The sequence below is a fragment of the Chenopodium album genome, chromosome 7 (assembly GCF_948465745.1).
Source record: "Chenopodium album chromosome 7, dcCheAlbu1.1, whole genome shotgun sequence".
Lineage (NCBI taxonomy): Eukaryota > Viridiplantae > Streptophyta > Magnoliopsida > Caryophyllales > Amaranthaceae > Chenopodium > Chenopodium album.
In genome coordinates, this window is record NC_137840.1 from 61,864,501 (window position 1) to 61,936,589 (window position 72,089).

Here is a 72,089-nt window from a genome sequence, read left to right on the forward strand (position 1 = left end):
ACAATATAAAATATGATACATATCAAGCAACATAATAAATAAATAATCAATATCATGAATAATAATAATATCAATCATAATCAATAATAATCATAATCATGTTAAAGCATAGCAAGATCCTAGGCATGATACTAACAAGATTAATAACAAACCCTAGCATGTCACTAAGCAATAAAAATCAAATCTTTAACCCTAACATGATACTAACATGAATAAATATTAGGAAGAATATAGGAAGCATCGTACTTTTAATCATACTTGATATTAAAGTTACCCTAGACATGATACTAGGAATCATAAATAACAATCTAAGCATGATATCTACATCATAATATCAATTAAACCATTAAAGTACTTACTTGGATGCCTCGTACCTCTTTCTAATTACAAAATACACACGTTAGTAACTTCAAGGAAAATAATAAATCAAAACAATTAAATTAAATAATTGAAATAGAGATTTGGGACCAAACCCTCATAAATTAAACCTTTCACGTCTAGGGCGAAGGCAACTTCGAATATGGCTAGGTGTTTCTAGATCTTGTGAATGCGGAATTTTGTGTGAAAAAGCAAAGAGAAAGAAAGATGAAAGAATGCTAAAGAATTAATGTTATTGAAAATTGATGAATAATGATGTTAAAAAGAATTGAATATTGGTAATTGAAAAAAAGTGATTGTTGATGAATGAAACCGGAGTTTTTGATACGATATTTATAGAGAAAATCATCCAAAAAAGATAATTTATCAAAACAGAGTCTGAAGACCACAAAAACACATTGGCGCCAGCCCTGGCTCATTGGCGCCAGGACCAGTGGCTAGCGCCAGGCGCCAATGCTGGCGTCTGGCGCCAATCCTGGTTCCAGGCGCCAAGGCCTGGGGTTGGACGCCAATTTGGATTTCAACGCGTTTTCGAAAATCTGATAATTTTACCGTACTGGAAGATAAAATAATATAATTTAGTCGAAAATGCTATTTGATCTAATTAAAACTCCGAAGAGTCCTAATTGAATTAAGAATGATAAGAACCTTCTAGAATGTTCTAGAATACCAAAACCATTCCTAATTACATTAGGAATGATAAATCATATTAGGCCCTCCCCTAGATCATTGGGCCGTACTTAAAGCTCAAACCGGGCCCAGTTTAGTAAATTGGCCATAAATTCCTCAATATTCATCGGAATTGGGCTTATAATATATCGTTGGAAAGGTCTTTGTAAGCCCCATCCAACTACACCACTATTGGACCCATATCATGGACCAACCAAACTGGATTGGCTGTTTTCTTAAAATAAAGTTTTCAAAAACAGAGAGAAGAGAAAAGAAAAGAAATAAAACTTTCCGCAACACTAGACCTTTCCACACTTTCGTTTCATTCGATTATGATTCGACGTGAAAGGTACTCATCACCGGGTTTGGTTTTGGGGAGACACAAATGGGTGTCTACAGGTAGTAATTCACAACTTTTTTAATTTGCGGTAGTAATTTACAAAGTGGTATTAACTTGCGGTAGTAATTGACAAATTATCCTTATAATTATTATTATGATAATTATTTATGATTATTATTATGTTGCTTGACATTTTTATTATTTATTGCTTGATCACACCTTTTATGCATGTTTAAAGGGAATTTGTACTTGTAATCACGCTTAATAAGATAATTAATAATCTTGTTTAGGGTTAATATGGTTATAATTCAAGTGATCGCCAATAATAATTTATTTGTGCATTATATTCAACCAACATAGATAAACAGGTTTAGGGTTAATCCTATTGATTGCATGTTAGTCAGAAAGCGCACATGAATACGATCAGAATAAAGTAGAGGCCTATTACTAGGGCAGGTTCAATCTCTTTTAGGTTGGATTTGTACCTTCATCCCCGAACCCTATTTGGTTCAAGACCTTATGGAGTTGACGATCTCTTGGATCGTTAAGGGGTGTAACCTTCACCTCGTGAACGGATTACAAGTTCCTAAAAAACTTGTTGGCGACTCTTTTGCTCTATCTTCTTTCCCTTTAGACGCCACCGTACTTTAGAGTATGATCACAGTGGGGTTCGAGCTAGGGATTAACGCTTGAAATATTCCCTACACTAGTGTTTTGATGTATATTTAGGTATAAAGACGACACTTTGAAGATTTTGGACAAAGAAGAAAAGAAGTTGGATACAAGAATAGGAAATAAGGGAGCTATGGAAGAATGATAGAAGCAAGGAAAAGAGTCTAAGAGTGAAATAAGAGCATTTGGAAGGTTTTTTGCATTAAAATCAACTTCAAATGACCATAACTTTTGTTCTACTCAATATTTTGAAATGATTAAAATTAAATATTAAAGTTCATCTCAAGAGATTTCCAACGAATGGTCACATGCCTTATTTCGATGAGTACTGAAGAAGTTATGATCTTCCAAAACAAATCTGTTTCGCTAGAAAAGGGTTGCACGTCCGTGCCAATAAGTGGCACGACCGTGCAAGGCCCTGCACGTCCGTGCCAAGTGATGCACGTCCATGCAAGGTCAATCAGTAGCTATTGCTCGTATTTTAACAGGTTTGCACGTCCGTGCAACCTTTGGCACGTCCGTGCCGACGTGTAGACGGGTCGTTTCCTCGTTTTCTCCGTCCTTTTACTTGGGGGTTATATAATATCCCTTTGGATTCATTTGTAGGGGAGATCTTCTTCTCCCTTAGTCTTCTTCGGCCCTTTCTCTTCGCTAACAATGTAGATCTTTAATTAATTAGTTGTATTAGCTTAGAATCTCTCAAACTCAAGCATTGTACAAGATAATTACAAGCTTTATAGTCTCTCAATTTCAACATTTCTTCTCAACTTTGAAGCTTCAAGTAATAATCTCTTACTATCTTCTCTTCTTAATTTTCTATTTTTATATGCTATTATGAATCTTAATCTTCATTAATATTTCTTCCATGTTCAATGTTAGAATGTTACTCTTATTCATGATTTGTGAGTAGTTCTTTAGTTAGGGGTTGGGTGAAAACCCAACTAAGCAATGGTTGATTGACTTGGATTTATTCATATTCTACTTTGGATTGATAATTGTTTGTGCTTGAATTGATTATTGCATGTGTATTTTGGTGGCCACTTTATGCTCATGTATTCAATTCCTTACTCACATTGAAAGATGGGGTTTAGTAGTGAGTCATTTATTGTGCAATCGGATTATGCCTCTTTTATGACTATGGATAATTTGTTTCAATGAATAGGATGCTTTAGTGTGATAATCTAGGTGAGAAATTCCAATTATTTGCGCCTTAAGCTTTCTCGAACCGATCGAAATACAAACTCAGGTTAGGAATCCACTCCCTATCATCGAGACATTGTTTCTTATTATGTTAGTTGTTTGGTATAAGAAATGTTTAGTGTTGTGACTTTGAAATAAGACAACATTGAGCTCCCATTCTATCACCCATGTATGTTCATGATTTATCCTTGTTATCGATTATTTGGTTTGGTTGGTGTTGAACCCCATTTATCCCTAACACTTCTTTCCCTTGTCATTTCCTTAGTCTAAACTAGTTAGTCCATAAACTTTCAATTCTTGATTAAGTCTAATTTATTATAATTAACACTTGTCGGTGATTCTCTTTAATCCCCGTGGAAGAATGATCTTTGCTTACTATTATGCTTAGGTTAGTGGTTAGTTAGGTAATTGATTCTAGGGTGTTTGTCCAAGGACCAAATATCTTTTCCATTAAAAAACCCTCTACTAATATATTAAGTATATTTATTTTCAGTGTTAGTAAAGAAGAAGATATGAAGAATACGTTATGTAGTGAATTTCTTTTTATTTTAAAAAATTATTAATATAGTTAGAAGATAATTTAATATAAAAAGATAATAAAAAAAAGTATGATGAATATAACATTTATTCCGTATCATTACACATAATTTTATAGGTGTCAAATATATATATATATATATATATATATATATATATATATATATATATATATATATATATATATATATATATACATATACTTCCTCCGTTCTTTTTTTATTGCACCATGAGGGATTTCACGCTTGCCAATGCATTTTTTTTAGCTATTAATATCTTCAATTATACTTTTGTAAAAATTATAAAAAAAATTGATATTTGAAAAGAATATTTCGAAACAAATCTAACTAGATCCCGTATGACTATATTTTTCCGAATGAGTAAATCACAAATGATGGTCAAAGAAGATTAAGTGAATAGTGTAAAAGTCCTAATGGTGCAATAAAATAAAAACGGAGGTATGTATATATATATATATATATATATATATATATATATATATATATATATATATATATATATATATATATATATATATATATATATATATATATATATATTCACGTAATTTGTTAATTTAGGAATAATTTTAATTTTTGTAAAATAATTTGAACCCATTTATATAAAAATTCTAGATATGTCATTGGCTTGAGGAAGACTGTCAGGACCGAATTTCAAAAATGTATTAAGACTGAAATCAGAGATCATTTAGGGGAAAACTTGATTAATAATACTAAGTTCTGTCAATTTCACCAACACAAGTCTTACATGCCACACATGCTGTTTTTCATCCCTATTGTAAATTAAAATATCATTAAAAAATACTAGAACAAATTTCCTCAATTAAGGCTTGAACACATCATTCATGAGAGATTGAAACGTTGCCGGGGCATTTGTCAACCCAAAGGGCATTACAAGAAACTGGTATTCATGATTCATAAATTCCGTTATGTGAATATCCTCGGGTCTCACCCGGATTTGGTGGTAGCCGGATTTTAAATCTAACGTAGAAAAAATAGTGGCACCATGAAGTTCATCCAACAACTCGTCAATGACCGAGATCGATACTTGTCGGGTATCTTTAGACACCCATTTGTGTCTCCCCAAAACCAAACCCGGTGATGAGTACCTTTCACGTCGAATCATAATCGAATGAAGTGAAAGTGTGGAAAGTCTAGTGTTGCGGATAGTTTTTATTCTTTTCTTTTTCTCTGTTTTTGAAAACCTATTTTAAGAAAACAGTCAATCCAGCTTGGTTTGGTCAATGGAAAGGGTCCAATAATAGTGTAGTTGGATGAGGCTTGAAAAGAGCTTTCCAACGATATATTTTAAGCCCAATTCCGATGAATAATGAGGAAGTTATGGCTAAATTACTAAACTGGGCCCGGTTTGATATTTATGTGCGGCCCAATGATCTAGAGGAGAGCCTAATATTGATTTATCATTCCTAATGCAATTAGAACTGATTTTAGTCTTCTAGATTCTTCTAGAAGGTTCTTTTCATTCCTAATTCAATTAGCATTGATAAATTGACTTTGGTTGACTTTTTAGAGTTTTAATCAGAATAAAAGAAGTGTTTTTAAGGAAAATACAATTTTGCCCTCTCGTACGGCTAAATTTTATCAAAATTAAGAAAACGCGTGAAATTGATTATTAGCGCCTAACGACAAGCATTAGCGCCTGGCGCTAATGTCCAATGTCTGACGTTAATCGAGTTTTATTCTCGTCGAAACTGTGATTCGTTTTTCTATCCGTTTGGCTGATTTTCTCTACAAATAGCCTCCTAAACCTCCGTTTTCAATCATCAATTTCCATCAACAACTATCAACTCTCTCGTTTTCTAATTCTCTTCTCTCTCTAAGCTAAAGCTTATTCTCTCTCTCTTTTCTAAACCAACCTTTTTGCGTACAAAATTCCGCATTCACAAGATTTAGACACACCTAGCCAAGTTCGAAGTTGCCTTCGCCCTAGACGTGAAAGGTTTTAATTTCTGAGGGTTTGGTCCCAAATCTCTCTTTCAATTATTTAATTTAATTGTTTGATTTTATATTTTGCTTGAAGTTACTAACGCGTGTATTTTGTTATTAGAAAGAGGTACGAGGCATCCAAGTAAGTGCTTTAATTGATTTATTGATATTATGATATAGAAATCATGTCTAGGTTGTTATGATGATTCCTAATGTCATGTTAGGGCGTTTTGATCTTCCGAGTATCATGTTTAGGGTAACAACTATAATTTCTAATATCAAATATGACAATTGTGTTTCCTGCGATGCTTCCTATTCTCTTCCTAATATTCATGTTAGTATCATGTTAGGGTTAAAGCTTTGATCTTTATTGTTTAGTGACATGCTAGGGTTTGTTATTAATCTTGTTAGTATCATGCCTAGGATCTTGCTATTATTATGTTTTAACATGATTAATTTAATTATTATGATTATTATTATTATGATGATTATTGTTATGTTGCTTGATTTATATTTGTTGTTATTGCTTGATCACGCCTTTTATGCATGTTTAAAGGGAATTGGTACTTGTAATCACGCTTAATAAGATAATTAATAATCTTGTTTAGGATTGATTTGATTATAATTCAAGTGATCGCCAATAATAGTTTTATTTGTGCATTAATATTCAGCCAACATAGATTAAACAGGTTTAGGGTAAACCTATTGATTGCATGTTAGTGAGAAAGCGCACATGAATACGATCAGAATAAAATAGAGGCCTATTATTAGGGCAGGTTCAATCTCTTTTAGGTTGGATTTGTACCTTCATCCCCGAACTACCAGTCATGGTTCCAGACCTATTGGAGTTGACGATCTCTTGGATCGTTCAGGGGTGTAACCTTCACCCTGTGAACGGTTTACAAGTTCCTAAAACTTGTTGGCGACTCTTTTGCTCTAACTTCCTTCCCTTTGGACGCCACCATGCTTAAGTGTATGATCACAGTGTGGTTCAAGTTTGGGGTAATGCTTGAAATATTCCCTACAGTATCGTTTCTTTGTTGAGAGCTCTATAGTCCATACAAAACCGCCATGACCCATCTTTCTTCTTCACAAGGAGAATCGGACTACTAAACAGACTTATAGAGGGCCGAATGATTCCGGCGTCGAGCATTTATTTGATGAGCTTCTATACCAAATCTTTTTGGGCTTGAGGGTAACGGTAAGGCCTCACACTTACTAGATTACTACCCTCCTTAAGGGTGATGGCATGCTCATGCCCTCGGCATGATGGTAATCCCCCCGGCATATTAAATACGACCTCAAACTCACCCACCACCTCTTCTAGAAATTTCGGCACCTTACTTCCTTCCTTAAATGCTCCAAAAAAAACCCTTTTCTCCTTGCAAAGTCCCCTTATCATAGCCTTAAGGGAGACTTGACTTTTCTCCAATGCCGGGTCTCCCACCAAATTTACCGGAACGCCGGCGATGGTGAACTTCATAACATGGGTTTTCCAATTTGTTGTCACCGTTCCGAGATTTTCCAACCATTGTACAACCAAGATAATGTCGGCATTTCCAAGTCCCAAAGGTAGAAAATCTTCTACCAAGGTGACTACCCCACTCAAACATATTTAACACCTTGTCAAACTCCATTTCCCCTTACGGTTTCGCCGTTTCTCAAAGCTATTCCGAACTCTCCGACAGGCTAGAGTCGTATCACCTAATTAAAAGTAATTCCTTAAACCACTAACTAAAATAGATAGGGTAGTAGGGTCGAATCCACATGGAAACGAGTCTTTCTATTCCTAATTAATTAATATAATCTAGATTATAGAGTAACTAAATTATAGGTATGATGAAATTAAACTAAAGGAGATAAAAGTAGGGAGAAATCAATTAATAAAAGCCTAGGGTATAGGTTCACCAATAAACAATATTCTAGGGTAAAACATAATAATCAATCATCAATGCATCAATTAATTAGATCATAAAGGGCTTTCGCTACATTACAATCACAGAGTTAATCTACTGGTATTAACTCTCATCTCTCGAATCTCGACTTAACCATTTATAAATTAATCTCCCTATTGAAACTAAGCCTAAACATCAATTCTCATCTCTCGAATCTCGAATCAATATTGTTAAACTCGTACATAATAGACCTGCGCAAGTCTAGTTGCATAACATTAAATTAATCAATAGGAAATTAATTAAGCATTGACAATCAACAACAATAAATTACTCTATTCATATTATTTATGGATCCCCACAAACCCTAGAAAGAAAACTACTCACACATAATTAAATCTAAACTAAACAAAGCAATTAAAAGAGACATGATAAGGATCAAAGAAAAGAAAAGAAAATAAGTAATAAAGGAGAGAAGAGATAGTACCAAAAGAAAGAAATATAAAATTGCATAAATTAAGAGTGTTATAACGGATGTGAGAAAGAACAAATTAATGAATGCAAAACAAATAAATAGCACAAACGGATTTACGTGGTTCACCAACAATGTGTTGGCTACGTCCACTGGCAAGTGAGAGAAAAGCTTTATTGATCTTGAGGAAATTCCAGATTACATATTGATAATGTCAATTATCAGTAATAGACTAAGCTATGAATAAACCCTTACTAGGATTATATATATCTTCCCCAAATAAGATAGATAAGTGCATAAAAAAGACCCACGAAACCCTAATAAATCGTGTGGGTTCCACCGTGCACAAACGGAGAGCTCTCGCTCACCATCGAGTGAGCTATCGCTCATGGTCGAGCGAGCTATCGCTCGGCCCCTATCTCACCTTCGACCTTCGCGAGCTACCGAGCGAGATATTGCTCGGCCTAGTCGAACCAATCTGTCTTCGTGTGCCATAGCTCACTCGCATAGGAGCTATAGCTCCAATTTCGCCGCAACTCCATATGCTTCCGAAACTACCGAGCTACCTCTCGAGCTATAGCTTGCTGCTCCTAAACCCAAGTTCACATATTTCAACATAGAGTTTAGAGATAGAAACAAGGGAGAAAGTAATACTAAGAGTTTAATTAAGAGGAGAGAGGGATAAAAAAGTTAGAGAGAGACAGAAAAGAAAACTCACCAAAAACTAATTAATTAAAAAACTACCTAATCTAAAAGCTTGCCCCTTCGTAAAAACTACTTACATCCTTTTATAAGGAAAGTAAGGATGGAAAATCTCACCCACAATAAAACTCCAAAAGCATGGAACAAGCTTAATCAAAGCCCATTAACCGCTTGCCGCTTCAACATATATTGGGCTTCTTGCAACAAGGCCTAGCCGGCTTATAGCAGCAACAACAATCACTCGCCTAGGCCCGGTCAGCTGGAGCTACGAGCGTGGCTTCTTTAGCTTTGGGCCATTTCTTCTTTCTTTCCTTCTTGGTCCGTGACACTTGTTTGGTTGTATATTGTGGACTCCTTCACCAAAACCGAGCCCTTATTCACCGAACCAAATCCCTTTGACTCGGTCTTGGGCGTAAATATATGGTCATAAAATATGATCCGGCTCCAATATCTTTGTAGTGGCTCAATAAGCTCGAGAATTGTCATAAATCCTGAAAATTCCTACAAAATAAACCAACACTAAAAAAACACTAGACAATGTATATTAGTAATAAAAATAGCTCCGCGGAGCTCAAATAAGCACAAATATGACCATGGGATAGGGAATAAATATATATAAAAAAAAATAGACTTATCACTCTCCTCCTTCCTCCTTGGGCAAACCAAACTCCTCCACCACCCTAAGAGAAACAAAATTATGTGTGGCACCCGGATCCACCATAATTATCACCTATTTTACCCAAAATTTTCCCTTAAGTTTCATAGTTTTTGGATTAGAAAAACCCACTACAGAGCAAAGGGAGATTTCCACCGACTCCTCGTCCTCGTCTTTTGGTCCTTCATCCTCTAACAAGCCTTCCAACTCCTCTGCCACCATCAACACAATCGGATCTTTCCTCTTAAACCTATGCCCAACACCCCACCTTTCGTCACACCGAAAGCATAAACTTTTAGCCCTTCGTTCTGCCAATTCAAACTCTTCTGGGTTCCGAAGAAGTTTTGGAGGGATGACTTGCACTAGGCCGTTCCAGATTGACTTACCCTTGTGACTCTTGAGGTTTGGGCCACGTTTTTTAGGGTCTAGGAGTGGTAAGCAGCCCATACTTTGGATTAGGCCACCTCCCAACTTACTACCTCCCACATTCGAGCTGGTTCCTCCAGAGCTTGACCCGACTCCAAGACTTGGCCCGACCCGCCAGGAACCGGGTCCCCTTTTTCCTCCATTTACTCGATTCCTCTCTTCGATCCGCCCGGCAAGGTCCATAACCCGTTCAAGTGAGATCGGGTCGAGAAGCCTTAATTCAGCCTTAATTTCATCATTAAGACCATTTATAAATTGCCCTCTCATAATCTCTTCTGGGATATCCTCCAATGGAAAAGCCAACTCGATAAACCTTATTTGATATTCCTACACTGACGTCGTCTGAGTAACCGCCAACCATTGCTCTTGAAGAGTACCGAAATTTGATGGTCGGAACTCCTTCAAAACCCTTACTCGCTGATCCGTCCAACTCGTCACCGGTCTTCGTCGATTTTCCCAATGATACCATTGCAGCACGGTGTCATCCATTGCGACCACCGCCGTCGTCACCTTATCCTCCTCCGAGATTTGATAAAAGTCAAAATACATTTTATCCCTCGTGACCAAATTATCCGGCTCTTTTCTTTCGAAAACGGGCATGTCAAGTTTCTTATGCCTCCAGCGATTGTCTCCGCCACCGTCGAATTGTTCACCGTCGTTCCACCCTCTAGGTTCCCTCCTTCTCTACTCCTTCATCCCTAATCCCCCTGCCCTTGGGGTTCGCACCACATTTACACCGTGATTTTCGCTGTTTCCCTCGTTCACTGGAATATGTGGTTGAAATGGTGGAGGTGGCGGTGGCCTGAGTTGCGTGGCCGCAGCTATGGCGGCGCGCATCTCCTCCCTGAACTTCTCCTACTCCCTCGTCGCCATGTTGTCCTGGACCTCCTAGTCGTTTCGGAAGCGATCGACTCGTCCTTCGAGCCTTACCCTATCCTCCTCCTGCCGCTTCGAAAAGTGACGTGAAGTGGTCGGTGATGTTTTTATGGGTGTCAGCCATGGCTCGGCTCACCGCCTCTGCCACTACTCGACCAATGGAAGCATCTTGGTCAGTAAGTTTCTCCTTGATTGACTTCAGCCGCGCGACTCAACTTCCTCGAGTTTCTCGTCCACTACGTCTGCACGTTGGGTCAGCGACAATCCTGCCATGATCGACCGCTCTGATACCAAGTTGTCAAGGACCAAATTTCAACAATGTATTAAGACTGAAATTAGAGATAATTAGGGTAAAGCTTGATTGCGACGGAGAGGTGGGACTACCCGCACGCGTCAATAATACTTACGGAAGATTACAAGGATAAGAATAGCTTGATGCTATTACTCTCATAGTAACTTTAGGTCACTAATCTCACAAGTGTTTCACTCAAATAATATCTGGATACCTTACACATACTATCTTCTTCTACTTATATTGAGTTTCTAAGACACAAGGAGGCTTAATAGTTACATGTGACTACTAAACACTAAAATAGCAAAACCACACTTATACATAATTGTAATTAGGCTGTGTGCTTTCCTTAATTCTTCTTTAATTATATTTGTCTCTTCTTTCTTGTTGTGTTAACTTCGTCTTGCCGTCCCTTTCAAGGACCCTTTGGTTGACCCTTGCCTTGCTGACCGTTGCTCTCCTGCTGACCATGGGTTGCTTGTTTGTGTTTCGTCCTTATTGTGTATACCTTGATGGGTTGGGCTGTGCTGTGCTGCTAACTAGATCCATGACAAAGAGATGGGTGAGAGTGTAATACCTTGTATTTTTGAGAAATTTTTTCGAATTAATTAATTTCTAAAAAAAAAATATTTTGGTAATCTATTTATTAATTTAAATTTTGGAGCCAAAATGATATTTGAATTTTGGCGCCAAAAATATTATCAAACTCAATTATTATTTTGAATTTTGGATAAAAATTATGCATTTATTATTTTTGAAAAAAATTGAAATGTATCATTGGATATTTTAATCATTTTATATACAATTCCTATTTTATTAAATATGGTCCGAATTTTCTTGCTAATTAATTTGGTGATTTTCGGTTTTTCTAGCATTAAATTATATGATTCTTCTTTCTAAGTTAATAAGGTTAGGATAAGTAATATATTCCTATTCTAATATTGTCATGAAAACTCAAAATTCATTAGGCAAATTCATATTTACTACAGTTAAATAATATCTAATTAATTAGCTAAGGGTTCGTTTGGCATTGCTGTGGTTTTCTGATTTTTGGTTTTTTGTTGTATAAAAATATATGATATATGTCACATAATGAATAAGAAATTATTTAAACTTATTAAAATCATAATAATTTTGAAAACTGACAACAAAAAAGTGGAAACACCTTTTTCTTGTTTCCTGTTTTTGGTTTTTAGTTTTCAAAAAAACAGGAAACTAAAAACCAAAAATGATACCAAACAAGCTCTAAATGGTTCGAAAATAATTGCATTATTGCTTTATAGATTTCGGCCAATTAGAAATAATTATGTAGATTATTGTTTAGATTTTTGTAGACAAGTATTTTAAGTAAATCTTCATATGTTTTTAAAATTTCCTACTCAAATCTAGCAAATATATGATCATGAAATACCTTAATTTTTCTAAACAATTCCCACATTCCTTTTTCCCTTCCCAAAATCACCCCAAATTTCCTTATTTCACCCTCAAAATCATTCATACGGATATGATTATGGAGATTTGAAGTGGGTTAGGAGGTCGAAGATAGTAAAGGAGTGATTTCGGAGATGTGGGGGGGGGGAATATATAAGGTGGTTTTGATACATAATTAACCAAATACCACTCATCTTGTAGTCATTAGGGTTATATGGTGAATTTTTATAACAACTCAAGGCTATATGGTGAATCTGAAAATTTTCAAATGTATATGGTGATAAACAAAAAACTCGAGGGTATATGGTGAAAAAACCATTTTTTAAATTTCATGATCAAACATGAAATGAAACATGGAAAGGGAATGAACATACATCATTCTCTTAATTTGTTGGTGTTTGTTTGACATTTATTTCATTCTCTTTACCCATATTTATCTTTGAGCTCACCCTAAATTAGATAGCATTGATTCCCCACCCCTCTTATCCTTTTCCATTTCTTTCCCATAGCCCCCATACCCACCAACCTTCTACTCTCTAGAACTCGCTTAGCCACGTTGCCGTAGTCCCAGTCACCTTGCTTGAACTTGCTGCACCTCCCATACTCCTCGCCGGAACCCATCACACCTCCCCCACCTCTCCCCTCTAAGATATCTACCCTCCCCAGAAAAACATTCCCACACCCACGCATAACCCTAGAAACACTTTCCCCCCTAAAAACCGCTGACCCCCCCCCCCCCCCCCACCCTAACCCTAGTCGTTAGGGTTTCGAAAACTATTTGAAATGTGCCATTTTCATGATAGAAATACTAATTAATCAATAGGTTCAAATTCAAATTATAACAGTATAACTAGAGGTGGAATTACAAGCGTGTCTCTGGATACCCCAAATGGGTATTCATAAAAGTTATAGTCATATTCTCATGCTCATCGACTGTTCCACCTTGATTTCCTTGCTTTTTGGTCGAGGTCCATTCCTATTTCTGCAAATTGGTTATTATGTGATATCCATTATGCTATTTTGAGTCTTATTGTGTATAGAATAGAAAAGTCCCCCGTTTTTGGATTACTCCAGCCCATTGGTTAGCCACAACGAGAGGTCGTCAGCTTTTATATTTTCCTTTTTGACTTTTATATATATTTTTTTTTATAGTTCTTTTTGAAAAAACAGTATAGCTACTGTACAAAGAAAATTGCAGTTATCACCAATCATAGCAGCCTTAAGTAAATTTTTGGTATCTTCATGCAACAAGTCCAATTCATAGTAATTGTGTCCATATATACCTTGGGTAAGCTACAGTCATTTACATCAAAACCAAGGCTTCCTACATAGGAAGATTACAACTTAATCAATTATAAGTTTGTCTATTTACCATATTCACTACAGAACAGCTTCTTCACCTGTTGAGATTCAGTATAACTCCCTGGATCATGCTATAGCTCATCATAGGCGTACTCTGAGCGATAAAAATCTATGTCACTGTCACGATCCAAGCTGTTAAATAAAGAGAAAAATAAAAATTTCCCAGGTAAGCATGCTCTCATATCAAAGTAGTGAAAAAGAAACCACAAGTGCATATGATCAGAACTTTGGAAGCCTGTCACAGTTTACAGTTGTCCATCCAATCTGGGATTTATCGTTGTTGTATATCATCATTTTGTTCAACAGTGAAATATCTGCAAGCAGAAAAACAATAAGAGTTACAAGCATATACAAGTAAATTATGGAGTAGATGATTCAACACGAGCAATAGCTTCACCTCCAAGAACATTGAGATTATCCAGCCCTGCCTCAGCACCATTCAATATCCCCAAACACACATTGCCAAGTTTCTGAAGACCGGGAAAAAAGAAAACTTCAATATCCTGATATACTTGTAATCATCATAGAGAAAGTGAACAAAACTACTCACATTGACAATAAGATAAGCCTCTGGTGACATTTCCAGCATTGCATTATTTGGTTTCGAGAATCTCAAAGCCAAAGGCTTGAAAAACTTTTTGACATCATTGATGGATTTGAAGGGTTTTACACCTTTCCAACATATTGGAAGTGTTTTATCCTCAGGAGCCATCTTTAGCTCCTTCTGGTTGATGTTTTTCTTAATCTGAATAAAAAGTTGTGGGAGAGATATTTAAGTTGGCTACACTTTGTTAAAAGTGCATTCAAGATTTCAAGGTGCAAGTGATTGTAATTCTCACCGTGGATAATGCAGCTTCGTAAACTTTACTACTTAAGTAAGTATATGTACTTCCACTGTCAAGAACAAAGGAAAGACCACCCTTGAAAACGATTTTCCCATCAAGGAGCAGCTCTGCAGGTCCTATTGAGTAATAGTTCCTAAAATGCATCATGATGAGGTTAGACAAGGTGGAGAATATTTAGCCAAACAATAATAAATCAGGCAAACTACATAGCAAAAAGAACGCTTACCCAACTTGTTTTTTCAACATCGGTACCCAAACAGTTCCAGCAGGAATTAGTGTGTCCCCAAAAAACAGGTAACCTCCTCCTTGGTCACTCAAGCAATGGCCAAACACGTTTTTGGTCACTTTTAAGTCATTAAGTTGAGACAAGATACTGGATTTTCCATTTGCCAGCCCAAGAACTCCATCCACGAAAGGAGGTTCGGTTGAACTAGAGAGATCTTGATCATAGCCACAACTGAAGAAACAATCATAAAGTTTATTATCTTCACAGGGTTCATATAAGGATATTATACTTCAAATTCGAAATTGAAATCCAATAAATTACACTCCTTCCAAATTTCAATCCCAAATAAAGTGTTGAAACTGATGCACATATAATTAAAAGAAAAATTAAATAAAAGTACCAGTGTATCTATCATAAGCTCATTATATACAACAATCACATTCAATGAAAATTTTGAGAAGGGGAAGTTAAGTAAAACCAAGCAAAAAATTTACATTTATAAAACAATTACTTGATACTAAAAAAAATCTTGATTAAATTTATTTAGGATTGGAGAAAATAATTTTTTATCCAGGATATGAGGATCCAACCATATCACAAATTTAATTTCAGCAAGAGATATAGAAGTACTAACCCAAAAACCAGAGGAGTATGTGTAGTGGAACCATTCAAGTATTGAAGGGGGAAGTTGTCCCTCACCAGTACTCCAAAAGATGAACCATGATCAGCATACTCAACTTCATAGTCACATTGATCGCTAGGATTGTGGCAAGGATAGTTTGAAGAATGTTGCAGGACGGCACACAGGGAATGCTTACATGGGAGAGCATTATTACCCTGGGGTTTGTAAGGCTTGTGAGGACTCTGCAAGGAAGATATAAATTATACTTTTGTAAAGGGACAATGAGACAGTAGAAAGTTCTCAATTTATCATTTCAGATCTGTTCCAATGAAGAAATCACCTTTGGACAATTCACGCACGGTGCATCACAGTTGACCCATGTGAGATCGCTGCCAGTATCAATATCAAGATGATAAGGTCTAGGAGGACTGCCTATATTTAAGGTAGTGTAGAAATACCTGCAAACATTGCAAAGACATTGAATATACTTTGATACTTATGAAACAGATTTTAGTTCAAGATTCATTATTAAATGCTCATCCAAATTTAAAGATAAAAAGCTAAGAGTGGGGAAAAAAAAGAGAGAGAGAGAGAGAGAGTTTTGGGAAACTCAGAATTAGAAACAGCAACAGAAGCAATATTCACATCAAAAAGAGAATGTGAATCTGTTAATCAAGCTACTATGAAAGAGGTAGGAGTGATAAGAGATACTATATTTCATAGTCTTCCTGACATTTTTCCATAATCGCCAAAGCATAAGAATTTAAATAAAATAAAAACAAAACAAAGAAGACGGAGACCCCAGGGTGCACCGGCACAAAGAGTGGAAGAGTAAGATCATGGAGAGTTTTAACGAGGTAGAGGGAGACCGAAAATGCCTTGGTTGGAAGGAGCTAAGAAGGATAGGAAGCATATGGATTTACGTGGTCGTAAGGGATGGAGGAGGAAGATTTTTGTGGATGACTATACAGAATAATCACTTTTGGTTCATGTAGCCGACCCCACTTATGAGATTACGGCTTTGATTGATTGATTGAAAAACAAAACAAAAACAAAAAACAAAAAACGAATAAGCAAACTTTTAGCACAAAATTATAATGATCAGGATAACATTCCCTTCAACACGAAAACAGCAGTAAACAAGAAGAAACATCAGTTAAGAGGAAACGCAAACAGAAGGCAGAGGTGTATTCTGTCAGATACTAAAAGCAATTTCAATGTTTCCCCTTATTCTTGACATCAACATATCAGATTAATATGAGATTTGACAATGATGATTAGTAAGAATTGGTAAATAATTGCAGGGCGTAAAAATGATGAACCAATGAAGAATGTATGCGCAGCCTAGTATGAAGCAGCTATAACAGAAAAGCAAAAAGGCAGATCTAACATGAATAATAGAAGTGATCCAAGTCATGCTATGATATGGACCATGTTGTATCTACCCACTAAACTTGAAGCCACTTGAATTGAAGGTTAAACTCTGTGTAAGATTATAGCGGTGAAAGTCACGCAATCAAGAAGCAAAAGGCAGAACTGAATACATTAAGATGACATTCATTGCGGCTGAAGAACACTGTCAGCCACATGAAGCTAAGCAAGAATGTGTGAAAACAAAGCTTCCCCCTTTACTTAGAATACATTGATGATTTAGCAATACATGAAGCAAGTTTGTTACTGCAGTAGGATTTTGGCAAAATACTCAAATATATAATGTTGTAGTTGTTTTTACCCAATCAAGAATGAGTGGTTCATTTAAGAGACTGATACTCCGCAAAAATATGTTTTTTTTAAAAAGATTTCTTTCTTATTTACAGGAAACCATGAACATATATGCCCTGGACTGAGAATTTTACTTTTTCCAGGTTGAATCCTGAGTACTGTGGGGAAAAAATTATTCAAGCAAGTTCGAGATTCACATAAAGTAACTTTCCATTGCTCATATTTGCCAAAATTGGTAAATGGAATACACATTTTGTATACCTTACTTAGGAAAGAAAAGGGAAGTTACTCATGAATCTACAACTATTTTCATGGATGGGAGCCAATGAGCCACTCATGAATCATATTATGGGGTATAAAATCCTAGGCACTAGCCAAAATACTAGTTCATACAAAGGAAGCTAAAATCTTAAAGTTGAAACTTGAAAAATAATTTGAAGCAATTGGTTGTATTGCGATGCCCTTTTCTAAAGCAACAGATGGAGCAGCTAGAATAGTGGCCTCTTATTGCTCCCGAGAGTCCTGACAACTATGTCAAATTCAAATGTTTCAAACTCGTACAAGAGAGTACATTTTTTTCCTAATACTTCTTCCATGATTCCACCCTCGAAATTAGAACAATTCAAGATGACAGACTACTTAGTGCTAACAAGAAGTAGAATGCACCACTTCTGTATGAGATTGATGATGACCTGACTTTTACTTTCTGAAGTATTATATAAATTACAATTTTTAAAAAAAAAATTAAACCATAGCTGTATTTAATCAAGAAGTGCGCTTCCTAGAGTGCCATGCCAGCAGAGTTAACTTACTAATTGCTGCTGCACTAATAATATTGATAGTAAGAATGAGAAATAGGAGAAATTTGAAGAAGTTCATTAGAAATCTTAGAATATACAGAGTAAAGAGTTTCAATGATACAGGGCAAACTAAAAATTATGATGAGGCGTAAAATTTTGTCAGGAGAAGGAACAATAATCAATCTGTCAAAAGTTTACTTGACAAGGTGAGTAGGTTGGGCCAAAACTTTGCAATTCGAATTTATTTGAAACTTCCAAAATACCTGTATATTTTGCACATAACACAATAGACTTGTGTGTGAAATATACACATCAAGAATGCGACTTGATTTTTGCCCCTATGTGATAGTTACTAAAATTAATAGAGTTTCAAGTCACGAGAACCATCACACATAACACGCTAGACATGTGTGTGAAAGATCCCCCGGGTTATTGGGTAAAACATAATTATTATAGTGATAATGGAGCATTGTGTCATGAGAACCATCTGATATAGCATGTTAAACTTGCAAGTGAAATATATGCATAAATTACGTGGCTTGTCATGCTCTGGAAAAAATGTGACATGTAAGATTAACTTAATTTGATCAAGAATGAATGAACAATCAGTTCACACATTTAGTATTACTTTGGAATGAAGTCTCTTTTGATTTAGAATGATTGCCAGAATCAAAACCCTGCACATCTCAATCAACCCAAAAACCATTACATTTTAAGGTAATAGAATCAGATTTGAGAACTTCAGAAAAATAAATAAACATAAATGATTTTTAACATTGTTTCTGTTGAACTTAAACATCATTTGAATGGTTAAAATAATAAAATTACACTATTTGTATTATGACTTGCTATTTGCTTACTTAATGTTGTGTGCACTTAGACATCTTGTTTGTTTAATTCTATATTTACATCTCACTAAAGATAGAAAAAAGTTGTAATTCTTTGTTGGATGAACCTAAAACCGAACACACGAGTCTTTGAACAAGCATTGTTCGAACCAAATCCGTAACTACCCAAATCCGAAAAGACCAAAAAACACCCGACACGAACCCAATCCGATCGACCTATTTGACATCTTTTGCGTTTAATTTTGCAAAAGAAAACACTTGAAAAAGGTAGGAAGACGGAAAAAGTGGAACAGGAAAAGGGTAGGAAAGTTAATCAACAAAAGATAAGTCAAGAAAGTTTATCAACACAACGAGAAGTCAAACATTAGATAACTCTCATGCAAACAAATTACTAAATAAGATGAAATTTTCATCAAAAACAAACAAGTCAAACCAAAAAAAAAAAATGCAAAAAATTACTCAAAAACAATCAAACAAAAGATTCAATGGGCAATCAAATTCACAATAAAATGAGATTATAAGTCATAATAAATCATTAAAATTATAAATATAACTATAATTAGAGCTAGAACTAGAACAAAATCATGACAAAAATGCAGTCAAAATTGCCTAGCAAGATTAATCATGCATCAAAATCATAAAACAAAATTCAACAGTACACAATTCAACCCACCAACATCACATTCAAGATTAATCATGCATCAAAATCATAAAACAAAATTCAACAATACAAAAAACATAAAAATCATAAAATCCTTAGAAAATAAGCAAGATTAAGAAAAAGAAGAGATACCCATTAGGATAAACGTTTCCTTGAACACGAAAAACAGCACTTAGATCAAAACCATTGATTGCAGAAGAACCACCATGATTCTGGGGTTCACAGAAAATACCCTGAAAAAATGTTGCAGAAAAGAACAAAAACACCAGAATTACTGAAAAATATAATTTCTCAAAGTTTGATCCCCACATTCTTGTTTTTTTCTGCTGAAATTTTGAAAGTGATAGTTTTTATGATGAGTAAGAAAGTTGTAGTGAAGAAGTTTGGTGGGAGTATTTTGGGGTTGTTTAAGCAGAGGAAGAAAGAGCAGAGAATTGAGCACACCGCGTGTTCGACGAAATTACAGGTAGAGAAATTTATAGAAAATTGAATGACCTTTTCACCTGTTCACGCGGTAGGAGATCATCACTCTGTTTGAATCAAAACTAGTTTTTGACCCCGGTTTCGGGTTTTGATTATTAAAATGATTATATGAAATATTGTGTCACGAGAAATGTTGTATGTAACATGTTACATTTGGGTGTAAAATGTACACATTAAGAACGTGATTTAGTTTTTGACCTGGTGCTCGGGTTGAAATTATGAGTAGTAATATATATGGAGTATTGTGTCACGAAAAATGTCACACGTTATATTTGTGTGTGATAATATACACATCAAGAAGTTCACTTAATTATTAACTCTAGTACCCAAGTGATAGCTATTAGAGTAAAATGGAGTATTGTGTCACGAGAACCATTGCACAAAACACGTGAGAGTTGTGTGTGAAATATACATCATGAACCTGACTTCGTTTTGACCTTAGTTCTCGGGAGATAATAGGAGTATCGTATCACGAGAATTATTGCACATAACACGTTAGACTTGTGTGTGAAATACAATATATACATCAAGAACGCGACTTAATCTTTGACCTCTGTTCTAAAGACACGATTAAATCTTTGACCTTTGTTCTAAAGTGATAATTATTAAAGAAATATAGAGTATTGCGTCACAAGAATCATCAAATAAAATACATTAGACTTGTACTTTCTTTGTTAGTTGGTTTTTTGTTTTTTTTTTTTTAAGATACATCATTTGCAAAAAAAAAAGAAAAAACACATTCAGTTTTTAGAGCTAAGAGAAATCGTAGTAGAAAAAAGAGGACTCATGTGATATGAGAGAGCTAGAGAGAGCTAATAACCTAAAAGGAAAAGGATGCATCTAATTTGAAACTTCCTTATTTAGAATTGATACATTTATAAAGAATCAGAGGAAGTTTATGATATACATGCATAAAGAATGTGACTTGGGGCCTATTCTCATACGATTATTTTCAGTTTCAGTTCATTTATGTTCTGTTCAATTCAGTTCAGCTCAGCTCTAATAAGTTCAGTTCATTTCAATTTAGCACCTAATTTCCTTCTCTTATAAAATATTCATTTCATTTCAGTTCTGCTCAGTTCAGTTAATGAGATCAGACCCTTACTTTTTCACCTTGGTTCTCATGTTATGATTACTAAAGTAATATGGAGTATTGTGTCACAAAACCATCACTCAAAACATGTTAGACTTTTGTGTGAAGTATAACCATACAAAATGTTTATGTGAAGTAAAGATGGCACTGGGGCGGGCCGGTCCGAAGAACGCAGCACGAAAAAAGCACGGCACGGCTCGGGCACGAAAAAAGCACAACACAATACTATGCATGTGGATCATGGGCTGCCTTTATGTGGGAGAAGCACGATAAGGCACGACACGACCAGGCTGGCACGTCAAAGCATGTTAAAATCAATGCAATTTTGCTTAGGCACGCAAGCTCGGCACGGCCCAACACGATGGCAAATGAGTCTGGACCGTGCACGGGCCAACCTTTTGAAAACTTTGGCCCGGCACGGCACGAAACTCATGGGCCAAGCCTAACTAACCCCAAAGCACGTGGTTTGGCACGACCCGGCACGACCTAGAGCCATCTTTATTGTGAAGCTTTGGAAGCATACGCATAAGGAACATGACCTACCATGTTTTGGAAAAAAAAATGACATATCTCTACCCTTTCGAAAACCAGAACATGTGTTACCGTTCCAATACTACATTATAGTGATGGTTTTGCCCTTGTTTTTTTTTGTTTCCTTAACTTAATCTTATTTCCCTTGTTGATTGAACAATAGATTTGTCCACACACCTAAATAATGTTTTGGAATAAAATCACTTTTGGCTTACAGTGATTTATAAAATAGTATGAAATATTGTATTACCAGGATCACTACACAATACACATGTCAACTAAGACGTGTGCAAATGCACAAAGGATTACTATGATTTACACACGCTTTTCCTTTTAAAATTTATTACAATTGAAATTAAGAATGCATTTTCTATTTATTCACGAGCCTAAAAAAAATTATGTTCACAAGCCTTAATATAATTTAGAAATTGGAATGAATTGTCTTATGATTTCAAATTATTTGAAACGTGAACTGAGTATCGTGTTATATATCCTGAACATGACTAAGTTTTTACAGCGGTTTTGGGGTGATAATTATTAATAGTAATATGGAGTGTCGTGCCTCGAGAACCAACGTCGATAACACATTAGATGTGTGTGAAGTATACACATCAAGAACATGACTTTGATTTTGACCTCAGTTCTTAGGTGATAATTATTTAAGTAATATGAAGTTTCTTGTCGCAAGAGCCATTATACATAACACGTTAGACTTGCATGTGAAATATATGCATTAAGAAGTGACCAGTTATGGTTTAGTAAAAAGGTGACATATTCTGTCAAAAAAAAAAAAGTGACATTTAAGATTAAGACTAAGTGAACAATTTTTTCAGGCTCCTTAGTACTCCCTCCGTCCCAAAAAGAACGACCCATTTGGCCAAAACTTTGTCCCAAAAAGAATGACCCATTTGCATTAAACACCACCAATTTGCAATTATATTTGTGCAAAATTAGCTTCCCCATATAAAATTTCATTTTCCATGTTATTTTATTACTTCCTCTCTCTATTTTTTTTACAAACCCCATGTAAATTTATCTTTCCAATATACTTTTACTTCTTTTTACTTAACTTCCTTAATACCCGCGTAATCAACCCAAATGGGTCGTTCTTTTTGGGACGGAGGGAGTAATAAATAGGAGTGAAACTTTTTTTAAATTATAGAATTTTGTAAATTAGTATGAAATACTATGTTAACTTGTGTGTAAATGGTTTTCAAAAAAAAAAAAAAAACTTGTGTGTAAATGAACAATATTATTGTGTGATATATGCTTTTGATAAAACATGACATTTATTCACGAGTCTTAATACAATTTGGACTGAAAAAACAATGCATGGTTCGTGCAGGCGGATGCACGATCCACATGGTGCATCTCTTCCAAAAAAAAGCGGAAAGAACATTGCATAGAAATATAAAGAACATTTAGTTTAAGTGAAAAGAACATATTATAGAATTGTAAAGAACATTGTATAGAAATGTAAAGAACACTCCGTTAAAGTGCAAAGAACATGTTATAAAATTGTAAAGAACATAACGTGCAATTAAATAATGTTCTTTATCTTCATGTTCTTTGATTGTCAGAATAATGTACTTTTATTTGTGACATATGTTAATTGTTTAATTTGAAATGTTCTTTGAATTTTGTCTTTAGATTATGGTGGTTGAATAAAAATAATGTTCATTACATTATATTATCATTAAAGGTGATAAAAAATTCGGGTCGGGCTGGGCTATAACATAATATCTCGTGTCCAAAAAACCAGAAAAATGTAGTGGGTTTTTCGGCTTTTTTTCGGGCTGAGTTTGGATTTTTTAACTAAAAATGCATTTTTAGGCTTGTCTAACCCGCCCTATTTTCGGGTTGAATCGGGTCGGGTCGGGTTTGGTCGGGCCGAAGTTGATCACCTCTAATTATCATGTTTTCAATTAATATTACGGATGTTCTTTAGATATATATATAAAGAACGTGAAGTTGGATGTTTTTTTTACAAAATAGGTATAGGTTCTTGATAAAACAACTATATGTTCTTACAATACAGCTCTAATTTGGATTTTCGGCTTTTTTTCGGGCCGAGTTTGGATTTTTTAACTAAAAATGCATTTTTAGGCTCGTCTAAACCCGCCCTATTTTCGGGTTGGATCGGGCTGAGCAGGGTAGGGTCGGGCCGAAGTTGACCACCTCTAATTATCATGTTTTTAATTAATATTACGGATGTTCTTTAGATATATATAAAGAACATGAAGTTGGATGTTTTTTTTTACAAAATAGGTATATGTTCTTTATAAAACAACTATATGTTCATTACAATACAACTATATGTGATGTTCTTTATCAAAAAGCTATATGTTCTTTACAAAACAAATGTATGTTCTTTACTGAACAACGGAATGTTCATTCCGCGTTTTTAAAGAGAAAACGGATGCACGGAGCATCGTGCATCCGCCTCCATAGAAAAAATTTCACTGAAAAAATTTGCCATGCTTTGAAAAAATGTAAACTTTCTATTATATTGCAATGCTTACACCTTAATACTACGAAGTGTATTGCAATGCAATTTCTATGTTTAAAGTGCTATAGATTATTAGGATAATTTGCCTTATGATTAGAGCTAAAAACTCAGGTCAATTGGTCTTCAAACAACCTTTACATTATGCTAAAATAGAAATCAAAATTTATATGAAACAGAATTTGATTACATGAATCATTTATTTCCCTGGTGAAAGAGAGGTCAAGCACCAAAAACAATATGTATACATAATCAACCCCCGCCACCCAAAAAAAAAAAGTTTCAGCAACTAGTTTTCTTCTCAAGCTAAGCCATTCCGTAAATTAAATCAAGAAGCGAATAAATTGCACATGAGCAGGATGAAAATCTATGTAACTGTACAAAACCTCTGGCACCAGCAGAAACCTATGAACAAACACGGCAACAAAAGTTTCCGATCTGCAAAAACAACCACTGAATTGGGTTCAAATATTCATCTTCTGCTGGTTCTGCTGCTGCTGGAGGTACAGGCATTTCATGAGGTAAATGCCGATGAAATGCATCAACTGCAGCAGCAACACCATCTTCATTCTCTATCAGCTTAGCAAGCTCCATCACCCGTGTTTTGACCTGAAACATTACATTGTGAAGTTAATTTGTATCACCAACTTTAGGCGAGAAACCAGAATATTAACCCCCAGTAATTGCGTATCATCCCGCAATTCTATTATGTTTATTTTTTCCAGCAGTAGAAAGAAAAACTTCAGCCCAACTTCAGTATGTAGTAGCTTAATGCAAGACAGAAATACATATCATACATATTTATACATACACCAATATCCTAATGTCATATTTCTTCCCCAGTGTTTAATTTCTTCATAAGTACTCTCCAAGCAGAACAGTTCACATAATGTCAATCGCAAAATATATTATCCTAGAAGGCTCATGATGTCAGGTCCACAGAGAGCCTTTAAATCAAAGACATCTCCACCTCAAATAACATATGCCATTCAATACAAGAGAGCTTGCTTGAACATGGCTTGTATCTATTCTACGTTCAAATACAAAATTGCAATCAGAAATGTATAGATCAGGTAAGTGGGAAAAACAGCAACTGACTTACTGACGCATATAGTTAAAAATACATGGCTTGTATCCATTCTACGTTGAAATACAAAATTGCAATCGGAAATGTATAGATCAGGTAAGTGGGAAAAACGGCAACTGACGCATATAGTTAAAAATGAAAAGTACCTCAGGTTGGAGCATAAATCGTATAGCACTTGACAGAGCGTCGATGCTGAGCTGAGCAATAGGAATTGGTTCAGGTCCCAAACCTTTCTGATGAATTCTATCACCCCAAAAGAACTGATCGCCAAAAAATGGTACTACAGTTGTTGGGCACTGCAAAAAATAACATAGGCAGTCAAATTACTTTCTCAACTACATCGGGGTTGTAGCATATGAAAATATACGTCTTCAGCATCAAATTCTGACTGCCAAAAGGCAAACAGCAGAAGCTATACATTGCTGATTATTATATCCAGAATATTACAAGTATTACTTAAGCAATTAGATAACCAGCCCGATAAGAGTGGGCTGAATATATGATTCAATAGTCTTTAATGTCACTGAAAGATGGAAAACGAAGGATTTAGAACGCAGGCAAGTTCAGCTTTTCCCAAGGGTGCATGAAGCAAGTGAATTTTAGGCATGGATACCATAAGATATTCACATGTTCCAGAAATGAGCAACGAACAAGCTGAAAAACTTACACCAGCTCTTAGTCCAGTGGCTGTAGTTCCAGCACCACCATGATGAACCTGTTTATTTGTGGAAAACAATTGAATTAGCGTTAATTCACTGAGAGCATAAGGCACGCTATTTATTATATCCATATACAATAATATTGCATATGACGTAACATAAACTGAACGGTGAACAGCTATTTTCAACCACAGCCATTGAAGGTCACAATCCAAGTTGGTAAACCTTAATTCAAATTGGAACAAGAAGCTTCATATTATATCCATGAAGCTAGATTTCAATCTTTTTTCCCAAAATACAAATCCAGACATGATACAAGCAACTAGCATGAGAATTAGTCTAACTCACCACGGCAGAACATTGAGGAAAAAGCCAATCATGGGGGCAGTTCTCAAGAAGGAAGATATGATCCGGAATTTCTGAAACTGCATGACACAGACTATCATTTAGATGAATAATAGATCAGATATAAAATTAAGGCTTGGAGGTTAATTATCTTTCTTATTTAGTTTTCTTATGTGTCCTGGACGGGGAAAGAACCGTTACCAATTTATTTTTAATGCCAATTCTGCCCATGAAGTCTTGACTTTTGAGTGCTAAGTGCTGATGGATGAGAACCAAGCCAAAAAATATGAACTCTCACTCATGTTGCACTAGAAAGGTTTAGGGCTAGCATTATATAGCAAGACTATAAAAAGCCTTTAGTAGATAAGGAAAAAACTTGCAGAAAGCTATAGAAGAAATCAAGAAATGGAGTTATTACAAAAAACATCATTTTCGAGCATGTTCTGGGGAATAAAGGGATGTTGGATAACCATGAAGTTGTTAGCTTAATGCAAGTCCAATATATTCAATGTGCTTCACCACTTCTTTCCTTAATTCAATTATATTCTTGCTCTGAGTCTTTGTAAATGTTGTTGCATTGCTTGGGACCATTTGTTGTATCACTTTGTACTTTATTAGTGAAGTATTGTGCATTTTACTGGCTTACAGAGCCACAGCAGATGTTCTAATTTTGTGTTTCCTCCCCCATTATTGTGGAATTTGAAAATTGTAAGCTTTCCTTAATCCATAAGGTTAATGGAATCGATCTCTTATTTGAACATTAACACCAGAGTTATAATCACTCTCTTATTTGAACATTAACACCAGAGTTATAATCACTCTCTTATTTGAACATTAACACCAGAGTTGTATATTCATGAAGCCTGGATCTGTTAGACTACTTGAGATACAGCTAGAACAAGTCTTATAAGATTTCCACAAGCACCGACTTCTAGAGGAAAGGCAGCAGTGCCAACAGAGAAGCAGAAGAAGACAAAGAAGGAGCAGCAGCAGAAAATAATAGAAGCAAGTGGTGAACACTGACAATAGGCAGGGGCAGGGCTGATTGACAATAGAAATCATATTGTGGTGAAGAGAGCCAGAAAGGGTAGCAGCCAAGATGACACTTTCAACTATTTTCTCTTGGGCATGATCTATGGGAAGACTTTCAGGTTACATATTTATCTAATCCACTAGCAAGTCTAATAGTCAGTTCTAAATCTATGCGCCTCCAACCCCATTCAACCTATGGGAAGACATTCAGGTTACAAAAAGATAATAAAGTAGTCATAATTTTAACGAGTTTTTCATTTATATTACAAAGCCGCAAAATAATGGAAAGACAGTTATGATAATTGCAGACAGAAATGATCAATTGACAAGGAAAGGTGGCCAGGAAATGAACACTTACAAATACCAAGGTCTCCCCAGCCACGATCGAGTATTCCACGTTGTCCAGTATCTTTTAATGCTTCCAATATGATACTGGTCGTTTTGCTGGGATCTTCAAGAGGCTATACATGATAAAATCATGAGTAAGAACACAGCAAGAACTCCTAAAGACAAAGTGGTTTAGGGTAAGAAGTAAAACTACGGAGTAATATATTATCAAGCAATCCATAGTGCTTCTTGTTCTTACTTAAATTAAGTAGGGAGCTTCTTTTATTTTTTTAAATCCTTAAATTTGGTGGGATTTTGGCTATCCAAATCCAACAGAGTACAGCAGCTGTAGAAGGCTGGAAGTTTTCAATCAATAAAGAAAGTAAAGTACGAATATAAATGATAAAACCTAGAGGGTCCAGCTTTCACATGACAGAGAGGAACATCAACAACCAAGGGAAAAAAATCACAGATGAAGCTGCAAAAGTGGCTTTTGTAACGAATGAATGGAACAGATTGCAGCCTCCACAATGTGATTTTTTTATATTTTTTAAATGAACACATTAATGGATTTTAGCCTTATTTTTGCTTTTTTAAATTTTAAGAAGTATTCTTTTAACACAATACAAACCAACCTACAACACTCCCTTTGTCCCAGATTACTCACATCATTTTGACTTTTTACACTATTCACATACACCACCTAGAACATCTTTTTATGCTAATGAGAGATATGAAAACAAATACTAATATGTAGATGGTGTTGGGTTCATTTAATGTATATATTCAAAATATTATTCGTTTCATAATTTTATTACTGCAATTGATAATTATAGATCTTAATAGTCAAAGTTTTGAATTGGCAACATGTCCAATCAAAGTGATGCAAGTAATATTGAAAAAAGGGGAAAATACAACAGGATTGTATATTTGGCTAATGAATAACTTGAACTTTAAATGCTCCAAACTTTATTATTACTCCATACACCTTTTTTGTATGCACCATTAGTGTTCAACTGTTAATATTCACCATTACAGACGTGTCATGAAGGATGTGATTTTTATTGCGGCATTATATAACGGCATTTTGAAAAGTGGCAAGTTTTACATAACTGTTAGTGTTCATAGAAGGATTAAGGTGGTCTTACCATACTCCCAAATCCAATATAGATGGGTCTCTGCCCTTTCTTTATCCACTCAACAAATGCTCCCTTCGGTTGATACTTAGAACCAAGATTTAAGAAACAATAACCAACAACATCAACCAAGGGACCCCAATCTGTAAAACATATGTACATTAGAGATCTAAAAGTAAGAAGTCCAACCAACAGAGAAAACAATAAACAACATTAAGCAGATATCTTGTCATTGCACCAATGGCTTGAATATGACATGGTTATTAATCAATACAGTTACCTTTTGGTTTTGGAACAACATGAGGACTCCACATGTATCCTGTAGGCAAATGAGATATAGATCCATGGTACATGCTAAAGTATGCAATAGGAGGAAGTTTCAGCTTCCTTTTCCTGAAGTCATTGATATAGCTCCTTATGCCCCACCATATCAGCAAGTCAACAATTATGTATGACAACTGTTCAGGAGGTGCAAACAAAAAAAAATGTTAGAGAAAACGAGTTGGGGTAAGAGAGGGCCAGGAAATATACCAATTACAGTAACATACCCAGTTACCATAGCTTTGTGGTACACGAGCCAGTGGATGTGGGAACTCATATGTTGGCCTGCCTATTATAAAGAAGTGTAAGGAGAAATTATAACATATTACAATTTTTCAGGAGCACATGAAAAATTGCTACTCCCTCCTTCCACAATTAATAGTCTTCTTTCTCTTTTGCAAAAGTTTTAGAAAGCTAAAAGAAATGTGGGGTTCAATTAATTAATGCTGAATATATAAAATAAGATAGTGGAGTTTGGTTGAATAAAAGTAACTATAAATAAGATGGGGGGGCTTGGTAGGTTATATATGAATAAAAACAAAATAGATAAATGTGAAATGGGACTTTTATTTAGGGACAAGGTTTTTTGGTTGAAATGGAACTTTTATCTAGGGACAGAGGTAGTGATTAGTAATGATATGAAGATATTTCATTTTTCAGGTAAAAGTAAACATGTTCACAAAGAAGTATTGACAGACTTCCTCAAGTAGTGAACTGCATATGCATGTCGATATTAGTAAAATCCCTAAATCCCTTTTAACACATGCCTCAATATGCTACATCAAAAAATTGATCTGGAGTTCAAATATAAGGATGTGCCCAAGAAGATTCTTGTGCTCATTTCCAAAAAGTGCAACAAGAAGCCTGTAAAGAAAGCATTGCCCATTTTTTCAAACCCAGCTGATTTTGCTAAATTACCCACATTAATAGCTGCTAGAAATATCTGCCTTACCAAGTGTCCTGAATTACCTATTTCAAAGCTGTTTTGACACATGGAACCAGAAATTTTCAAATTTGGCTTGGGCTTAAAGGACAAGGTAGATCCGATGTATGATCTTAATGTATTCAGTTTTTATATGATCTTTCAAATTAGCTATAGATTACTCGGACTAAGTATAGAGCAAACTTTTGGTGGATTTAAAATTTCTTCTCCCTTTTTTACAGTATTACATCTTCAAGCAGATGCTAAAATACAGACAGCATGCATCGACACTTTACAAAAATATAAGTTCCAAATTCATGGTTTTGGGTCTATCTTGGCCTCCCCCTCCCCCCCTCCCCCCCCCCCCCCCCCTCCCCCATTGACTACTCCAAGAAACCCACTAGTGGCGCAGAGACAATGTACATCCGATTTAATAAGATAATACAGGTGAAGTGTGAAAACTTACGTCCATGGCATTGTGAAGAATATGTGTAGAGGTACACCAAGAGCTTCTGCAGCATGCACATGCCCTGCAATATATATCAACTTATTATTAGACTACCTTATAAGAGAAATAAAGAAAATGATCAAAAGTGCCTATCAGACAACAAATGAACCCTGTTATGACAAATTGACAAATGCTCACAATGCATAGACAGCTTCAAGATATGTATACAACCAACTCTTTCAGGTACACTTTTGCTCACATTCAATTATAGACTATGTTGCTCAAAGCAGTTGAGCAGTTAATCAGTTGATGTATTTTCCTATATAATATATCATCTATCTTTTATGTTATGCATGTTAAGAATAAAGTTTTATTACAAAGGTTCACTAGTTACCACTGGCTAGTAAACTAGTACTCCCTCGGTCCCCTTTTGATCAGTGGCGGAACCAGAAAATTTATATAGAGGGGACCATAATTATAAATTTTAGTTATATTTCCTACCAAAAATAAAAAGTTCATATGCATTGCTAGGAAACATGAAAATAAAAAAGAAAGATAAGAACATGAAGACTTAATGAATTAAAGATGTAAATGTTCTTTGCAAGGATCGAACACAGCTCAGCAAAAAAGTTCTACACTAATTGAACCCCAAAGAAACCAACTTTGCCAAGTTTACCACTACATTTTATTCAACAATTAATAAACTTTACCATTTACAGGGGTGGCCATGGCTACCCCCAGCCACCCCCTAATTCCGCCACTGCTTTTGATAGTCCCTTATGGGCATTTTTCACGGGAATTAATAAACACAAATAAGAATAGTTAAAGTACAGTGAAAAAGTAAATTGACATTGGGTATGCAAAAAAAAAAAAGAGAGGGAGAAAGTAATAAAAGTACATGAGAAAACAAAATTTACATGGGAAAGTTAAACTTGCACAAATATTGTTGCAAATTGGAGGGAATTTTGGTAAAAATTTAATATTAATGGTTGTTGGAAAAAATAAATGGGGTGAACATTTTGGGACTAAAATGTGTCCATAAGGGACTATCAAAAGGGGACGGAGGGAGTAGTATTTTATTGATATTTCATCCTTATAAGTGACAACTAAGATTGCACTAAATACTTTAAAGTAACAACAATAAAAAATTAAAAATTAAAAAAAAAAACGTCAATTGGATAGAAAATATAGAACGGAGGAGCACAAATATCTAAGCAAAGTTCAAGACCATGTTATGTGGTTCCAAAATTTTAAAACAATGTTGGTATCAGTTGCAAGTCTAGCAACCACTATAAAGAAGTTATAAAGGTATATATCTCTGATCCAACCACAACCCTGAAATAATAAAATATCACAGAAGGATTTGAGACATTTACGATAGAAAGCTATTATCAAACTCCAGCAATAACTTGATAATTGGGAACATCACATTCATATATGATACGTCAACACTCATTTTTCAAGCCTGTCATGACTCATGAGCTTACCATAAGCAGGAGGATTAGCAATGATTGCTTGAGCTCTAAAAGGCATGCTAGTCTCTGTATCTGGTTCTGTACATGCAGGAAGAAGTGATTCTATTATAGCCTTCAATTGCTTCCGTTGAATTGAAATTTCTCCTGGGGCAGAGGGAATAAGCCCCTTATTTCTTGCCATATCTGATTCCCGGAAAGCAATGGAAAAAAGCTATCTCAGTGGTCTAAAAGATTTAGATGCAACAAAAACAAGCTACCATGTAACAAATGGGCGTGATAATAAATGACGAGCTACAGCATCTATGCAATGCCAACAAAATTTCTAACTATTTTCTAAGGGCTTGTTTGGCATTGTTTTTTGTTTTTAGTTTCCAGTTTTTTTTAAAACTAAAAACCAAAAACAGAAAACAAGAAAAAGGTGTTTTCACTTTTCTGTTGTCAGTTTTCAAAATTATCATGATTTTAATAAGTTTAGCTAATTTTTGATTCATTATATGATATATATCATATGATTTTAAAAAACAAAAACCAAAAAACAGAAAACCACAGTGATACCAAACGAACCCTAAACAAATAGTTATGTGTAGAGTCATGCAACGTTGATGTAGAAACAATTTGTATAATTGTTTATAGACCACAAAATCAAAGTATAGTATTCAATTTTATTAAAAACATTATTCATAAGAAATTGGAAAAATTGTATGATTTGGTAATTGTTGAAAGGCCATGCGGAATGCAGACATAGGCTAAGGCTACAATTTCTTCTTTAGTCAAAAAGTCACTATTGTCTATACTCAGTACCTGCAAATAGTGGAAGTCTAGTAATACCTCAAAGTCATGATACTTCCCATTCCACGAATGTTTGACACAATCACAGATCACAGAGCAAAAAAATAAACCATTATAATTTTTGTAAAAAACTAACAACAATATCAAATGGAAATTAGTATAGTTTTGAAAACATTCAAGATTATCAGTGTTGACAATAGTGTCAAACAATAGAGGATGTCTAGCATGCATTAATTCTCCAATCACAGGTAAAACCCAGAGACCATTTGAAACTCGCTGATATGCAAAACACCACATTGCTTACAAACCACAATTATAATGAGGCAAGAACATGAAAAGTGAACTATTTGGATTGAAAAAAAATATATATTGAGCTTTAGACAAGCTAGTCTCTGTTATAATCAATCTGACTTTAGCCATGGCTCACATGTATAATCTGGTACCATGGTCATATGGATCAGTAAGCTATAATGGATGTATAAAACAAATATTAATAGAGCTATTGACTTTTGGTCTTTTGCAATCAATACAAACAAAATCAAGGTCAATCTTTAATTCTTTACGATAGCTATTCCTAGTCGATGCTCAGCTCACAAAATAACTCACGGAGGCCAACTGTAAAACAGTAATCAGCAGATAAAGCTATAAGGGGGTAGATGATAAAGCTAATGAAGCAGAAAGAAAGTTAAAAAAAAAAAAAGAAGAATAAAAGATCTGAGACAACTTACATCCTGCCAGAACTCGAGGATCACCACCTAAGGGATAGAATTCAACACCAGCAGATTTGACAAAATCTCTAAAGTTGGCATGCGTAGCCAATCGAACACGATGACCAAATTCCTGCACGTAGAATAGATGAACTTTTAGCCCCGTAAATTTGCAAAAGACTTACAAGAAAGACCCACATTAACAAGGAAAACAATGCACGAAGATATGCGACAAAATTTAGTAACGGCACACTTAGTCTCTCTTGACAAAACACAATACCAATATAGTTACTAATATAGCCAACTATGATCAAAGTGAGCAATTTCAGCAAAGGCGTAATTCTGCAAGCTTTAAAGCAGCATGAATAAGTGCAAATCAAGAGAAGAAAAAGGTATATTTCTCACATCTCATTGTCAGTGAAGGGTTCTAGGATAAAAATACTCAATTACTCACACAGGTAATCCAAAATAATCATGTCACATAAGTATGTAATGTTGGATATTCATGCAACACTCCAAACACTCCCCCAACTCCTAGCCAAATAAAATTCTAGCAGTATGAAGCAGTCAGTTTCACAAAGTTCTGACTAGTCCTCCATCCCTCGTTGATCGCACGCAGAAACTTAATTTTCACCAGAAGGGCGGAAGTTAGTTTGAGGTGCAAACAAGTTAACTAGTTAAAGGTCACTCCAAACATTACTTCCAACCCACACACACACACAACAAAATTCCCTTTCAGATGTACGAAAGTTCATTGTTGGTACATTTTGTAAGCTAAAAGCATGATCATCAACAATCAGTTAAAAGAGCATCTAACAAAAAAGAGACAAATTTGATTAAAGCTTGTGAGCCTGCCTGAAGTCGCTTTGCCATAGCTAGAAAAGGTTGAACATCTCCTCTTGTCCCAACAACAAGAAGGGCAATTTGCAATCTTGGTACAGATTTATTGTGATTAGGAACAATTTCATCAGCAGGAAGAGAAGCACTTTCAACAGAATGAAGCTCCAAAAGCTCAGAAGTTACAGACGAATTTCTAGATAAATCCACCTCCACAGTTCCATCATTCTGTATTTTGACTAAGTTTGCAATAAGCTTTTCCTGAGATTAACAAGAACAATAAACATCATCAATGATACAGCAACTCCATGCAATCTGTACGCCTGAAAGCTACTAGCAGAGGAAAATTTACAATGAGTTTTGACTTCTTTAAGGTACAATGAATGTAAACTTAAGAAAGCAGGACTCTTTTAAAAGTAGCAAATAAATCAACATAATACCCATCAGCTCATTACCAGAAAAAATAAAATAAATAAATATCTCATAGTGCCTGCAGGCTGCATCTGACAAAGAAATAAATGGTATAAAGACATAATTTATTATTTAAGGGGATAAGGTCTTTACTATCTCAAAGCCCTTGAGTCAATAACTAGTCAATCGGAATAAAAATGATAACTTTCTGAAACAAATTCCTGGAAATTGACATATTCCAATTTAATAAATAATAACCTTTGATGATAATCTCAGTTTAAATACAACTACTTTTGATATTTGTTCCACTTGGACATTTTACATCAACAGAGTTGATTCTTCCATAAAACCTCAATGATGAAGACACCTCGTTGTACCTTGTACGTTTAGTAAATTTAGAAAAACAATAATTATTAAATCAGGTACATTGATTTCAATGAGCCTACCGTCCCTGTACATTTTGACAACATTGATCATTAGCCAATTCTAGCTATAAAACACATTGTCACTAAATGAATAGAAACAGATGCTAAGTTTAGGTTTGAAAAGACACCAGTAGCAGATATATTCAACTTATATTACCTTATCACGCTGTGATAGTCTATCCAATCTCATATCATGTCTTCTGCTATCCTGATGACTCTTAGACTTGCTCATTATGATGTCTGTTTTATCAACCAATAAACTTTTATGGGCTTCAATACCACCTGAAGGTGCTGTAATACTGTGATCCAACACTGCCAGGAGAGATATTGAGCATTGTAAGAACATCAGTGCAGATATGAGTGAGATCACACTGCTTAAAGGTTAAAGGTTTTTATACTTTTATAATAACAAGTTATATAAATTTCAAAAGTATTTTTCAGGTATCCAACTCTGACTGCTGAACCACTGTTTTACAATGGCTAATAATACAAAAGACCACCGCCCACATTATGTACAAGTTTAAAAGCACATGGTCCTTGAAATACATGATAGCAACCTTGTAGGATTTTGAATGAGATTCATTTACGGTGTGTTTGGATTGAAGCAAATGGAGGGAAAAGAAGGGAAGAGAAATGGAGAGATTAGGCATCTTTCATTTGGATAACAAATGAGGGAGGAAGGGAATTGGAGGGGAGAGAACTGCAGGGATTAAATTGTAGGAAATTGATCCCTCCAACAACGGAGAGATTTGGAAGGAAAACCCACCATTCTTCCCTCCCTTCCCTTTTCCTCCTCTCCTCTTCTCCTCCCTCCCCTTCTTTTCCTTCCCCTTTCTCTATCCAAACACACTGTTAATGAAAGTAGAAAGCTCCAACAGCAGTGCCTCTTCACAAATTCCCAGATTGAACATCTATAGTTCATAATAACAGATACAGCAAATTTGACATTTGGACCTCAGGATACAAAGTCTAAGTATCTACAACACAGGTCAAGACGATTGACTAGCTAAGTACTATAATCAAATTACTAAAAACGGAGTTCAAGAATAAAAGAAGGAATTGAAAAGTTTAAGATAGAAATCTATAGAAGAATATATTCCAATACATTCCTTTATAAGAAAGATACAAGCCAGAAATTAACTTTTGTACATTCGATCTACTAAACTGAGGTACTGCGTAGCTATGGATCAAACTCCAACGAAAGTAAGACTTTTTTTTTTTGTTTTGTTAGGAAGGAAATTATTTTTACATAAGCTTCAATACAAAACCAAGACAGCTGCCTTGCAGAAAATAATATACCAAGCTCTGTAAGATAAATGAAAAACTGATTAAATCAAATTGAGATTTAAACGATTATTTATGTTTCATGTTATTGTTAGAATTAATAAACGATTCTTTGGGGAAGACCAATCATATAATATAGTCATTGTATCCGTTCTAGACTTTTTAGTACTTCTCACGATCATGAATAACCACAATATGTATATGAATGATATTATTTTTCACCTCTATCGGCTACAAGGTGAGGAACAGTGATTAGCCAACTACATGATATCCAAGACTCCTTCATAACACTAGAATTAGACATAAAGGGCATATTATAATGGATGTAACTGTCAATAACTTAATTATGCACTTGCTTTGTCTATACCCTTGAACAGGATGACCTCAACAATTTCTAGACTAAATACTAATTCAACTCTACAGCAAGATTCCGACTGAACTCGAATCTAGCTCCACAGCTATCATCTGACTAAACTCAAATTTAGCTCCACAAGTCCACAACATTATTCTCACTAAACTCGGACTTTCCAACCAAACTCGAACTTAGCACCATGGCATTATTATTATTCTGACTAAACTCGAACTCTCCTACAGTCCTACTAAACTCGAATTTAGCTCTACGAAAATATTCTGACTACACTCGAATTTAGACCACAACTATGCTCTAACTAAACTCGAAATTTGTGACTAAACTCGAATTTAGCTCCACATATAACATTATGACTAAAGTCGAACTTTCCAACTAAACTTGAATGTAGCTGCCTATCAACAAAACTTTCCAACTAAACTCGAATTTAGCAACACAACAAAGTTTAACAAAACAAAATGATCACAAAAGCAATAACTAGAAATATACCTCTTTTTGGAGAATTGGAATGAATTTCTGGAAGTGAAGATTGCCTCAAATAATGCACATGATCATCTTTCTTCACATCATCATTATTATGTAAGACTTCATTGTCTGCCTCGGAATCGGCAACAACTCGAATTTCATATTCCTCAACAATGCTAATTTCTTCCCCAATATCATATCTTTCTTCTAAATTACTTGCCTGATTATAACACCCTTTATTCTCCATTTCAATTATATCAAACACAATTACTCAAGCTATTACCCAAAAAAATAAAAATTATTGTAAAAATCTGATTCTAAAATTGCCCACAAAAATCAGAAGCAAACCCAAAAATTTAAATATCAAAAAATTGAAGAATTTAACCCAAAATCATAAATATAATTAAAACCCAATTCAACCAGAAAAATTCAATTGAATAAAATAAAATTAAAAAAAAAATTAATTAAACCAATCAAACATAAATCCCCTGAAACAGTAGATATGGCCAGAGTTTAAACCGCTAGTCAAAATCAAAGTATAAAAGACTATTAGGTGCAGCAACTTTTCTGCGTAAATTTAAATTTGCAACCCAAAAAAAAACAATCTTTAAAAAAAAAATTCCCAGAAAAGTGGGGGTTTTGAAGTGGGTTTTTTATAGAATTAATTACTCCATACTTTTATATGATTGAGAAGTTTAAACTGTATAGTTGTAGGCTAGTTTTAGCAATTGAATTATTTTTTTGTTTTATGCTGCAAATTGTAATTTACAGTAATTTTTTAACGAGAGAATTGGGGTGATGATAATTGGAGTAAAAGGAGAATAATGATTGGGGTATTCGTATTGGACATGCCAACGACCACGTTTGGGTAGCAGTGCCCGTGTGTTAACTTGTATGGAAATTATGACGATAATGTGCAATGCATATTGTAGGCCCACAATCAAGCTCCCCCCACCTCTTAGCTGTCAGATTTGGTGTGCAAGCCGGAATAGGTCTTGTCGGATTGAGTTTATAATGGATCAACACTTGAGAGTAGAGGGGCAAATAAGGGGATCCTCCTACTACCAGGCATATGTAAATAATAGGTTTGAACTTTACAAAATTGAGTTTGTAACGCGTCAACACTTGAAAGTAGATGGGTAAATAAGGAAATCCTCCCATTCCTAAGCATGTGTAAATGATAGGTTCGAATTTTACAGATTGTGTTCCCTCTCATCTCCACCTAGGAAGCTTGAAGTTTGGTTTAACGAATTTAGGATATGCTAATTCAATTTGTCAAGTTATATATGCAAATCGAAATCAAGAATAGGTCACATTGTGTTTGATCAAATCATTTTTTATAGCTCTAGATAGAAGCACTGGTGTAAACTTATTACTCTTTTTTTTCTGTTTAATTCTCTTTTTCCAATGTAAGACATGATAGTGTATTCAGCAAGGCTTTAAGGGTCTGTTCTCATACGTTTATTTTCAGTTCAGTTCAGCTCCTAATTTCTTTCTCTTATAAAATATTCAGTTCAGTTCAGCTAAATTCAGTTCAGTTCAGCTCCTAATTTCTTTCTCTTATAAAATATTCAGTTCAGTTCAGCTAAATTCAGTTCAGTTCAGCTGATTTCAGTCTATTAGAACAGACCCTTACTGCCTTTGACAAGGTTGTAGGTCTTATACATCTTTTTCTAATACTTCCGCACAACCTGCCTCTCTATTACTATTCTCCATTCAATTTCACTCCAAAAATGTATGGAAAAAGTTTGATTAAATTCCAATCTTCTCTTGAATGGAAATAGTTGATTGATAATTTTCTTCCCTTTTCCAATATTTTTTTTACCCAAATTCTTATCGATATGCACTTGCCAAAAACATCTCTTAATTCAATTTTCAACAAATTTATATCTTCCCCCTTCAATTTCTGTGGGATTTGTTTCATGGCAATATTGCATTTTCTATGTAGAACCCTCCCTTCATGCTAGACCTGGCAAATGGGTCATTCACGTCGGGTCAATTTCAGGTCGAGTACGGGTTGAGCCGGGGTCATTTCGAGTTTTTGGTATGATTGGGATCATGTATCGGGTGAGTTCAGGTTGAGTCATTTCTTGTGAAACCATTTTCGGGTCAAGGAAGTTCAGGCCATATTCGAGTCAGGTCAAGTCAATAATTTTATATTTTGTTATTGTTATAGTAAGAATTATCAATTCGGTTTATGAGCTTAGCTACAGTTGAAAAACAATTTGAGTTATATTTGGCACCTGACATTTTTAGTTCAATTATAAAGTAATTTTAGCTCGAGATATTTCGGATACCGGGCCTGTTCATGTCAATTTCCGGCATCGGGTTTGTTCGGGTCAAACACTTCGGGTCAATTTCAGATCGAGTGAACTTTGGGTCGGGTTTGTTCCGATGTCAAGCCAGGATTGGGTCAACTCTATTTTTGAGTCAAGTATGGGTTGAGTTGAGTCATTTCGGGTCAATATCGGATCATGGATCTGGTTCAGAATTGGCAGGTCTACTTCACGCCCTCCAGAAGTCCATATCTTAACAAATTTACTTCATTCTTTTTATTAATTTGACCGCCATATGTTTTTTTTTAGATACTATTGGTGAATAATGGTGATTGTGTATTACAGGGTCACACAGAATGTGGAATGCCAATGGTAGTATTTCATTTCGTTGATGTCTATTATAAGATACGATTCGAAGTAAACAAAAAATATGTAATTGCTGTTCATTGTTAAGCTTTATGTTTATGGGTGATACGCTGGTTTAACATGTAAATGCTAGACAAAGATGAAATAATTAAAACCACCTTATCAGGAGATCTGTATGAGTACATGCCTGTATGTACATCATTCTATATTCCTGAATACTGTTAAAATTTAAATCTCTACACAAAGCATGAAGAAAAGCATTCAACTGGTAAAAAAATTCCTCTATACAGGCGAAAAATGGAGTTGCCCACTTTGACGAGACAAACCCTAGCTAACTTATACATTTACAGAATCAAACAGGCTACTCCGAGAAAGACAACCTCAATTTACATAGGAGATGATAGATCTCAGGCATCAGTTGCAAACTTGCAATTTGCTCAATACCTAGTTCAATGGCTCAATGCCCCTGCAGAGAAAAGATCAAATTAAAAGTTTTCATTTTTAAGAAAAAACTATAAAAAGTACAAGAATGGAAGACAAATCCTCATGAATCATAACGGCAAAAAAAGACAACATATTAGTCCAACTACATTGAAAATCCACTGCCTGAGTAACTTATAAATATACCCAGCTGCCTTAGCCAACAAAGAAGCTAAACAGGTTATCCTCTCCCACAGCTAAAAACTGCTTAAAACGACCTGTGAAAATTCAAAGTCTGTTCTAAACACTTTAGGAGAATATTAAAACCAAATCATAGCCGTATATATCTTGATTAACTAGCAGTGCTACTATTCTTCAATAGATAGGGTAAACTTTGCATGTTAACACATCTGAAAGCAGGTCTGCTAAAAAGATTCAATATGGGTATATACTGTGCAGTAATAGCAACAGTAGAAAAAACAATATATTAATGCAAGAAATGAATATTTAATTTAGATTGTACTTGTAATAGTTATTGGTATCAAATCTGAAAAAATATTGGATTAATAGCGCATCTATATTCTAAAGGAACAAGTAATAGTGCATTGATATCTACTTAACCATGATCCAATTACGAGGAAATATCTGGCCAGAAAATCAACCACTTCTACTGATAAAATTTCTTGCCGAAACAGGTAGAGGTCCACCTGGGAGGAGGGTTAAGTGGGGATGAAAATTTTGAAACCCTCCGCACAACAGGAACATGACAGAGAAACCAGCAGCTCACCTCCTGATCCTCTTTTTGTTAATATCATACTAGTAATATAAGAGTAGCATATCAAGTTCTAAGGACTAGAATACTGTGTCATTATTGTTATTGTATACTTCTGTACACTAATAATGAACTGCTAACTGACACTATTAGCACCCAATAGACAAACATCAACAGTAACATAGATAATAACACAGTTTGGGGAGTTCGTTTTATAAAAGTTGCATGACCTCCTGATCCTTTAAAAAAGAGACCCTTTCCAACAGTTAGATGACTTAGATCCACATGCAACTCATTCCCTAGTTGTTTCCACTTTTCTTAAACCAATTAGCATTATTGTAAGAGCCAGACATTTCAGCTTATGTGCTTAGTCATTTCCTTCATGATTTTCAGTAAATAAAAATTCATCCTAATTTATCGAGAAAAAAAAAAAAAAAAAAAAAAATCAAAGAGCGAGCTTATCTATACCTGACATTCAAGAAGCTGTTCAATTATGTGTTTGTCCAAGTCTCCAACTACAACTTGTCCTCAGGTCTAGAAAGTTTCTTGGACCGAAACTTTGATGACTTGATTACATCAATTAAAGTAGCATCCTCGTCTACTTCATCCTGCTCATCTTCCTCATTAGGAGCTTCCTGGTCTGACGAACTAATTCCATCCTCTTCCCCACTTGAACTCTGCTCATCAAATAATTTTTTCCCCTGGAGATTACGCTGCTTGGGTGGTCGGCCTTGACGTCTTAAAGATGCTGCTTCTTTCTCATCAGCACCTGAAATCACATTCCACGTCGTCAATAATATGGATTAGCAAGCTTTCTCAATTATTATCATAGCAGTTCTATTTTACTAATTCAGCTGCAAGCTAACCTTGGTAGCTTTACTTTTTTCTTTTTCTTTTTTTATTTTTTTATTTTTTTTTTTAAAGGAAAACCTCACTATCATCTTAAATAGCTTATATAATGGAAAGCAGCATCATTCAACCTATCCAGGGGAACAGAAAAAAGATTTCAATTAATGGCCCGTAAATATTTCATACTACAGTATTTTCATACTATTATGATATGTTTATTTAGTCATTGAACTTTTACTTAAATAGATAATTCCATCATGCAACATTTTGTCAATTTGACAAACTTAATTAGTTACATACTGTAACTAACAAGACAACAAAAGAAAGCAGACACATTACACACCATGTTACTTTGGGTTAGGTATTGTGTAAGATTACAATTTGACTATATGGACAGGTTATCTAGTCAATTGAAACTTTTCCAGGGTACTTGCCTCAAATGAAACTTCCAGGATAAAAAACAAACATGGCAAAATGAATCAGCAAATACAAGAAAAACAAACTATCCAGGTTACATTTATTCTGAAAACAGTATGAAACAACTAATTCAATTTAAATCCTGAAAATGGAAACAAGCTCTCCAATGGTAAGGGGTAAGATTGAGCATATTTATCTCCTCAGTGCACCCCATACTAGGTTACAGGTATTAATCGTACACTCAATTAATTTGGATTTATGGAAGCCGAGATCTCGCAAAAAGAGAAGGCTATCAGTTAGCAGCAAATCTAACAATACAATTGCACATCCTAGTTACACGACCACAAGGATGTAACAGATTCCCAATAGAAAACAAGCAACACACAAACTGAGCAAGATAAACAAAGGAAGTCAGAGCACATACAACTATACAAGACCCCAAAAAAATGATAAATCCAAAAATAAAGGGGAAGAAGAAGCTAAATCACTGACACCTGGAAACTTCAACAGACACGACAAAAGAATAGAGAAAGGCCGAGATTAAAGCAGTTTTAAGTCGAGTAAATGGAAGAATACTGGTAGACACAGGGTTTGCACCCAAGAAACTCAGTACTGAAGATCTAGGATCAATGCATCATCTTGGAGCTCTTGTGAACCACAAAAGTAGGCTTATTTGGTAATTTCTTGTTTTTTCCATCTAAGCAGGCTTCTTATCACGGAAAAAGCTCTTGTGAAGTTGAGTGTGTCCCATGATCATTTAAAAAAAACTGTAAACTTCTTAGTGCTTATCTAGTTGAATTTGGAAGTAATACTAGCAATGAAGTTGTTTTCACATAAAGTTATACAACTCCTAAGATGTGAAACGTTGTTTGGTTGATCAAGGAAGTAAAATTTCACAAGGAAAGTTCCACTTGCCTAGGGAAGATAGGTAAGCAACTTGATTATGTTATCTATGTTACTCCTATGACAACCAAAGCCACTCCACAATGCCATATTATGTTAACCACAAGCACTTCTAAAGTTCTAACCTTTGTGAGCCTGTGAGGAAGCTTTGTGAGGGACTAAAGGCACTGCCTAGCTTTCTTCATTAATGTGGGTGATTTGACACCAAAAAAAAAAAAAAAAAAAAAAAAAAAAACAGAACCTTTCGTTCACTATCACTCTGTTTGGATAGCTGTTTAGGAAGGAAAGGGAGGGAAAAGAAGGGGAGGGGAGGGAGGAAGAATTTTTATTTCCCTTATTTGGATAGAAGAGAAAGGGAAGGGAAGGGAGGGAAGCAACAGCATAAATGATAAATAGTAGTAAAAGCAACAGCAGTAACCTCAACACCCTTCTCCTCCATTTCAAAGCCAATTCAGGATCACCCTTCCCACAAACACTCCTAATCAAAATCCCATAAGAAACCTCATTAGGAACAAACTCATGTCTCTTAGGCATTTCGTCGAACAGTTGGGGTACATTATCATACAACTTAGAACGATTACAAGCAGCAAGCAAAGCATTATTATAATACTACTATTCGCATTTATATTTATTGAAAAATTACGAGTTTGATTACAGAGCAAGTCCTAGCTTGAGTAATTCTTAGCAAAACGCTTAACAATTCTCATGAACACGCATCCTAGCTTGAGTAGAAGAACAAAATTGCAATCCACAAAATCAAGCTAAAATTTGACAAGTATGAGTAGGTTAGTAGTGAAATCGCACTCCACAAAATCGCATTAAAATATTCAATCAACAAAATCAAACTAAAATTTGACAAGTATGAGTAGATTAGTAGTGAAATCGCACTCCACAAACCCTAGAAATTGGGGGGAAAAAATTGCATTTTGGAACCCTAGAAATTTGGGGAAATCGTGAGGAGAGAGAAAAAAATTACATCAAAAACTGATGTTCAGATTTTTGTTAGAAAGTAAAGGGTATATTTGTCTATTTACAATACATCAATTTTTACAGAATTTTCCTTCCAAATCTTTTCAAAATTGGAATGATTTTACTCCTAAGTAATTAATGAATTATTTTCCACCCATTTCCATTCCTTCCATTTCCTTTCCCTTCCTAATTTGCTATCCAAACAAAGGAAATTGTATCCCTCCCTTTCTCTTCTCTTCCTTTCCCCCCAAATCCTTCTATCCAAACACACCCTATGTGTCTATGTGCAAGAGTTGTGTCTTTATGCCTTCTCCACACAAGCTGGCAAGACTTATCCAAGAATTTCAATTTCAGTAGTCCTTATAATTTTCAAAGCATGAGTTCTTTGACCTTGAGATCTCTTCTTTTGGCCTTGAAGCATCAGTATTAACCACATCATACACAACTGTTTCCACTTCAGCTCTGGGAAGTTTGAGTAGCAGTGCAACTATGTTGAACTCTGAAGAAGGGGAATATAATATATCTATTTCAAGACCTAACTCACCGAACTCTGCTAAACCAAACTGAGTTCATGTTAAATAAAGCTTTGTTATAGTTAGCTACGGTCATCTCATTTTATAAACTTATTAATTTATTAATAACGTAACATAGTATCATCTTAATTTTAAAGGACGCAAGGCGCACAAAGGCGCAAAAATTCCTTGGAGCCTAGGCGCAAGGCGAAGGAGCGCGCCTTTTGTAGGTGAGGCACACTTTATTCATTTAGTTAAGAAATAATAATTTCTATTAAATAAGTGTAAAAATGAAATTATGAGAAAAGTTAAAAGGGCCATGTGATCAATAACAAGGGTTCTTCAAAAGTTCAAATCGAATTATAGGATATGGGATTTCTCTCTCCACGAGAATTGAAGAAAACCTGCCCATAACAAAGTCTCATGGTATACTTTAGGAAAAATAAACTTACACCATAGCTATTGATGCTTTAAAACATAAAGCGCAAAATAAGGCGCAAGAAGCAGCCTAGAAAAAAACAAAAAGGCATGCGCCCTTTTTTAGGTCTTTGAGCCTCAAAGAGCTAAGGCGCCAACTCTTGAGCCTCACTGTGCCTTGCGCCTAGGCGCACCTAAGGCACGCTTTTTAAAACTAGAGTATCATACAAAAATATAATTTCTATTCCAACTTGCACCCGAAAATGGTGATTTTATAATAAACCAATCTCGAAACTGAGCCAAGCGTTGATGTCTAAGACAAGGCCGAGCTCAAAATCTCAACTAATCAAGCCTCAATGAGCTTCAAGCCTAAATTTAAATTTTAGCAAACTCAAGGTCAGTTCATCTTGTACTCTGAGAGCAATCCTAGTTTTTGCATTGAAATCAGGTGCATTGCCTCAAGAATCTCAATTAAATTAAAACATTAAGTCCCTAACTAATGTTTACTAAAAGCTTAAGAGAGGAATATATCAAATAGTTATCAGCCCTCCTTATAAATATAAATAAGCAACATCACAGCCCGTTACTCAAGCGAGATATTAGCCAGAACGCATAGTCTATTTTAAATAGAAAGAAATTTTACAATAAAAATAAAAAATAAAAAAATAAAAAAAAAAAGAAAAGAAATCAGCCAGAAATAATCTTTCAAGGTGTAGTCTATTTTAAATAGAAATAAATTTTAACGCAATAAATATAAAGCATAGCTCTACCTGCAAAACTTTCCATCTTTGCACATTTTTCCTGCAGGGTCTCAACAAATTGATGATAGGGTCGCCAACCACTAGGATCCTCATCTGTTTTTATATTCTCAGTTCGTCCTTGGATGTTTCTTAAGCTACATAGATCAAATAAGTGGCATATTCTATGTCATTAGAAAGGGAATTCATAGATAAGACCAAAATATAGAGCTAAAACTTACATGTCAGGGAGATCTGTGGGTGGAAGTTTCTCAACAAAGGGGATAACAGCACCAACTAAGAAAGACAGCCGCTGAGGTGGATCTGCAAAAGCATAATCTACACCATCTTTCACAAATTTCAGAATTTCCAGTCTATGCTTACTTCTGGCAGCACCCACGATTGTTCCTGACAGCTGAAGAGCGAGTTCTTTGCAATCAAGAAACGACTTGTTTGCAGAAGATTTATCATCACTTTTAGAAAGTTGAAGCATATGACGATGATGTGCCTGTCAATTCAATACAAAATTGAGAAAAATTGAAAGTTTAAAATTCATGTGCTCATAAAAAAGGTAATCTTTCCATTTCACGTTATTTGAAGACTTTAAACGATTCTCATTCCATAATATTATCTGCCATTTAAAACATCAATGCACATTTATTTGTCCATTTGAAATACTAAGACCCTATTACTTTACAACTAAATAGACCAATGCGATAAATTATATCTCAATCTTTTTTCAATTGGATAATATTGGATTTTTGCATGACATAATTCATTTTATCATTATTATACATTACATAGGAAAACATTGTCATGCGGGATCTTAATAGGTTCTTGACAAGATGTATTTTCAAAGCATTGACGCAATATAAATTTACTTATAGATACTCATGATTATTAATAGTCAAAGTTGTGCATATGCAAATGTGTCATGTCAATATGGTGCAAATTAAAAAGAAGCAAGTATCTTCGATAAACTTCAGCATAACCTAATGGACAGTTAATAAGGAATGGAGGTTGAATAAAATCATCTTTAAAACATACAAAATATAACAGGATATAACATATTATCCAATCGCATTGTCAAAGCTGCAGATTTCAGCCAAACTTTGCATATAAACTACATGAAAATTAAGCAAATGTGTTTCACATCTCGGCCCATCATATCCTCTTCTACAAAAATTTACTCTTTTTTTACATTCAAATTATAAAACCATGACTCTTTTCTGGAACAAAGTGAACGTTACAAATATTATAACGTTACAAATAATTCTAAACTCACTCCGCCAGTCAAAATCCATAAGAACAACAAAGCAACACAATGATAAATGGATAATAATATCAATCAAAAACCAATTAACAAAGGCTTACCCTTTTTAGTGCTTCGAGATATATACCAAAGATATTCTCATCTTTTTTCCTTAGAACAGCTATTAGCTGCTTAACCACCTCAGCTATGTTGCTCCCATGCATTACAAAATGAGAAATAATCTCGGGAGCAAGGTACTCCTGGATCAAGATTACAAAGATATACTAACATGAACAGCCTTTTTCCAATGAAAAATACCATGTGAACTGATAAATAATAGGTATGGACACAATATCAAGCAGCATACTAAGCAGCTGGGTAAGTTTTAACAGTCAATAGCAATGCCTTAAAGAAAATGAAACGTCACTTTATCAAATCTTCTAAGTCTTTACCATGGAAACCACATCGCTAGTAACCAACTTCCCAGCAGCAATAACAACGGCATCTCGAGTTGTCTCTTCCACATACTCTCTGTTAACATCTTCATCTTCAGTCTCATCTGCAAGAAACACTAGGTTAGGAAATTTGATTCTCAAAAGTCAAAGTTTGGAACCAAGATCATACTACCATATAACCCCTATCCTCCGGTGAGGCCCCTACATAGGGTTGAGTAAATACGGGTTCAAATATGTACTCTCAGATGGCAAAATGGCTCTTAGATTTCCTTAAAATGGCTTAGAGACATGTTTAATGATGAATGTTGGATGCTTACAGAGGATATTTCTATTAAACTTGATCTGAAAGACGATAAACTAGCCTACTACTTCATAACAAATAGGAAGAGGAAGAATTGTGAGTCATTTAAATTTTATATTATTTTACCTTATTTCATTTCAGAATTGACCCCAATGCTACCTGTTTCATGCCACTTTATGGTACAACAAACAAGTATGGAAATGAAATCTGCTACCTACTTCTCTGTAGCTAGTCTAAAAGTGTTAAACACTAATAAAGTTCATAAAGGCAGCAAGTCATTAGGTAGAAAACAGTATAGTCCCAATTGAAAATTGACAAATGCTTAAACAACGTAGTAAACTGATAACTCTTTGATATAATGCATACAGCCCGAATTCTTTATCACTTTTGGATTTCTGATGTTCGATGTTTAATTGTGACATTTATGCAAAGAACCAAATATTTCAGATATTCTTTCAAATATAGGAGATTTGAAATCCAAAATTCAACATCTGATATGGTATCCGATACATCAGATTTCCAAAAGAATTTGGATTACATATGGAACGGATGTTCAGATGGTTTTGCTCTTTCCTAATACTATGTCGCATTGACTATCCAACTTCCGCCTTGATGTTTAATTTTGCTTTTGGGTCAAACAGTAAAATTAGAGGTAACGATTCAATGAGTTATCATGATATTATGTCCCACAAGGAGAACTTTGAGGGTGGTTTTTCCTCCCCTCCCCCCCCCCCCCCTCCAAAGTTCTTGGACAGTTGTGATTGGCTAGGCTATCTCTGCAGATAGGAGGTCCAGCCCAAGGCCCATAATTATACCTACACAAATTTGTACTGGATATGTAAAATTACTCAGTTTATGTTTCCAATATCGTCATTAAATCGAATCAATCATTTGTCAAACTGCTGAATATTGGTGACTAGTTAAGGACTCAGAAAAGAACTTACTTGATACATCAAGCTGCTGTTCACAAAGTTTCCAAAATTTCTCAATAGTAGACTGCTGTGGCTGGAATCCCAGACTTTCCAGGGCTGTAGAAGCGAATCTAGATTTTCTGAATAAGCACCAAAGCTCAGCAAGTATTGTACAAACCTAGTGCACAATAAGGGATTATGGGATCATGTGAAACAATAGTTCGGCATCAATAAACCACATGACAAAAATATTTGGATAGCTAATTAATTAGTAGAAGCAAACACTATGAAGGAAAAAAAAAAAAAGGAAGAATTTTACTCTGCAAGCAAGCTGATTTCCTAGCTTCATCTCGGCTCCAACTTGAGAAGGCAGAAGAATATACTCTACTTGCTTTAATAAAGTAGCACGTTTAGAGAGTAAAGAATTAACAGACGCCTCATTAACAGATTCAGAGCTCACAACAGAGTAGAGACACCAATTTACGTGAAGAAACATATTAAGCAGCAGAAAACAGTTCACCTGTGAACAATGATGAAACAGATTCAATTAAAACCACAAAGTGGCAAAGGAATTTGAAATATAATTGCTCATTTGTGCTTTATTACACACCTCCTCATCTACATTTCTGAAATTATCAAGCATGGAGGCAAACTCTTCATACAAGTCATCAATAGTAACAGATCTCGACAATTGAAGCTCATAAAGCCTTTTTAAGTTCACAAGAAGAGGATATTCATCATCACCATCCTGTTGGGGAGACAAATGGGGAGGAGGAAAGGGAAAAACATCAGACTGAAGTCTTTATATTTCAAAGGAGGAAAATCAATATTTAGACTGAGAATACCTCCACTTCTTTCATAGCAGTCTTGAGTTTTTCCACAAGTTCATCTTCAAGTTCCTTTAGTTTATTGTTTGCATATTCTTGCAGCTCTCCCTTACTCTCCACTGAACAAAAGTTCATAGCCTTAATGCAAGACCTAAGTGTGTCTTTATCTCCATGTTTAAAAAATGCCTCCTTCATCAGCTGAAGTACAGTCTTGAAATTCTAGATGACAAGAGAAGTACAATGTCTTTTCAAGAACTAAAATTTCCTTCAAGTAGCATAGCTGAACAAAAGAGAGCATATCACTAACCTGTTCCTGTCTCTTCAGAGAATAAAGCTCAAGATCCATATACAGAACAATTTCAATCAACGATGGGGCTTTTGCCTTGTCCACTACGTATTTCCGCAGAAGCTGGGGGTAGTTTTTCATCATCACTACAGTTACTTCCCGCTTATTGGTTACAAAAACTTCCTGAAACATACAGAAATATGTACTGATGAAAGAAGAATAGAGTAGAGAAAGCTAGTTTCTTTAATAAAAGATTATTGGAAGCTTCTACACAGAATGGAAACCTTTTGAGCCTTGGTATAGTATTGTTTCCGATTATCAGTTGCAGGCACAATCCTCTCCCCAACAGCCTTCTTGACAGATGCACAAAGGAGCCGGATCAAATTTGTTGCATCGATTTCAGTAAGCTCAATTGACGGATTTTCATCCAGTAGTGCAGAAATTATGCACTTCCAATCCTATGAAAGACATATCAGATAAATTGTTAACCTTATCCATTAGAACATAGAAATGTCATTTAAATGGTAAAAAGGTACAATTTTGTAAATCACACTGATCATCATTCAGTCTATATTTCTTACTTTCATGGCCGGCATGTACTCCCAGACATCATCAATGACATAAGTTATTAGAATAGGATCACTAGAGAATTCTCTCAGTATTTGTAACATTCTACTAAGAGTAACCAGAGAAGACTCGCTATCTGCATCAATATACCATGAAAAGAATAAACAAGAATGTCTCAACATAAAGTGAAACCCAAGCTGAATAAAATGAATTAAGAGAAAACCTTTTGGATGAGAATGCGAGCTGTTAAATTTTTGCGCAATCAAGTGATCATAGACCAGCTCCCCTATAGCACGCCTAATTTCTGGGGGCTCAACAACAAGCAGATCATACAAAGGACCCAAGTGATCGTCCAGTAAAAGCTGATGCCTGGAAGGACATACAAGATGCGTCATAAACACAAGCAATTACAAGCTAAATTAAAGTACGATTTTCTAATTCAAGAAATGAATACCTCAGTAATTGTTTAACAAGTCCTATGGCACACACGGCGACAGAGACATCAATGTCATCAGCCAATTCAATCATCCTATTGGAGAATCTTTGGGTGAAGAGATCCAGAGATGGAACATTATCATCCACTTCATACAGGCTTTGCAATGCAATAACAGAAGCTTTCCTCACACCAGCACTCTGCATACATGAAAGCCAAAGCAATGGAAGAAGATAAAAGGAAGTCGAGTAAGACCTTCAGATAGAATACAACACAAAATTTCAACTTAATTAGTCTCTTGGCCACCCTTATAAACAATTCTCCCTCTGTTCCTTTCTATTTTTGAATGATCGTTTCGGGCATTACTCGTTTGGGATTTCTTCCAAATAGAACCCAAGGAAGGATCCCTTTTTTACGTTTCTTTTTATAAACAATATAATAACTTTATCTCTACTTTTCCAGTAAAAAAATGTGCCCGTATCAATTTTATGTTCATCCAATATTTCTGTTACATCTCCTAAGTCTCCAATTTTATTAATCATAAAACTAGATCAGTCATTTTAAGTTATTATTAAAAACAATTTCCACTTTAATTATTCCTTATCACCATGCAGATAAAGAATAAAAGGAACAAAGAGAGTTATAAATAAAAATAGATTGAAAGCACCTTGTCATTCAACGTCCATCCAAGATACTTCAGATATCTATCCTGCAGGAACAGTGACGGGTAAGACAAGATCCAGACACCCAAAGACTGTATGCAGGACACTCGGATATTGGGATCAATGTCACGATATCGATGCATAAATAGCCTACAAAAAGAAGTCACCATGTCAATATAACCATATCTGAGCTTGAAAGCAATCTTTTAAGGAAAGAAACATACACCAAAAACCAGTTTCGATAATCACAGCATCTATTCTTCTTGAACCTGGAGACCATCTGACACTGCAATCAGCAGATAATTTGCCTATAACTCTAACTCACTACTCCTTTTTGTTTTAAAATAAACCAAAATCCAGAAACAAACACTTGGATATCCTTATAAAAATTTAAGATTCAAAAAATGCCAATACTATTTTTACCATTGGCAGTATCGACCTAAATTCAAGTTCATGGCTATAGAGCAATAACTGACAAAGGAATGCCAAAACAAAAAAAAAAAAAAAAAAAAAAAAAAAAAAAAAAAAAGAGAAAAATCGACAGAATGGGAGCACCTCCCAAAGAGGTAACACAGCACAAAGTATAGGCTGCTGATGGCAATTGAGGTCAACAATTTATTTAAAAAAAAAAATTAAGAGTTACAAGTCAACCCTCCACAATCTTGATAGATTTGGACAGAAGAACCATTCAGATGTGCACACTTAGACTCCAAGTTCTGCTATGCAAGTCTTCAGCAACATCCGAGTGTATTAAAGTTTGCAATTACATCAGGAAAGCACCACATGTATTAGAACAAAGTTGTTTTAACGAGTTTATACGCCTAAAAATGATATAAAATTAATATCTAGAGTTCATTTTGAACAGCATAGAGTGATTTTTATCTTATAAAATAGGATTAATAATAGGAATCAGCATATCCATTCCCAAAAAAAATAAAAAATAAAACCAAATTTTAGCATTATCCTAACAACCAAATTTTAAATTCTTCAAAATTATTTGATGTCCATGTAATTCTGGTGGTTGTGCTTATGCACCAGCACTGAGAAAAAGAGCTAGAAATTTTCAAAAACCCTACCCTTTAAATATCTTGTCCATCATCTCTTCTATTGCAGTTATCTTTTCATGTGTAGTCATCAATCTCTTATTGAGAGATTCTGCTCGAGGGCCTTCTGCCCTTTTCTTGTTTTCAGCATTTAGCTGCCTCTGAGTGGTTTCGCGCTGTGATCCAAGCATTTTTGCAATGGTGATGAATGATGTGACAAGCTGAAGGCCAACCAAAGAAGCCACTTGGCGATAAATTCGAGGCGGGGTACTAAAAACAAAAGATAAGCAAGTTAGCGAAATAAAGTAGCTACAATCTGTCAAACAACACAAATCCATCTTAATATAACTGACCATGATAGAGCAATCACATAATCTGTGCACTTTTCAAACAAAACGCCATCGAATAATGGTCCATTCTGACATTCAATGATCAATTGGTCCCAAAAGTAAACAAGGTTGTCTTTTAAGTTGTTGAAGTCCTTTCTTTTTGAACTTTGGTAATCCTCAACTTCACCCTAAAAAAAATAAAAAAAATATATATATATACTTAGAGATCATTGGACTATTTAAAGGTAAAAATAAAGATTAATTCTTAAAACTTGATTCTGAGAAATAAAGAGCTTCGTTCTTAAACTAAATTCTGAAAAATAAAGAGCTTGATTCTTAAACTCAATTCTGGAAAACAATGAGCTTGATTCTTAAACTTATTTCTGAAAAACAAAGAGCTTAATTCTTAAATTTCTAGAAAAATAATCTTGGTAAAAGCTAAATAGACTATAACAGTTTAAAAAATGAGGATACCTTTCTCGCAAGATTGACCAAATCAAGCACTACATTGTCAACATCAGTCTCCTCAAACAGGTCACCTTCTATGCAATACTTTGCACCACATGACTGCAAAATTAAAGCGCATTAAGCTTATCTTAACAACAACAAAGATAGGGTATCAGCAACTTTCTTCCGCATCAAAATTAGATGTACAACTAATGTAGCTTGTGAATGTTCTCTGATAAGCCAATGTGGGTACAACTAACTGTTATCTTCCAAATGACTGTGGATTTATTTAATTACCTCAAACAACATATTCAAAAGGTCTCCAGTTGCTGGTTTAGGGTCCTTTTCATAACGCTCAACCCAAATCTTGACCACTGGAGGTATATTTTTCCTGCTCCCTTTGATGGCCTCTGCACATAACAATTATACCATAAATCATACACGGGAAAAATTATTGTTGAAACGTATTTTCTGCAGCTAAAAAATAATAACTGGCTAGCTCTATCAGTTGACTACTCACTACTAACTGCAACAGAACGCTCACATAGACTGACAAAAGCACAATTTTCTCCCACCGCATTGAAGCCAAGACCTTTTTAACAAGAGCAATTGAATTAATACGCACCATATTCTTATGATAGCTATACATCGACCACAAGTCAATATGCAAATAGGCCAGTTCTCCTTGATTACACGAGGACAGCGTACGCCTTGATACTTAACACTTTTCGTTTCTATCACTTAAAATTGACGTGTCTCCTTTACTCTTGAGCGGCAACAGAGACATAAATAAATTCCTCATCATATCAAAACCCATGTCAAATTCTTTAACCTCAACCTCAGCTAATCAAGTCCTCATAGGTCAAATATTTCATTTGGCATGGGCGAAATAACGTTCGAAACAAAGCATCAAAAAATGCATTGCAGCATAGTATCTATCAAATAATGGTCCACTCTAACTAAACCTAAGCAACATAAATACAATCGAATTGCAATACTAAACTGAGAATTGCATTAATAGTCCAAAATAGCAAAGTAAACTAAATCAATACAATTCTAACACAATTATCCCAATAATCAGTATGACACCACAATAATCAAAATTCAAAACCCTAAATCAAATCAAACATACCAATCAAGCTAATCTCCTCAAAATTAACACTGGTAGAAGCCTCAACAGCGCGATTCCGCTTAGCTTTAGGGCGAACCTCCTCAAAATCGTCGAAAGAATCATCAACATCAGGATCAGTCGGACTTCGCTCAACAACAGGTTCTCGATTCAATTTCCCAGCCCTAGTTCGTTTCTGCAAACATCCAATCCACCATTACAGAAATCATTCAACAAAGAAGAGAGAGAAAGTGAGAGAGAGAGAGAAGAAATGTTGAACTGACCGAGCGACGAACTGATGCTTCGGAAGTGGCGGCGGCTGCTGCGGCGGCGGCAGCGTCGTCCATAACTGAAGTGGTGGTTGTTTCGCCGGAATAACTGTTGAAGGAAGACGAAGGAGGAGAGAGAAAGAGAGAGTGGTATAGTAGCGCTTAATTTAGAGGTGTGAAACTTGCTTTACAATTTTTGTGAAATCGGAAAGTTGTTAGTGTTGAAGTTTTTTTTTACACTGAATTAGCTCCCGCCATTTCCCATTTTTCAACGAGTAACGCCTTGCTAGTCTTTAGCCCGTGCAATAGTGTAATCTCGTATTTATGTTCACTACGGCACTACCTCAAATGATCCGTTCAATATCGCTATGGCCTATGGGAGATGATACACATCCAACTGATACAAGTCACATGCAACACGGCAACACTAACTAAAAATTGATAACGCAAGACGAGTATTAGCTAAAAAGAAATGAGAGGGGCAACTGATTAGGAAAAAAAATTAGTTCCTAGCGCCATTTATCAGAAGTAGGCGAGATGAATTTCATTGGCATCGAACAACCTTGTTACTAAAAGAATATTTTACATTAGAAATAGAGACACAATTTTGTTATTAGAGATAATAGCATCACTAATGAAAATATATGTGTTTTATAAGAATCGAATTATACTTCATCTGACGTTGTTTTACAAACTACAAATCATAGAATCGTTACAAAAAAGTAAAGCCAATGAAATTATTTTTTAATAATTTTTTTAATAGACATCCATATCGCTATATTTCGAAAATGTTATGAAATTTGTGATCTTATGAATAAATGTTACTCCTAGTAATTAGTTGTTATTTTTACTACTAAATTCAAACATACTAACAAAGTAAAAAAAATATATATTTTTATTACATGCTAGGGTGGCCAACGCGCGCGTTGCGCGCGAGTAGCTAGCCCTTATAGGTAAGTTTTATTGGCTTGTTTATACTCTTGACGACAAGGCATGAACGTCTAAGGAAAATTCCGTATACTACGCATAAATTTTGAGTTTTGTAGAAGTTTTATATTGTCAAAGTTTTATATTGAATTTTGGCCAAGAAAGTTAAAAATTATACGAAGTAGATGAAAATTAGAAGCAAGGCACCAAATGAATGAAACAAATTTGTAAATCTGTACAATAAATTGTAACTGGCAATCATTATCCATTACTCATCAATTTGATTATAATTGGAAAGCATAGAAAAGGCGTCTTACCTATATGTGCACCTAAGCCCTAGGTTTGAGCAAGCCAACATCTCTTGAAGAGTTAAATACTACTTCCTTCCATGATGACTTGGATGAGTAAGATAATTTCAAAATTACTAATGATGAAATCTGCAGTACATCTATAGCTGGAAAATACCATCCCATGCCGGGGTTTAAATTATTGTTTCTGTTATTGAACGAAGAGCTCGAACATAAGATTAAGTACCCTGAAGCCATTTCTTATTTGATCTCAATAAAAGAGTTCTTACATGGCACATAGATTTAGATTAAGCCTAGTATTGCGAAGTACATAGATATATATAATGTTTTGCAAAAAGTGTCCTTATAGGGCACGTTTTTTTTTTTTTTTTCCTTGGTAGTACTAAAGCAATATAAATATATAACTAAGGACAAGGTGCTATTTAAGGACAAGCAGCTGCTTGTTTTGTTGTTGTAGCCCTTGCATATTTAGTCATATTTCAATCTCCTTGATAGCCCATTTGAGGACCCCGATTCTAGTGAGAGAAGTTGTTGGTGCAATTTGGAATTGTATGGTCTTCGTCCTCAGGTTAGTAGCTATTTCATCAAACTCCGGCCAATCACCCTGTCCAATAACGCAGTTAATGTTTTTGTTTAGTATTAATTTGAAATTTATAGCCTTTGCATTTTTTTTTTCCAGTTCTTAACGCCAATTTCTTCTCATATATCTCTGAAGTTGGGAGACCAATGAGTTTTTCGCAGTCTTCAGCAAAAGCAGTGAGTCTTAGAGTCCCAGTGGCGTCACTTACATCGAATGTGAAATTAACGCTGTGAGTGAAGGGACATTAGTATTTTGGTTGTTGTAGTTGTTGAATTGGTTGATTTTAATTGTTTCTTACCTGACTGTAGCAGTACTCTTTTTTTTTTAGCAATTTAGGCATTTGAAAGTTGTGTCCCTTGCTTCGTGGCAGCGCTTTCCACAGTTGTTACATCCTAAGTAAGCAATCAGATTTTTCAACTGAGCATCAGGGATAGTGGCTTGTATCCAATGGCGTTCTTCTTGCATTGTGTTTCTAGCCTGCAATGTTTGAAAAAGCTTCGGTTATCTGTTAATAGGTAGGTATTGGGTAGCTATCAGGGTGGGGGTTGTTGTCCTTACATTTTTCTGCTCACTGATAGTTTTGGCTGCTGTTGTTCTTGATGGTGTTCTGATATGCAGTATTTTTGTAGCCTGGTCAAGAAGCATTTCTTGTTTTTCTTTCATCCTAGGATGTTTTAAACAAATTTAGTAAAATTGATTAGCATTACATATTGTAAGTGTAGTGTGTTTTTCATTGCTTACCATGTTCTAAGAGCATGTGCTTCCTCCCCAGTAGGATCTGAGATGATAGTAGTTGACATTGATCTTGCAAGGGAGAACCCTACATGTTTAAAGGTTTTGAATTATGCATTGTGTTAAGGTATGTTAGCAATTTGAGAACAAATGATAGGCTACCTTTATATGTGGTTGGTCGTAAGTGTGTGAAGGCTGCAACTATTGGGCTTAACACCCAACCTGCAACCTTCTCGGTGTCAATAACAGCAAGGCCTCCCCACATTGAGATGGTGAGCGGCTGTTCAGTGCTGTTTATGATGGCATATAGAGTCAGGGATAGTTTTGGAGTTTTGTATAAATGGTGGAATACATTGGTATATTAGGTTATTATTGTCATTGTTTATGTACTTTTGGTCAGTGACTATGATTTCACGTACATCCATCATGTTTCCTCCTGATGTTGGTACTTTCCTGACCTCTTCTATGTAGAGGACAACAACAAGCAAATCTGTGTGACAGGTTACATACGGTTAGTGACTGCTGCATAAAGTGTCATTACTAATAAAGTTTATGTGGGTTAGCACTGTACTTACCGAATCGTTCATTTTTAAAGCTGATTTTTGGAATTGAGTTGGTGGTGATATAATTTGGAAGAACTGGACCTGCAGTTGGGTCTAGTGGTTCGATGATTGTTTGTCCGCCGAACGTAATCTGGCAGTCATTTTCTCTTTTTTGGTACTTTGGATCTATTGCTTTCAGTGGAGCATTTGCGATCTCATATTCTTTCCCTAGTTGGAGGACGTCCTTGAAAGTGTCTATTTCATCACCAAAAAGAGTACCTCCAAGATGGTTACCCTGCACAACTTACAATAATGTTATGTGAAATGTTTATATATATTCTACCTATTAACATGTAAGTGTTTTTTAGCTGTTGAAGTTGTGAGTTGCCTTTTATTTTTTGGTAATTTGGTTGTTGATTAAATCTGTGAATGAGATATTTTATGTCCTCTTTTTTTTTTGTTTTATGGCTGATCATAGAATTACAAGCAATTGTATAATTTATATTAGTGTTTTTAGTGCCTAGTAAGAAAGTGAACATACCTCAGTATCCTCAAATACAAGGCGTTGGTAGCGCTTCTTGTTTGGTGATTGTTGTGGCTGTGATTTTTCTATCACTTTGGCTCTTACTTTGTAAGCTTTGGTGCTTGGAGTTAGTTTCCCGAGTGAAGTTTGTCCTGGCTTCATGATTAAACTCTGCATCAACATATATGTACAATGCAAAACAAAAAGTGTAAGTTTAGAAACGATTTGGATATAACCAATGTGATATAATACTTGTGTATTGAACAATACTGACCTTTTTTAAAAGTGAAGGAGACTTTGGATGGCGTTGGTGGAAATGACAAAGAATAAACCACATATATATATAGATATATAGTGTTGTTTAAGACCAATGTGTCAGTTTCAAACTTATGCAGTTTCTGAGCTTTGTTTTAATTAGAATTTAATTGTATTGATAATAGGAACTAAATGCACATAATTTGAAAAGAATTGTACTGTAGTTATTTGTAATTAGGACTAATTATTGCTAATTATTTTTAAGTAGTATTGGAAGCTTCCTGTGACTGTTTGTTAACAAAAGATGCTGTGCAATAAATGTGCTATAACCTCTCAATTTAACAGCCTAATGGTTTATTTGGTTTGCAGTTCTGGTTGTCTGACATTGCCCAAAAAATGTTGTAACACATGGAATAGCATAAATCTACTGACTTTTTGTATTCCCTCTATATGAGCCTAAAATTGGTTTAAGTCTACTCATCAATTACATTCATCGGTAATTCTAAAAAGTCTACATTGTCAAATAAAATGGAACAGAGGGGGTATTTTTAATATAGATAACAATTTCAAACAATATACTAAATTAGCATTTGAAGGTAAGAATAGGTTCAAGCAAGGAAGAGTTAAGAGTTGATGCACGTTACCCGTGGCAAATTACCATATTATACTTAAAGTGAGAATGTGTTCAAAAAAAATAAAATACTTAAAGTGAGAATGACAAATCTTTAAGCATGAAATGTTGAAAGTCTGGCACATAAATGAAGCTGTAACAATTGTGACATCACATAAAATTATGATATTGTTCTAAAAGGTGAAAATTCCCCAAAAGTAGCCAGAAAGCTGCATCAAATTCTGTGAAAACCGCTATGTCACGAAATATTGTTTTTAAGAAATTGTGTCCCTGACTTTTTGTCCTTACCTTATTAAGTTTTATGGGTGTACAATTATATTTCGTGGAAAAGTGCAGTCCAAATTCAAATAAGTCGATCATAGTATCCAAAGATTCCAAAGGATAACTGAGATGTTCACAATAATGTACTTTTAATAGAAAGTGGCTAAGATCATAGAAGCAATACCTTTGCTCTCGACAGATGGAATCTTTTGAGGACCTTTACCACCTTCCTCAAGTGTTGCTGCTGATATATCCACTACCACAACATGACCAACCTGCATACAATCAATGATAACCGAGATATATATCAATCACCTTCAGTATGCAGAAGAAACAATAAGCAATGAAATAGCATCAGTAAAAGATTACAGGGATGAGATTGTGCAGTCAGACAACGGCTATATGTATATGTGTAGACACCCATTTGTGTCTCCCCAAAACCAAACCCGGTGATGAGTACCTTTCGCGTCGAATCATAATCGAATGAAGTGAAAGTATGGAAAGTCTACTATTGCGGAATCGAATGAAGTGAAAGTGTGAAAAGTCTAGTGTTGCGGATAGTTTTAATTTCTTTTCTCTTCTCTCTGTTTTTGAAAACTTATTTTAAGAAAATAGCCAATCCAGTTTGGTTGGTCCATGATATGGGTCCAATAGTAGTGTAGTTGGATAGGGCTTGACAAGAGCTTTCCAACGATATATTATAAGCCCAATTCCGATGAATATTGAGGAAGTTATGGCCAAATTACTAAACTGGGCCCGGTTTGAGCCTTATATGCGGCCCAATGATATAGAGGAGGGCCTAATATGATTTATCATTCCTAATGCAATTAGGAATGGTTTTAGTCTTCTAGATTATTCTAGAAGGTTCTTTTCATTCCTAATTCAATTAACATTGATAAATTGACTTTTGTTGACTTTTCAGAGTTGTAATTAAAATCAAAGAACGTTTTTTTGAGGAAGATACAATTTTATCCTCTTGTACGGCAATTTTTATCTGATTTTAAGAAAACGCGTGAATTTCCAGATCAGCGCCAAACGCCAGCTGTAGCGCCTGGCGCTAATGTTGGCGTCTGGCGCCAATAGCCAGCGTTGGCGCTAATCAGGTTTTACGTGCGCCAGAACTCTGTTTTGATATTTTATCTTTTTTGGCTGATTTTCTCTATAAATAACGTCGTAAAACTCCGTTTTCGATAACCAATTTTCATTCATCTACAATCTACCAACTCTCATCAAGATTTTCTTGATTACTTTCTCTCTCTCTCTTTTTTCTAAACTAGCCTTTTACATACAAAATTCCGCATTCATTAGATCTAGAAACACCTAGCCATATTCGAAGTTGCCTTCGCCCTAGACGTCCAAGGCCTACAAAGACCCTCCCACAAAAGGCTTAGGGGGTGTCGGGTCACTAGGTATCCACCATCCTACAGGAATTCTGTCCATTCTGAGAAATGAACCTGAAATCGTCCTCAACAATGATTGTGTTCCAGTGTTCCTGATATAATTAACGTATTCTTAAATCTGTCAGAATGTTCCTGAAAGCATTACTACTTTTTAAGTTCATAACCTTGAATCATATATATTTCCACCTATGTATAAATTTCTGTCCCAAATCATAGTATCTTACCTATCTTCTTCTTCCTAGCTCTAGGCTGTAGCTTTTAAATTTGTAAGCATAAGATCATTGATACTATTTTCATATCGTCTGTCAACGCACAAGTTACAAATTTCCCATCCACAGGGGTTATAAAATATATTTTCATATCATCTTTGGGTGTCGTAGATTTTTTTTTTTTTTTTTTTAGGAATTCATTCCCCATCCATTGACGTCCATCAAAATGGCAGATAAGGCTCTTGAAGTAGCCAATTATATTTGATTTTATCATACTCTAAACCTACTATCACAAACAAGCCCGCTAGCTTTTGCACATGGAAACACGTTGCATCATAACAACCAGTATCTTCGTTTGATTTAGATGCTCCAGATTCATCCATTGGAACTGTAGCTAGTGAATTGGTTTTTGTAACAATTGATGGCCTCTGTGCAACAATTTTTATTAATGTTGATGGTTTTGATTTAATTACATACATTTTAGAAGTAATTTGAAAGGTGGATTGAAAACTTTCTCTAAATATTTAATTTAGTAGCATGATATATAAAAACAGCAGACGTAATTGAAAATGGGAAAGAGGATAGACACTAACATGATATACACTCTGTGTTGACATTTCACATACATTAACAAGTTCACATGATGAATGGAGGCAATAAATCAAAAATATTTTAGTAGAGTGCATAGAAAATTGATTTAGAGATAGAAAGACCTGTTTAGTGAGATGATGGGCCGCACCAAGGCCACCCGACCCAACTGCCAGAAATCTTTTCTTTTATTTTCTTTCTTTGGGTTGTGGGCCATGATTTATGGTACCGTCTGCCCTGCACCAAAATCTTATACTCTTGTTATGTTTAAATGATTTTGAAATAAATAAAGGGGTAATTTTGAAGCAAGACAACATTCATATAATGTAGATATCATTCCTAGTAGAAATCTTAACAAAAGACACACCAATTAGGAAGTAGTTGCTTCTCATTTTCAGAAGAAGAAGTAATAGATTGTTTCAAGAAACAATAACATTTTGTTTTATTTGAAGCTGAACTTAGTTTATTGAAATATTCTCCTACATAAAAAGTTAAAGTTGACTGAAATTTTGGTTAGGGGACATCGTGCAGATAAGCAGACCGAAGTTCCTCTTTCAGTTGTTCCTGTCATACAAGAATGGGTTTGACTTTAGCAGCTACACATTAGGTGAACGACATACATTATCAAAAGTAAATCAAGAGGCTGTAATTATACTGACCTTGAAGGAGATTGTTGTGTAACACCTGATCGTAGTAAGATCTCAAATGAAATAACATTTTTTGCATTGTACAGATGCTGATCTTCAGCTGTAGGCTTTGTGAGTACCCTTACATGTTTAGAATTCCGGGCCCGAGAAAGGGCAACATATAATTGTCCATGAGAGAAGCAAGGTCGTCTAAGGTATATCCCTACTTGAGTGAGTGTTTGACCCTGGGCCTTGTTGATTGTCATAGAAAAACAAAGCTTGATTGGGAATTGTTTTTGCTGGAACTAGAACGGGTAATTAGTTGAGGCAGAGGGCCGCAAGTCAATGCGTGGCAGAAATACATATTCACCATTATGATGGCCAGTTGCAATTACACACTCAATCATGTTAGGGTAAAATCTTTTGCATATGAGTCGTGTCCCATTGCATAAGCCTGAGGATGGAGCAAGGTTCCTCAACAGAATAACGGGACAATTCTCCTTGAGAACCAATTCATGTGGACTCATTCCTCTGGGGCATAAAGTATTTAGGAATTCAGTTGTGTAAATTTTGCAATTTTCATCAATCAACACATCAAAACTCTTGTAGGTTACAGCCTCACCAGAGTGTTTTGCAATTAGCAGAGTATTTATCTCATCAACATCATCGTTGAGGGGAGTCAAGATTGCACGTTCAGCGAAGATGCTGGAACTGAAACCACCTGCACTTAGTTCTGGGAATGTTTGGCTTAGTAGCTGGTCCAGATAGTAGCTTTCATCCTCAAATGGCACAACCAGTTGTCTTGGTAGATGAATGTCAGCTATCTCTTCTGTTTGCATACGACCGTCCCCTAAAGCAAGCAAGAAATCAGAGAATGCAGGATTAGTCCGGGCTCGCATGCTTTCAGTAAGGCGTATTCGACCATGCCATAGATAAGAAGAGACTAAGCTTGCTTGTACTGCTTCTTTTTGTGATTTTTTGGGTACCACAGGCAATACTTGCCGAAAGTCCCCACCAAAGACGACAACTTTTCCACCGAAAGCTATACGGCTATCACATAAATCCCTAAGCAACAAGTCTAATGATTCTACATTTTCCTTGATTGCCATTGATGCTTCATCCCAAATAATCAAGGAGCTTTCTTGTAGAAGACCAGCTAAGCTGACACATTGCAAGACATGGAAGCTGTATGATCTAGAGGGATTTTAAAACGCGAATGGGCTGTCCTCCCAGTCACTATGTTTGAGGCAGCAATTCCGGACGTAGCTGTTGGTAGAACTATTTTGCCCATTTTTCCTAACAGCAGCATACAATGCACAGTAAAGGTATGTCTTGCCAGTGCCTCCTGGACCGTCAATGAAAAATGAACCGGGTTTGTTAAGATGCACATGTTTAATGATGCAATCAAAGGCATCGCGTTAGGCAAGGTTGAGCTTGTCAATGGCTTCAATGTATTCAACCGATATTGTGGCATTGAGTGCATCGGCAATATCCTTTGTTTGCCGTAGACCGGAGTCTGAATTGGTTATCAACACCCCTAAACGCTTCCAAAGTTTTCCCCATTTCTTCTAGGAAACGCTCTACCCCTTGCACAGTAAGGGCCTTCACTATGTCTTCCATTCCTGGATTTTGGTGCCTGATATCTTTGGACAAATGAATGTAGTACTTCTGCCAAAGGGCTAGGGGATATCTTGGCATTCCGAAAATCAATATTGTAGCGAATAATTTACGCAAAGATTTTGGCATATGTGAAGTAACAGCCTCTGCCATACATTTATCAACGGCGTCATCTTCTGCCAAAAGACCAAGTTTCAGGGCTGCTTCTTGAAAAGTTGCACAAAGTTGGCCATTTACCGTTCGTAAATCTTCAAAGGATTTTGGTCCCCTTATATTAATTAGTAGCAGCCTGAGAAAATATCTTTCCCCTTCGGATGGAGCCACAAAAGTCAGACGCCCTATGGCAGTTCGCAAATTAGCCCTCTTAGACCATGTCTTTGTATGTAGCATGATTCCACACATAATGCTCACAAAATTCTGCATATGTGTATTTTGGTATGTTTGGGACAGTGTTGTTCATTCTGAAGAACTCGGTTAATGAAGTACGGGCTCGGCGCCTATCTGAAACAACAGAGGCTAGTTGTTCATTGGGAGAGAACCTCACACTGTGCTGATTAGGCAGGTGAATTTGCAATGTTACTACTGGGGGGCTCATTTCAAACAGGTCAAACCTAAAGATTCTCCATGCGGCTTCACAAGGGGATACCCAACGACCTGCTTGAAACTGCTCAATCTCATTTACAAGGCCTGATGAAGCTTGTACGTTATATGATACCCGATCATGTCCTTTATAAACGTATTTGTAAAGGTACTTAACTGCTTGTATTGTTGAACATACCTCCACATTCAAGTGGCAATCGAATAAGGCAGATAGATAAGGGTTATATGAACGACCCAACGGTTGTCCAACCTTTTCCTTCGAATCACAATAGACTCACCTGTGTCCCGACGTCTGTATTCAGGATACCCACTTTCATGGCTTGTTGTAATATCAGAAAAAGACTTAGGGTAGTCGTATTTGCACTTCCCCTCCATTCCTCTATGCTTCATGCATGAGCATTCAGGGTTATCCTTCCCACATGGGCCATGTATCATATGGGTTAAGACCACTTTTCGTAAGTGTGGGTTTTCATGGGAAGGAATTTCAGCGGAAACGTACTTGTCAAAGAGTCTGGATGCTTTATCTTAAATTCCGGCTTTAAAATAATGAGCATATGAACATGTGGCAAGCCACGTTTTTGGAACTCAACTACATAAATGAACGCAGCCACCTCTCCAAACACTTGTTCTTCTTTTTTTTTTCAGTGCTATAAGCTTTGCTCTAAAAACACGAGCTAGAAGATTGGGTCGGTTTTGTGCTTTTTCCCCGTGTGCCAGCTCTACTTTGATTTCTGGCCAATTTGGGTTGCAGGTCATTGTTATGAATAAGAGCAATAGCATTGAGATAACGTCGTTGCATATCACGAGGCCCCCCCAAAAAGGAAGGAGGGAGGATAACACACAGACCTACATTCGATGCAATTGCTTCACCGCCTTCAAGTGTATTTACTAATCCCTGATATAGCTCAGCTCTAATTTGTGCCTGATTTTGTCTAAAGAAATCCAGCCGAGTATTCTCTTCTTCACATACATGTCTACAATATATTGCAAGAATAGCCGCCCAGCCCGTAGGATGAAATTTCCAGCACGCTGTTGAAACTTGTATGCATAGTACTCCTTGCAAGAAATAAGCTTGCCCTTCTTCCCCCGAGCAACAGCTGCAATTCCATTAGTTTTTATAAAAATAGTTACATTTAGATGATTAATATGGGAATGACATAAATAAAATAACATAATTTAGGTGTAAGTAGTCACAATTTGTTGTCTTACCAGAACCTTCTTTAGTTACCAAATCAGCTGCCTCTTGAACATTGTCTGAAATGACAATATTTGAAAGGTCTTCCACTTAGGACCGTCCTCCGCGAGACATTTTTAGTAAACCGTGATGCCACCCACAGTCACCTCGAGGAAATAGAAGTGGGTATTGTAGCGGATCGTAACAACCATAATAATGATATATCCTATGGCTCTTGTTTGATTTCCCATGAACAATGATATGTAGGCTGTTGCTTTGGCTAGATGAAGTACCTTCACTCCATATCACGGCTACTTCTTCGGACGTCAGAGCATTGTAAACACGTTGATCAAGAACGGGGTGTTTATTGAGCCTGATTTCAGTCTCTTCAGTGACTTCAATCTCCCGAAGAGACTTGAAAAACTTGGCATATGGATTCAAAGGCATAATAGCCATGATCAAGGAAATTATACTCGGACGTAAGTTTGGAAAAAGACCATGTCTATTTTCTGCCTCAAACATAGCATCATAGAAGTAAAGTTGTAAATATTTTGGTGGTTCATTATCAGGCAACAGGTCAGGAATATTATGATAAATTTGGCCATGAGCCTTCAAAGTATATATTCCTTTATGAATATCCCCATCCATTGATCCACCAATTGAGCTAAAAGCAAATAGGTTATTGTAAAGGCGTGAATATGTCTGAAAATGATCCGAATCATCGTCATTAGAAGTATAAAGTTTATATAATTCAGGGGGTAAAGCATTAGAAGCAATTTCTACTTCACCATCACAGCAACAAAAATGCAATGACTCAAAGGCTAGCTTTTTTGCACGACACTTACCGCAAAAATGAGGGGCAGACAACTCCATGGGCTTAGTAGGCAGCGATTGGCCCACATTTATTGCAGCACCAACTATAAGCAGTTTTAAATAAACATTCAGTCGAAACAATTCTTTAAAATGGATAGCTTATTATTTAGAGACATTCACCTGTCTTTGATTGCTTTTGGTGTTTAGGTTTTGGAATCCCCAAAATCGCCTGTTGTCCAGCACTCATTATTGTCTTTGATGTTGTAGGATATTTTGGGAAATCTGCTACAATATGAAACACCCCTTATTTAAGTAATGTGAAGTTTCTTGGTTTTAAAAAAATGGGAACTCATGGGGTAAAAGAAAAATTGTACATACCCATCATATATATAAGAAGTTCAGTTGTTGGACAAGTAAAAAGAGAATCAACTCGAGAACCTGCTGCTTGTAAATAGCTCCGATTTGTACTCCTGCTTTTCTGCTTTCTTTTAACCTTTGATAATTCCCTTGAATCCCTTCTTACTTTCTTCCACCTTTCACCGTAGTTATTTTGTACTCCTGCATCAACAACCTTTTGGTTCTTCAGTGGGCAGTAACTAATGTTGTCATGGAATTATTCTATTTCTCATTTAATTACTAATTAATTGAGTAGACCTTTCAAATTCATCCATCTAACCGAGTCACCAATCAGAGATAGAATTTGAAATTAATAGTAACTGTAATTTTGTAGATATAATTTATCTTTTTTGATAGAAAAGAATAGTATATATTGTAATGCCCTTGTCCAGAAGGCTAAGATACAAAACAAAACACAAATTCTGCAGTGAGTAAACACGTTTATATTGAGTGCAAATTCAAGCATAAGAAAAGGCACACCCCCAACAATGTATTAGCAAGAATCAATGAAAAGAGCCAAACCTGGTAAACGGCAAAGCTAGGGTTGATTCCAGCACCATTGACGTCTCTACCCTGGACATACAACCTCCTTACAGAAGGCACCATTCCCTTTGGGCATACAGCAATCACACTGAAATTCTTGGGAACTCCTTTCCCAAAGACTGCAGATGCCCCAAAATAAATCCATGAGACAACCCAAGAATGGTGTTAGGTTCATGTGGGAGAAAAACTTTTCATAGTTGTCAGCCTGAAATGTAGACAAAGGAAAGGGTAAAGTTAATCTAACCATCATAAAACATTCAGCTGAAACTACAGATACGATTTCCACTGCAAGTTCATAATTAACAGAGAACTAATTCAAATATGCAGAGGAGCAAGATTGCAGAGAGACATAAACTTGAGCAGAGTCAGAAATCAGCAGCATCACAAGATCACTTTCGGAAATGGTCTCCCACATCTCACCTAAATTTTTATTCTCTTCACTGAACCCAACAGCGCGTGCGTCAGCTATAGAGTTAGATCCTTTGCGGAGTCCAATCTGCATCACAGAGGCAATTAAGCCATGACAATATATAACTTGAAATCACACATTTTCGTCACGTAATGACAGAAGCTTGATGAAGGGATGATAGAAATTTAGTATTCAATAAACCTCGACAACAATATCAGACTATGCCTCTGTCAGAGAATCCCTCAAGGTCTGAGCTTGAGCAGGGCCCTACAAAAAAACCACTTCAAAAGGAAAATTGTAGCTACTAAAACTCGTTACTTTCAACAAAAACCACTTCAACATAAATTTGTACACATTGTTAACAATATCGTTGACTTGTATTAACACCAAACAGGAGAGGAAGACTGTTCATAAGTAACACTACGATATCTTATTTAATTGTCATTTATATCTCCTTCTATTAGTTTTCCTCTATGCTCGTCATGTAAAAATAAGAAAGAACTCGATCAAATTAATCTCACATATAACACTTGGTAATTTTAAGTGGCTTTTATATAGCATTTGTTATTAAGAATTACTGCTACAATGAAATTTAAATATCACTAAAACTAACCTTCCATGATTACCGTTCTGCAAACTAATGGCGAAAAAGTGATCACTAATACCCTTATTTGGAACTCTATATACCAGCATACTGATGCAATAAGAGTCAAGGTAATTCATTTTTCATCTTAAAAGCGGTTCTTTATAAGAAAAAACAAAACAAAAAAAACCACATTAATTCATCAAACCCCATTAGCTTAAAAGGGGATCCGGTAACATATCAATTCTATACAAAGAATAAAATGAAGTACTTTTGGTAATTTCGCTGAATATTTAAGGGCATGTTGGGAAATTCATTTAAATTCATCAAGGGAAAATAGAACAATTAAGATTAGATGTATTGAAAGTTTGAAACCATATACCAAATGGTGTACTTAGAAAGGTATTATTGCTGTGATTTAGTTCAACTTAAACAAAGGAAAGGGGAGATACAATTAAGGATTTGTTACATCACATGTCAATCACATGTTCAATTATATATACCAATTGGTTGTTGGTGTAGTGGTGATTGGGACTACACTTGGTAGGGAGGACCCGTGTTCGATCCCCCGCAACAACAATCGGGAGGGGACTGGAACCTAACCACCCAGAACTGATCCCCGAATGTTGTTTTGTTTTTTTATTCTTAAAAGAAAAAAATTAATTTTAATAATTTTCAAGCTAATATCCAAACCATTGGAGGATACTTTGATAATTAGCTTGGTCAAGCTAATGCCAAACAAATTAGCTTGACTAAGCTAATTAGCTTAGAAATTAATTTTCTCTAATAAAATACTAATTATTTAAAAAATAAAGCTGAAGAATCTAAATGCTAATTAGTCTAACCATTGTGGTATGAATTAGCTAGAAGAAAGAATAGCTTTGCAATCCTAAGTGGCAGCTTGCCCTTGGAGTTGCTCTAACATACTTGTGTTAGATAATTGAACATAATCAATATGGGTAGATTTTTTTGAAACGCCCAAAATAGTATATGAACTAATATTATGAAACGGAGGGAGTAATAATTTTTTTGAAAAAGTTGATATTAATAATCCTAGTTTTGCTCACTATTTTTTAATAATTCAACTTGGATTACTATGGAATAATTTTAATTTGAGTCGTTTACTTTCTTCAATCTCAATCATCAATAATTAGTTTAATGGGTTATTTTATTTATTTATTTATTTATTAAATAACTGTTGGACTTAATGATTTTGATGATGACACAACCTCACTTACTTACAAACTAATAAGTGCTTGATTGTTTAAGTGTGTACTCAGTTATAAAGGCTAGGAGAATTAAGTGTCTTGTAAAAATACCATAAGGAACAAGAAGGCCATAAGTATAGCTATCCTTATAGAAGAGTTCCCTCACAGGAACTGGCGCTTCTGAAATGAAGACTGAAGAAGAGAAGGTTCTCCTCAGGGAACAGAAGCTTCAGAGAAGAAGCCTCATCAAAGAAGAGAAGTTACTTCCAAGGAACAGGAAGCCTCGGAATAGAAGCTTCATCAAAGACATGAAGACTAAAATATATTTTATATTCTAGGATTTATGTAAGTATAAGATATTAATTTGCACTCGAAAAATCTGTGTGGAATTAGTCTAAAAGATAAAATATGTGCATGCTAGTTTTTAGGAAAATTGTTGCTTTCTAAAACGTTTATCCTTTTGAAAGGGATTTTATTTTATTTTGAATTTCGAAAATATCTTATGCAAAAAGATTTTATTTTATTTTCTTATTTTCGAAAATATCTTTTAGAAAAATAAAATCACCATGTTTTCCAAAACTTGCGGCCTACTCTCCCATGTTCTTCTTCAGTCATGGTTTTGCACATTGAGAAGTTCATGGTTCCTTAATTCAAGGGACATGATCTTCATAGTGGGTATGAGTAGTGGCGTGATGGATTTGCTGCACAAAGAGGTTTTTCCAATATGATTATTGCTCTATAAATAGTCTTTGAAATCTGATGGAAAAACTCACCCTTGCTCACATAAGTTTTCAAGCTTCAAATCGAGTCAAGTGTCAATTCCACACAAGTTCATTAGAGTGCTCTTAATGTTCTTATACTAGAGTTTGTTCATTTTTCGAGTTGTAATTTGGGGAATGGGAAAGTTCGAGTGAACGTTTGTGTATGAGAAAGAGAAGTGAGAAAGAGAAGAGAAAGAGAAGAGAGAACAGAGAAGTGAGAAGAAAGAAAGAGAAGAGAAGAGTAACAAGTTGGGTGACTTGTTCCTCAGGGTCTCAAGTTCGTAGAGGAACTTGAGTTTGAGTCTTTAGCTTGTAATAGGATCATTTGCCCTATTATAGTGAAGATTCTTTTCCCAAAATCCCAAGTGGTCGTGGTTTTTCTCCTTGTTAGGGCCAAGGAGTTTTTCACGTAAAAATCTCTCTTGCATTCTTTAGTTCCTTTAGCTAATCTTTCAGTTCCTTTAGCTAACTTAATTTTAATTCCGCAAAAAGTTTGGCTAAATTCTCATACTACAATTCAACCCCCCCCCTTCTTGTAGTATTCTTTAAAACAACAATAACACAAGTCATAGGTTAATTTTTTTAAAAAAATTATTAAAAAAAAAAAAAAAAAAAAGCCAGCCAAACCCTAACCACACTAAATATCCGGTCACCCGCCCAACCATCCTCCTCCTTCGCCGAAATTCTGGCCTTTCCCCACCACTAGCGTCTTCGCCCACTTCCCTCTAAACAATCAACCCCCCCCCCCCCTCTATGAAACCCCCACACAACCACCAATAAAACCTCGGCCTCCACCACTTCAAAACCTCTAACCGCCACTCGCCCCTACCTTAAAGCAGCTAGGGTTTTCGACGATGATGAAGGGGCTTAAATAAGGGTTTTTCATTTGTTATTGTTCTTCTATCCAAAGGATCATGCAACCCAAAGAGTAAGTACAAACTCTTAAATAGACCTAGTTTACATTAATTTTATTGTGAACCACTTAGAGACACTATAATTGTTTTATCAATACAAAAAAAAGTCACTATGTTAAAATATAAGGTTATTATATGTTAAAATAAAAAGTCATTGTATTATGGTAAAGGTCATAGAATGTTATAACAAAATTTTTAATATACTGGTCAATATGAAAAATAAAGGTCACTATATTAGAATGAATCACTATGTTCAACATAACGCAGTAGTGTAGGTTTGTATAATATTAAAGGTCACACAAATTTTAATAAAGGTTACTATGTTAAAGTAAAGATTACTATGGTTAAAATTAGGGTCACAATGTTGAACATAAAGTCAGTTACGCGCTTATGGACCTTGGGTCCACAATAATTTAATGTGAACCAGGTCCACACAAGTTTTTTTTTTTTTTTCAATAGAAAGGATGTGTAATTAAGGTTTTTGAAATCAATTTGGAGATTTGATTGCGGAGATAATTTGTTGCAAATTGATTAATATTTCGTGAATTACTGCTATTTATGAACACATAACCTTTCATGATTTCATTTCAACTCTCAATTATCTAATTTAAACCTTTCAACGGATATGTTAAACCTTCTAATGTATAAATCAAGTCGTACAATACTTTTATACGGTTACTTTATCCCTACTTTATAAAAAGTGGAAAGATGTTCTT

The 72,089-nt window shown here is 35.4% G+C and overlaps 3 protein-coding genes across 4 annotated transcripts; all 3 read right to left on the bottom strand.

Annotated features, from left to right (window-relative positions):
* Positions 1-13,766: 13,766 nt before the first annotated feature.
* On the bottom strand, positions 13,767-20,071 carry LOC145638034 (aspartic proteinase Asp1-like). 2 transcript variants are annotated; one of them, XM_081689009.1, is made up of 10 exons: positions 19,728-20,071; positions 15,905-16,022; positions 15,577-15,806; positions 14,943-15,173; positions 14,711-14,849; positions 14,422-14,616; positions 14,269-14,341; positions 14,098-14,185; positions 13,910-14,003; positions 13,767-13,833 (listed from the first exon to the last, which is right to left on the bottom strand). In XM_081689009.1, exons 1-9 carry the CDS (start codon positions 19,904-19,906, stop codon positions 13,943-13,945), a joined length of 1,314 nt encoding a protein of 437 aa, XP_081545135.1. In that variant the 5' UTR covers positions 19,907-20,071; the 3' UTR covers positions 13,767-13,833; positions 13,910-13,942. The 2 variants fall into 2 exon arrangements, with proteins under 2 accessions (XP_081545135.1, XP_081545134.1); XM_081689008.1 differs by having other exon boundaries at positions 13,767-14,003; positions 19,728-20,069.
* A 4,262-nt stretch (positions 20,072-24,333) lies between these two features.
* LOC145639135 (sterol 3-beta-glucosyltransferase UGT80B1-like) lies at positions 24,334-38,088 on the bottom strand. Its single transcript, XM_081690301.1, has 14 exons — positions 37,270-38,088; positions 35,287-35,441; positions 34,312-34,554; positions 33,478-33,589; positions 31,973-32,143; positions 30,504-30,567; positions 29,343-29,400; positions 29,075-29,252; positions 28,807-28,937; positions 27,690-27,792; positions 26,303-26,379; positions 25,963-26,010; positions 25,442-25,591; positions 24,334-24,817 (listed from the first exon to the last, which is right to left on the bottom strand). Exons 1-14 carry the CDS (start codon positions 37,490-37,492, stop codon positions 24,614-24,616), a joined length of 1,917 nt encoding a protein of 638 aa, XP_081546427.1. The 5' UTR covers positions 37,493-38,088; the 3' UTR covers positions 24,334-24,613.
* Positions 38,089-40,014: 1,926 nt separating this feature from the next.
* On the bottom strand, positions 40,015-55,068 carry LOC145639136 (sister-chromatid cohesion protein 3-like). Its single transcript, XM_081690302.1, has 22 exons — positions 54,789-55,068; positions 54,529-54,700; positions 53,694-53,806; positions 53,424-53,516; positions 52,974-53,137; positions 52,654-52,890; positions 51,583-51,727; positions 50,937-51,115; positions 50,706-50,851; positions 50,497-50,618; positions 50,200-50,373; positions 49,937-50,098; positions 49,648-49,848; positions 49,413-49,550; positions 49,122-49,322; positions 48,836-48,980; positions 47,588-47,694; positions 47,258-47,395; positions 46,126-46,391; positions 45,917-46,041; positions 41,548-41,848; positions 40,015-40,353 (listed from the first exon to the last, which is right to left on the bottom strand). The coding sequence occupies exons 1-21, from the start codon at positions 54,849-54,851 to the stop codon at positions 41,595-41,597; spliced, it is 3,345 nt and encodes a 1,114-aa protein (XP_081546428.1). The 5' UTR covers positions 54,852-55,068; the 3' UTR covers positions 40,015-40,353; positions 41,548-41,594.
* Positions 55,069-72,089: the final 17,021 nt, after the last annotated feature.

Coding starts and splice junctions, on each gene's coding strand:
- LOC145638034 (XM_081689009.1), bottom strand. CDS start 19,906: ATGTGGGGATCAAACTTTGAGAAATTATATTTTTCAGTAATTCTGGTG. Junction 14,342..14,421: donor AGGCTTATCTTATTGTCAAT/GTGAGTAGTTTT, acceptor CCCGGTCTTCAG/AAACTTGGCAATGTGTGTTT. Junction 14,186..14,268: donor TAATCTCAATGTTCTTGGAG/GTGAAGCTATTG, acceptor TTCTGCTTGCAG/ATATTTCACTGTTGAACAAA.
- LOC145639135 (XM_081690301.1), bottom strand. CDS start 37,492: ATGGAGAATAAAGGGTGTTATAATCAGGCAAGTAATTTAGAAGAAAGA. Junction 34,555..35,286: donor GACTATCACAGCGTGATAAG/GTAATATAAGTT, acceptor TGTTAATCTCAG/GAAAAGCTTATTGCAAACTT. Junction 26,011..26,302: donor TTCCTCAATGTTCTGCCGTG/GTGAGTTAGACT, acceptor ACAAATAAACAG/GTTCATCATGGTGGTGCTGG.
- LOC145639136 (XM_081690302.1), bottom strand. CDS start 54,851: ATGGACGACGCTGCCGCCGCCGCAGCAGCCGCCGCCACTTCCGAAGCA. Junction 49,551..49,647: donor CTGCTATGAAAGAAGTGGAG/GTATTCTCAGTC, acceptor TCTCCCCAACAG/GATGGTGATGATGAATATCC. Junction 47,396..47,587: donor CTAGCGATGTGGTTTCCATG/GTAAAGACTTAG, acceptor ATCTTGATCCAG/GAGTACCTTGCTCCCGAGAT.